The sequence below is a fragment of the Myotis yumanensis genome, unplaced genomic scaffold (assembly GCF_028538775.1).
Source record: "Myotis yumanensis isolate MYYU_CA2020_CCGP unplaced genomic scaffold, mMyoYum1.0.hap1 SCAF_15, whole genome shotgun sequence".
In the NCBI taxonomy this organism is placed as follows: domain Eukaryota; kingdom Metazoa; phylum Chordata; class Mammalia; order Chiroptera; family Vespertilionidae; genus Myotis; species Myotis yumanensis.
Genome location: NW_027223766.1, coordinates 43,867,036 through 43,939,124, shown reverse-complemented (window position 1 = coordinate 43,939,124; position 72,089 = coordinate 43,867,036). Strand labels below are relative to the sequence as shown.

The 72,089-nt window shown below is 38.3% G+C and overlaps 1 protein-coding gene across 6 annotated transcripts; it reads left to right on the top strand.

The window, feature by feature from the left end:
- Positions 1 to 12,193: 12,193 nt before the first annotated feature.
- Positions 12,194 to 71,263, top strand: MTDH (metadherin). Of its 6 annotated transcripts, XM_070392085.1 has the most exons (13): positions 12,194 to 12,878; positions 23,574 to 23,675; positions 36,992 to 37,076; positions 37,842 to 38,018; positions 39,404 to 39,469; positions 41,146 to 41,382; positions 43,744 to 43,833; positions 46,658 to 46,756; positions 55,238 to 55,362; positions 60,904 to 61,011; positions 64,204 to 64,344; positions 66,557 to 66,713; positions 67,359 to 71,263. In XM_070392085.1, the coding sequence occupies exons 1-13, from the start codon at positions 12,501 to 12,503 to the stop codon at positions 67,427 to 67,429; spliced, it is 1,836 nt and encodes a 611-aa protein (XP_070248186.1). In that variant the 5' UTR covers positions 12,194 to 12,500; the 3' UTR covers positions 67,430 to 71,263. The 6 variants fall into 6 exon arrangements, with proteins under 6 accessions (XP_070248186.1, XP_070248187.1, XP_070248188.1 ...); XM_070392086.1 differs by lacking the exon at positions 39,404 to 39,469; XM_070392087.1 differs by lacking the exon at positions 43,744 to 43,833 and having other exon boundaries at positions 12,195 to 12,878.
- The last annotated feature ends 826 nt before the right edge of the window (positions 71,264 to 72,089 follow it).

The window sequence follows — 72,089 nt, the reverse complement described above, 5'->3', positions numbered from 1 at the left end:
ATTCCAATTATTCATGAAAAACAAATAATCCGGTTGCTAAATCCTCTTAGCAGCTGTAAACAGATTACTCTTGGTCTATATTTAACAACCTTTTGAGTTTCAGTTTTAAAGTTGGCTAAGAATAGTTTGTTCAGAAGAGATAATGAAAGTGTTCAAAAGTTTCTGATATAAACTGAGATTGTTGTAAGTATAAGCAATTTCAGAAAGTAGATTGCTAGTAGATGAAATTTCCATTCATAAATAACTCAGCTAGAGAACTAAATGAGAAAGTTTTGAGCTGTTTCTCTTAGAATTATCAAGAAAAGGAAGCAGTCAGGAAGAGAGAGATAATCTTGAAATGAAGACCACTAGTGCCCAGAACAGTTCTTGCCAAACCGGTTTGACTCAGTGGATAGAGCTCAGGCCTGCGGACTGAAGGGTCCCAGGTTCGATTCCGGTCAAGGGCATGTACCTTGGTTAATGTTCCCCACTGGGGGGTGTGCAGGAGGCAGCTGATTGATCTCTCTCATCGATGTTTCTAACTCTTTTTTTTTTTTTTAATATATTTTATTGAATCTTTACAGAGAAGAAGGGAGAGGGACAGAGAGTTAGAAACATCGATGAGAGAAATCGATCAGCTGCCTCCTGCACAGCCCCCAGTAGGGATGTGTTCGCAACCAAGGTACATGCCCTTGACCGGAATCGAACCTGGGACCCCTGAGTCCGCAGGCCGATGCTCTATCCACTGAGCCAAACCGGTTTGGCAATGTTTCTAACTCTTTATCCCTCTCCCTTCTTCTCTGTAAAAAATCAATAAAATAATTTAAAAAAGAGCCCTAGCTGGTTTGGCTCACTGGATAGAGCGTTGGCCTGGGGACTGAAGGATCCCAGGTTCAATCCGGTCAAGGGCATGTACCTTGGTTGCAGGCACATCCCCAGTAGGGGGTGTGCAGGAGGCAGCTGATCGATGCTTCTCTCTCATCGATGTTTCTAACTCTCTATCCCTCTCCCTTCCTCTCTGTAAAAAATCAATAAAATATATTAAAAAAAAAAAAAAAGAACAGTGGTTCTTGACCTGTGGGTCACAACCCTTTTGGGGGTCAAACGACCCTTTCACAGGGGTCACCTAAGACCATCGGAAAACACATATATAATTACACATTGTTTTTGTGGCTAATCACTATGCTTTAATTATGTTCAATTTGTAACAATGAAATTGGGGGTCACCACACCATGAGGAACTGTATTAAAGGGTCGCGGCATTAGGAAGGTTGAGAACCCCTGGTCTAGAAGCTTTATTTCATTGTGATGCTCAATCTCACCATAATTCCCCTATCTACTGTGACTACCACAAATAAAAGGCAGTAATGGTAGAAGTATCTTATTAGAAGAGGAGAAGAAATGTGTGTGGGAGCTCTTTCTAGTTCTCTTTGGGCTACCAAAATTGAGTGAGACTGGTAATTCAGGAAACAGAAGCCCTCAGAGGAAGAAACCACATGACCTCCAGAAAGCGTTAGGGAGCCTCTGGGAGAAGCTGAGGACTTTCCGTTTCATGAACCATGAATAAGTCATCAGTGGCATCTCATTTCAAAATGAAGATTCATAGTAATAAGTTAAATCCTCTCAACTTCTCTCTTTTCACTAATGGGGTAGTGGTTACCACGTTACTCAGTCAAGGAATATCAGTCATCTGTGATTCTTCCTTCCCCTTTAGCCCACCTCTTCATTGTTCCCCTTTCACTTCATTTCCACCACCACTGAATTTAGGCATGTGGTACCTCACATCTCAGACCATTTAAACAGCTTCCCTTCCACCCACTCTCTAATCACCAGGCTCATTAATTCATTAGTTGAGCAAATATTTATATTAATAGGCACTGCAGTAAGTGCTAGGGGTGCCCAGTGCACTAATTAGATACCCTTCCTGCCCCCGTGGGACTTATTTTCTTGTAAGGGATACTAACAAATCAATTTTCTTATATTCTTTCCCTCAAAGACTCTATAGAACAATCCCAGTTCTTGTCCTGTGTTATGGACTGAATCATGTCCCCTCCAAAACTCATATATTGATGCCCTAACCTCCAATGTGACTACCTGTGGAGATTTGACCTTCAAGGAGGTCATTGAGGTTAAATGAGGTCATAAGGGTAGGCCAAAATCTGATAGGACAGGTGTCCTTATAAGAAGAGAGTAGAAAGCTGATAATTGTCTTGGCCAAAAGTAACTACAACTGTGAAATGTTATTTTAAAACAATGTTATCTATCAAAAATTTCTTTTTTTTTTTTTGGTAAAGATGATAAATTTGTTCTGAAGCAATCAAAGTTCTCACACATATTCATAAAATGGTTCATCAGGATTAAGGATCACAAAAGGAACTTCTCCAAAGAGTAACCATACCTCATACTTGCAATTCACTTACACCATATTCTGAGAGGAAGAGAGAGAGAGAGAAGGAGGAAGAGAGAGTCCATTGAGTTCAAGTACTTCATTAAATGTAGGGTACATTAGATGTAGCAAGGCCACATTGGAGTAATAAACTTACTGTTAAAGGTTTTTTTAGATTTTTAGATCACTACTTTTGTCAGCTTTTGAGTATCTGAGGTTACTAATCTGTATAAACACTTTGGTCTTTCCCAGCAATGACACCTGTTTCTTTCTTTTGTGCTCAGCCACTAGAAGAGCTACTTGTTTTTATGAATATTGGGTCTCAAATGATTTTTGGTGGGTTTTTTTTTTTTCTTCTCTCTTCCAACTTCTTAGCAACTTCTAAAAAAGTTTCCCTCTTAGTAATAAAGGTTTCACAGGTTCAGAAATACATCTTGAAATGTAACTGGAACCTGAGAAGCACATGGATGGCATACCTTAAATTTTAGTAGTGGCACTATCCGGCACAGTGGACCTCGATGAAACACGACACTGAAATAAAATTACAACTCTTAGGAGACATTTCCCAGGGCGGCATTTTAAATTTAAATTGTACTAACTCATATTTATCATTGCCCCCAAATGATTATCCTGTTGGGAAAAACTTTTCTATGGGTCTATAATGAGCTTATTTCCAATTTTCAAAAGAGTACTAAATATTCATTTTAGAAAGAAGAAAAGAATATTTCAGAAGACAGAAGTTGGCCTCTCTGAACAGATTCCTTTGGTGTCCCTGCTCATGTGTGAAATCTGAATGTGTAACATACAAAATAGTTCCCACTGCTTCAGCTTTACCTGGTACAGACAATGAACAATTTTGTATAATTCAGTGTTTATAACCCACTATAACATTTGTCACTGTTCAGACTTAAAATGTCACCAACATTCAACAGCTTTTTTTGGCATATAGGCACAGCTGTGCCATTCTGTCTCTGTGATGTTTGAGCATGCTCATAGGACAGTGATGGCAAACCTTTTGAGCTTGGCATGTCAACATTTTGAAAAACCCTAACTTAACTCTGGTGCCGTGTCACAAATAGAAATTTTTTGATATTTGCAACCATAGTAAAACAAAGACTTATATTTTTGATATTTATTTTATATATTTAAATGCCATTTAACAAAGAAAAATCAACCAAAAAAATGAGTTCGCGTGTCACCTCTGACACGCGTGTCATAGGTTCGCCATCACTGTCATAGGATGTGCTGCAAGGTTACTCTGTAGGTAAAATTTCAACAAAGAAAAAGAAATCTTATCTTATTCTGATTAAAAGGATAATACATTTTTATATAAAATATTCAAACAATTCAGAAGAGTATATTTAAAAAGTGGAGGGGGGAAACAAAATGCTAGTTCCTATCTATGGCTATTTGTTTTGTTAACTAGTGTACCGATTTGGGGGAACACCTTTCCAGATGTCCCTCTCTATCCCTGTATATGCATATACATATACTAAATATACATATTCTAAAATTTTAATGAACTAATATTAAGTATGTTATTTTTTTTCACTTACCAGTGGCTTTCCATGTCAGTGAATAATTTACATATATATGTATATATCTATACATATGTTGTAATGTACCCCGTGAATCACACAAGGACGCCTCAAGAAGTCGAATTACAGAGTCACATTTATTGCAAATCCGGGACTATGAGGGGGCATTTCGCTCTCCCAAATCTCACAGTGATAAGATGGCCGCAACATCAGACTTATATAGGCAAAGATCACAAAGGTATTGATTACATCCCAATTTTTGGAATGAGGAACCTGATTTGCAAAAAAGCAGTTTACAGAAGCAGAAGCAGCATGTTATCTAAATTATATTATCTAGAACCCTCGGGTCTGGAATGAGGAACCTGGTTTGCAAAAAGCAGTTTACAGAAGCATGTTATCTAAATTACAGTTTTTGGGTCTCCGGAACACTGAGTCAACAGGGACACGTTAACTGGAGCCCTCTAACCTTGGGATAATTGTGCTGTCCTTCCCAGGTAAAGGAAAATGTGCTTTCTAAGACCAGTATGACCACAACCAATGGGATATCCACATTACAATCAATAGGGTATTTAATCTAATGGGGTGATTTATATAATTCAGAAAATTAAAATAACTTTTCTATTATTAAACAAAGCAAATAAGTACAGAAGCCAAACAGCAGGGTTAAAGTTAAACTATAGTTTCTACCTGAGATGATTGCTACCATACTTCACATATACATATATAATATTCTTTTTTTAAATATGTTTTTATTGATTTCAGAGAGGGAGAGAGAGATAGAAACATCAATGATGAGAGAGAATCATTGATCAGCTGCCTCCTGCACACCCCACACTGGGGATCGAGCCCACAACCCGGGCCTGTGCCTTGACTGGGAATCTAACTGTGACCTCCTGGTTCATAGGTCAATGCTCAACCACTAAAAAACACTGGCTACCCTCATTTTTTTTTCTTAAATATGTTTTTTATTAATTTTTTTTAGAGAGAGAGGAAGGGAGGGGGAAAGAAGATAGAAACATCAATGATAAAGAAACATCAATTGGCTGCCTCCTGAATGTCCCCTACTAGGGATTGAGCCCAAAATCTGGGCATATGCCCTGACCAGGAATTGAACCAGCAACCTCTTGGTGCATGGAATGATGCTCAATCCACTGAGCCATGCCAGCCGGGCTGCCCTCGGTTTCTTGTCACATATGTCTCTCCAACATGGCAACTTGCTTCATCAAAGCCTTCAAGGAAGAAAGTCTGCTAGCCAGATGGAAGTCAGAATCTTCTGAAATCTGATCATAGAAATGACTTCTCTCAATGGTGAAGGTCTACTGGTTCTTAGAAGCAAGTTACTTAGGGGATGGGATTACACAAAGCCATAAATACCAAAAGGCAGGAATCATTGGAGCCATCTTGGAAATGCCTACCACAATCCACCTTCTGGTCCCCAATGATTAACATCACTTCCACATGCAAATCACATTCAGCCTCTCCTAAGGCCTTTAAGAGTTTCATCCCACTATAGCAGTGGTTCTCAACCTGGGGGTCGAACGACCCTTTCATAGGGGTTGCCTAAGACCATCAGAAAACACATATATAATTACATATTGTTTTTGTGATTAATCACTATGCTTTAATTATGTTCAATTTGTAACAATGAAAATACATCCTGCGTATCAGATATTTACATTACGATTCATAACAGTAGCAAGATTACAGTTATGAAGTAGCAACGAAAATAATTTTATGGTTGGGGGTCACCACAACATGAGGAACTGTATTAAAGGGTCGCGGCACTAGGAAGGTTGAGAACCACTGCACTATAGCATCTGCTCAAAATCCAAAAATCTCATTATCTAAATCAGGTGCAGATAAAGCTCCTTAGATGTACAGGCATAACTCGTTTTACGGCACTTCACTTTATGGCAGCTTCTCAGATGTTGCCATTTTTACAAATGGAAGACCTTGCCTTCCACCAGCAGCAAAAAGATTATGACTCGCTTTATTGGTATGCTAGCTTTATTTGCGGGTGTGGAACCGAACCTACGATATCTCCGAGGTATGCCTTGTAGTTTTATTAAATATATCTCCTGGAGCACAATTCCTTGCAACTGAGGGGAACTGTGTAACTAAAGAGATGAGTGTTCTTCCTCCTAGGCACCCAACATGTAATGGTGTAACAGGCAAAGGAAAATGTCTCCTGGGTAAGGACTTCTCTACCTTGGGCCCCCACTGATTTTGCTGAGGATCAAAGACCTGTGCTTTCACTGAGAGGTTCCTTGAGGCACACCTCTAATCTCTCTCCAGCCTCCCTGTGTGACTGCACATTCTGATCCTTTGATCTTTCTGAGGCTTTAACAAAAGGTTGTGTAGTCACACTCTCCTCTTTTCTTTAGGTCACTTTTCTAGTCAGTGCTTGGAAGCCACTTCTCAGTTTTAGCCTCTTTTCTTATCTGAAGAGAGAGAACTTTCAAAATCATCGAGTCCTAACTCCTTTTATTTAATAGCTCTTTTCTTATTTCTCCCCTCTTGTATTTTTCAATAATATTGAGAAGAAACTCACTTTTGCTTCGAAATTTTTATATTAGCATATTAGCTATATCTATATCTATCTATCTATCTATCTATCTATGAACATGGACTTGTTGGTCCACTTATTTATGCATTCACTGATTGATTCTTGTGCCCTGACCAGGGATCAAACCCACAACCTTGGCAGCAAGGTTAGCATATTGGGATGATGCTACCCAACCAGGGCTGGAAGTGTCTTTAAAGTTTATACTTCTACTCAGAGTCTATGCAAGGCAATTTAGGTTATATCATGCTCCTAAAAATTCTTCCAGTCTCTGACCACTGCTTGGTTTCAAAGCCACTCCCACATTTTTAGGTATTAATCATAGGAGCACCCCACTACCAGGTACCAAAATCTCAAAATTAGTTACCTATTGCTACATAACAAACCACAAATTGAGAAGCTGAAAACAACACACGTTAACATCTCACAGAGTAAGTCAGGAATATGGACATAGCTCCACTGGCTGCTCTGTGTTAGGGTCCCTCAGAAGGTGTTGTTGGCCAGGACTGGGGCCTTATCTGATGCTCAATCAGGGAAGAATCTGTTTCCAAACTCATGTGATTGTTGGCAGGATTCAGCTCTTTCTGGGTTGTCAGACTGAGGATTTTGCTTTCTTACTGGCTATTAATAGGAGATCACCCTTGGTTTTATGCCACAGGGGCCCCTTCTCATGGAAGTTTATTCCACCAAAGCCAACAAGAGAAAGAAAAAAGAGTGTATAGAACTACGATTTTATGTCAGATAAAGCATGGAAGTGATAGCACATCACCCTTTGCCATATTCTACTAGTTAGAAGCAAATCACAGGTCTCTCCCATGCTCAAGGGTAGGCTTATTCAGATGTGAGTACCAGGAGCCAGAATATCTAGGGTGGAGGTGTATCTGAGTCTTACCTGCACAAAATACTGATGCCTTCAATTAGGGATATACCTTTGTTTGCACCATGTGTAAATAGCTATTATTTTTTTTATTCTTATTATCATTCACATTAATATCAACTATTGTTTCAAATATCTTCTGGACATCTACCAGACATTATGCAAGGTATAGTTCATTGATGAGTAAAACCAGACAGTTTCTGTTCTCACAGAAATATAGTCAGAAGGAGAGAGAAAATAATTATATCAATAAATGTGAAATTACATTTTGAGAAATACTATGGAAATTTGTGGTGCTATGAAAATATGTAACATGAGGAAGTGACCTGATCTAGTGGTTGGGCACAACCTCTGGGAGAAAATGATGTTTCATATGAGATATGAAGCCTGATCAGGGATTAACCAGGAAAAGCAAGTAAATGAATTCCATGCCCTGGGAAGAGCAAGTGCAAGGGGCTTGTAAGAATAGAAGCATCAAATGATTGACAAATGGAAAGTGTGACTGAAGCAAGGAAACCAAGAGGTATCCCCAACTCTCATTTCTCCTCTGGAGTTCACACCCATGTATCCACCTGCCTATTTGATATCTTCATCTGGATATTTTAGACTTCTCAAAATTAATGTGTATAATAGCAAGTTACTAATCTTGGCTTGCTAAATTTAGTTCTTTCCCAGTATTCCCCATTTCAGTGAATGGCACCACCATCTGTCTAATTGGAGATGAGAAACCTAGGAGTCATGGTTGACAATTCCCTTTTCTTCAGTCCTTCACCAAAATGTTAAGGACTTTATCACTAGTCACAGAGCAGTACTCACCATTTTCTAGATATACTAGTGGCCCGGTGCACAGATTTGTGCACATTGAAAGGCAAATAATTAGAAGAAATATTTTAATATTGCTATTTGCCCTTTCTCTATAATGGAAGTGTCAGAGCTGCCACTGGTCACCGTCTGTGGAGCAATCCTCATCCTTCAAGACTTAACCTAAACATACTGCATTAAAAGTGTTCCCCTACTCTATGCAGAAAGAATCTCTCCCTCCTTGGTGATGTTAAAGATTTTGTAAACACCCTATTATCCCTGGCAGCCATTTGCTGGCAAGGGCTTCTCATGTACTCTATATACCAGGAAGAACCTCAGTTTGGACTCCTGGCTTCCTGCACTATGCCCTGCTTAATTACCCAGCCTAGTCAACTATTAAATGGAGCTCTTGGTTTTGTCTTTCCACCAAGGGACTAAGACCTGCCCCATCCAATCAGAATTGCTCCATAACGACCAATCAGGACTACTGACTCAGACCAATCGGAAGTATACAAATTTGGATATCTCATTTATGTCAAATGAACCTGAGAACCTGGGGAGAAACTTTCACTATAAAAAGCAGCCTCCCCTCTCTCTCCCTGGAACATAATTTAGGTTGCTTCCTGAATCGTGTCTCTGGGCTGCAGTTCCTTTTGATCAAATAAATATTTTTATTCTTTATTATAGCCTAAAACAAATACCTTTGGCATTTCCACAGAATTAGGATTCTGCGTTTACTCAGGCTCAGGTTTGATATTAACTCTTTCACACACAGTCTGCTTTGCTTTGAGTTTTTCAAAACATTGCTTCATTTAAATTTTACCTAAATTTCATTCTGCTGCTCACAGGTGTGTTCCTGTGAGCTTTATCAGATGGGTTTTATCAATTGACATGAATGTTCATGACCACGATAAGTGCAAAACAGTAAATAGTGTTTTAAAATATAATTATGTGCGCCCTGGCCAGTTGCTCAGTGGTTAGAGGCTGGCCCTCAGACCAAAGGGTTTCCGGTTTGATTCCCGGTCAAGGGCACATACCTCGGTTGCAGGCTAGATCCCCAGCCTCTGGGAAGGGTGAGTGCAGGAGGCAACCAATGGATGTGTCTCTCTCACATCGATGTTTCTCTCCCCCCTCCTCTCCCTTCCACTCTCTAAAAAAAATTAAAGAAAAAAACATCCTCAGGTGAGGATTAAAAAGTAAATAAAATACATATGATTAAGTGAAAGGCTGACGATAAAGTTATATGTAAAAAACGATTATATCTGCATTACCAAATACATAAACATGTATTTTATTTTTAAGGTTAAAGGACAGTCATGGAAAAAAGATAATAATGGCCCTGGCCAAGCAGCTTGATTGGTTGGAGCGTTGTCCTGTGCACTGAGAGGTTGCAGGTTTGATTCCCAGTCAGGGCACATATTTAGGTTATGGATTCAATCCTTGGTCAGGCGTGTGTGGGAGGCAGCCAATTGATATTTCTCTCTCTCCCTTCTACTCTCTCTAGAATTAGTGGAAATATATCTTTGGGTAAAGATTAAAGAAAAAAAAAAGGTGATAATGATTTTACATAATCCTTGCTAGGCTGCCAAAGTAAGAGGCAAATCCTGTATCATTGTACAATAGCTTAATTCATAAATCCACCTAGAATTGATACAATTCTAATTAGCTAGTTAATAACAGGAAAGGAGCAAAAGGGAAGCCAGACATTATAGGCATGTCATTTGGGCAGCTTCACCAGGAAGCTTCAACTTTGCACTCCCCAGGGAACCACTAGCCCATCCCCTGCAGAACACTGGCTGATGGGGTCCCACAAGGGGGAAATAGACCATGCTCAGTGAAGTTGGAGTGACTACGGAGGTGTCTGCCAGCGACACCTGGGAACAGATCATTGGCCAGAATAGGCATGGCCCACTGCAAGCCCCTAAAAATTGAGAATACATAATCCCCTAAACCAGAGGTGGGAAACATCTGGCCCATGGGCCACATAAGCCCCACAAAATCATTTGGTCTGGCCCTGCCAAAACATTAGGGGTGAACTAATTAAACGTTTGACCAAATATAGCAGGCTAATTTTAAGCTTATAATTCTGTATGGCCCACAAAAGATGTTATAAATATCCAAATGGCCGATGGCAGAAAAAGGTTTTCCGGCCCTGTGAAAGGAATTCTCTCTCTTGGTTCCCACAGCCATGCAGACCCCACATGCAATGGACTGATGAACTGCCGTTGGGAACACAAATTAAACTAGCCTCACACAGGACTGGACTATGCCCTAACACTGGCTTTTATTCCAGCCCTATTGAAGCCATAGCCACACTTCTTCCTTGGTGGGACAAAGGGAAGGGACCTTGGAAACTCAGGGGGATAATTCCACAGAAATAAAGCTTTCTTCAATATTTCATCCTCCCTTGCAAGTCTCAGAAAATTCTTTTTCTGGGATATAGCAGAATTCCACTCCCACAAACAACAGGTGAGGATGAGGGACCCCCCCCCCCACACACACACACACACACACTCACACACACACCCTGCCCAATTACAAAATGGGCAGTGGAAATTCTTAGCAAAGTCATCACCCTCATGTCTCTGAACACAAAACATAAACATAGCTTATAAATCTAATTTCATAAACATAGATAGAACTTGGAGCCTTTTAGAGTTACAGCAGATCCTGATAACATCAAAGTTTTGGGCCTTGTAAATTTCAGTCTTTAACTGTAAGTCTATATATAAAGCTTAGCAGTAATTTTTTAAAGTATGTTTTTAAATTTTATTTTACTGACCTTATAGTGAAAGAGGAAGGGAGAGGGAGAGAGAAACACCTGTCAATTGCCTCCTCCAAGCATCCAACCAGGAATCGAATCGCCAACCTTCCGGTGTATGGGAGACTCAATCAACTGAACCACACCAGCCAGGGCAGTGATTTACTTTTATTATTTACAAAACTCCCAGCCATCAATCACAACATGCATTACAGCACTTGCCAAGTAGGTCAAACTACTCTCTCATACACTTTTGGCGTTCAAGGTCTTATTAGTCTTTGAGAAAGCCTGTATTTTATTTAGCTCGCTTAAGACACTTTTTACATGCTAATTATCATTGAATGGAATTTTAAAAGAAACCTAATGAAATCCCAAAGCCTCATCTTTGTCATTAAAAACCTGAAAAGGTAATTCATCTCCTCCTGTCCTTCAACACAGCTTATAAAAACAGCATTTTTTTTTTTTACAACTCCTTCGTGGTCTTGTAGAAAAGCTGCAAGTGCAACAAGGCAGCCACTTCCTACGTGTAAACACACACTAATGCGATTCTCTCGTTCCTAATTAAAGCTGTAAATTAGTAGGAAAACAGTGCCGCCCACGAGCTCTTGAACTCCGGGAGCCACAACAGCCAGAGCCGGAATGAATGAGCGGAAGGACGCGCAGCGCCCCAGCCCGCGGTCGGCCGGCCCCGAGGAGGGGCACCCCCAGTTCTGGGCATCACACCCCGGCCCTGTTCCGAGGGCCCGGCCTCGGGCTCCGCTGGGCCGCGCTGGGAGCACCCAGCCCGCCCGAGACTCGGGGAAAACACCCATTTCCCTGACGGCGCCACCCCCCGAACCAGGATGAAGAAAACCTACCCTGCTAGGGAGACCTTGACCTCTAGACCCTGCCACCCTGCTGCTCACTCTGCACCCTCCTCCCCTCTCCCCCGCCACCCCCGCCACCACCTCCTCCTGCCACCCCCCCGCCCCCTGCTTCCCCGGGAGCCCCTCCCCTGGCCTGTCGCAGCGCCACGTCTCCCAGCGCCGAGCCACCAGCCACCCGCGAAGGCTTCCTCCAGTTAACCCCGCCTGGGCCCCCGTCCGTCACCGGTGCCCGCGCCCGACGCCTCCGCCGGGCCCGAAAGAGGCGCCGCCAACTGCCACAGTCGCGCCCTCGCCCAGCGGCTCACGCCCCGCCCCGCCCGCGCCGACGTCACACCGCCCCGCCCACCGCCTCCCACGTGACCCGCGCCCCTCGCCCGCCGCCCAGGCGCGCGCGGCTGGATCGCGGCCGAAGCCGCCATTGTTCCGCCGAGGGAGGTCAGCCCGGCCTGGCACTGGCGCCCGGACGCCGCTTAGCGGCCGCCACTGGAGACACTCCCTCCGCCGCCCCCTCCTCCCGGCGGTGGCGGAGCGAGGCTGACGAGGGGGGAGCTGGGAGCCCCCCCTCCCCTCCCGGCGGCGTCAACGGCCGATCCCCGGCTCCGGCGCGAGGGGCGGCTGCGATGCGCTCGGCCTGAGGCCGTCGGCCCGGCCCTTTCTCGCTTCCCTTGAGTCTCCCGCGGCGTCGTGCGCCCCAGCGTCATCCCTCGAGTCCCTCTGACGGGAGGGAAGATGGCTGCACGGAGCTGGCAGGACGAGCTGGCCCGACAGGCCGAGGAGGGCTCGGCGCGGCTGCGAGAAATGCTCTCGGTCGGCCTGGGCTTCCTGCGCACCGAGCTGGGCCTCGACCTGGGGCTGGAGCCGAAGCGGTACCCGGGCTGGGTGATCCTGGTGGGCACGGGCGCGCTCGGGCTGCTGCTGCTCTGCCTCCTGGGCTACGGCTGGGCCGCGGCGTGCGCCGGCGCCCGCAAGAAGCGGAGGAGCCCGCCCCGCCGGCGGGAGGAGGCGGCCGCGCCGGCCTCGGCCCCCGACGACCTGGCCCTGCTCAAGAGTCTCCGGGGCGACGAGCAGAAGAAGAAGAATCGCAAGAAATTGCCCGAGAAGCCCAAAGTAAGTCGGGAGGAGCGGCGGGCGAACGAGGCGAGGGGCCCCCGGCTCCAGCCGGGACTGGAAAGGGAAGAGGTGGGCCGGTCGCGAGCCGGGACGCGGGTCTGTCTCCCCGGGAGGGGAGGGGGGGCTCCCCGGTGGGCATGTTACTTGGGGGGGAGACATGGGGGAAACTCGGGAAGCGTCGGACGGGTGGGTCAGACAGCCTCGAGGAAGGGAGTTGGACGGTCCGGGGTACGTTTCCATGCAACAGCCCGGGGGTCGAGCCGTTTCGGGAACCCCGAGGCCTGCGGGTCGGCTGCGCGCGTCCTGGGACCCTCGGGCGGCGGTGGGACCTGGTGGGACGACTGCGCCCGGAAGACGACGTCTAGTTGGAGTCACGTTGAGACCGCAGCCACGGGAGGGAATAAATACGGTGACCCAGAAACGACGGGGCTGGCGGGGATGAGAGGTGCCCGGGTCTAGGCGCTTCCATTTTAGCAGGAACTGTTCAAAGGGAAATGGTTGCCCACGCTCACTCCTGTGCCTGCGGCCGGTGGGGGCCGGGGCAGGAGCCAGGCGAGAGAGGGAGCCGGTCGTCCGATGTACTTTGGGGGGGGGGGGGGGGGACGTGGCCCCGGGAGACAGCGGAGGCAAGTTGAGCAAAGTGGCGCGGGTGGGTTCGAGAGAGAGTAGCCGGGGATGACGGCGCAGAATGGTGCCGGCTGACAGGTTTCCGGGCTCCGATGGCCCGGACCACGTGCAGAAAGGCAGGGAGCATCATCCATCACCCCCCGTTTTATCGCGCCTCGGGTTTTGTTTCTGCGTCCGTTATTGCCATTTCCCCGTGGTTCTTCCACTAAATGTTGCATCGTTTTACTTTAAAAAAAAAAAAAATACAGTTGAGCAGTAGAGTAGGAAGGGTGTGCAGAACTAGAACCCGCTCCTTAGCCTATTTTTAGATCCACTGAATTAAGCTCTTCGCCTTTCCAGTGCAATAAAGTCAATGAAGCCAGGGGCCGCCTCTGTGAAATTCACTCTGGGGTTTGGTGGACAGTAGGAGGTATACATTGAGGTTTTAGAGCCAATCATGGAGACTCGTGTAGGAGACAGACTCGTAACTCCAGGATTGCATAAACGGATAGGTGCTGTGTAAGTGTGAGCAGTGTTAATGAGGCTTGGAGGGTGGGAGACTGAATTCCATGGGAAGAATTTAGGAAAGTTATTAGAGGAAGTGGGATTTGAATGCAAACGAAAGTAATGATAATAGTACAAAGAATACGGCTGCATTAGAGACTTGACAAGTCACAGGGCATTATTAGGCCTAGATAAATATTAACATTTTGCGTGCTGATTAAGAGAATGCCAGATACATTGTCTAGAAAGGGGTACAACTCAGTAGGGATACTAACTTTAAGTAATAGAAGAGAAAATAGTACTTATTTGGAGCATATGTAGCTATACTTAAATTTGTCGAGAATATCAAGGATTACCAGAAAGTAAGGTTATGGTGGAAATAGAGAACCTGGCCCCAAGATGAAGAAAGAGGATCTTGGGGGGAAAAAAACACCACATGCATTAATAAGCCTCATCCCTGTGTGGATGAAGCGGATTGTGAAAATTTCAAAGCCCTGTTTGGGGCGCCTAAAATTGCAGATAGACTAGACTTGAATTGAGAGACAGGTGCTCCAAGAGCCCATCTGAAGTGCATCATAACACTCAGATGACTCATCTGAAGAACAGACTCCTGTGAAAAATGCTCATCAGACCTAGGGCTTATCCCTTCTCCTTTTCATTTAAATTAAGGAAGGGGGAATGAGTAAACAAATCTATTAGCGTTGGGGAGTGGAGAATGGGAAGAAAAAAACAAATGGTTGAATGTTAATTGGATGAGAAAGTATCTTTGTCTATTTAATGGTAAAAATGTGTGTTGGAGTTTGTCAACATTTACAAACTTGTGGCTTTCAAACCTTTTTGACTGCAACCTACAATAAGAAATATCTTTATATTACAGTACCCTCCCATACACATATCTAACCTGTTTGTTTTTCTTTAATGATATTTGTGACCCACTAAATTGTCACATGTCACATGTATGAGACATGACCCACAGTTAGAAAACACTGCTTTGTAGGGCTAAGAAGTACAAATTGCCCCCCCCCCCCTTTTTTTTTTTTAGTACTCATACACTTTGGAGAAAAGCAGGATACTCTGCAAATTCCTGTAAAAAGGAATACAGTATTCATATTTCACCGGGAAGGGAATACAAAAGTAAAAGCTCAGTTTCTCCCTAGGGAACTTTTTACTCCAGTTGTGGAAAAAGATATACTCAGAAAAATTAACAATGCAACCCCATTGTGGGCCCAGGTGGAAATGAAAGACATAGTCACAGAGGAGCAGGATAGTGGGAGAGGCTGAAGAAACAGCAAAGGCCCAACTCTGTCAGCCTGGCAGAGATGGGGAATCTAAACTTGAGTAAGGCATTTAACCTTGCTCTGTTTAGCTTATCTTGTTTATAAATTCAAGGTCTTAGTTAAGTTAAAATACTGCAGGATTCCTCAAAGTGTTAACCCCTGACTACTTGTAGTAGGGTCGTTTTGAATGCTTGTTAACATTTGTAGACTCCTGAGCCTCTCTACAGATCTTGTAAATTCAAAATTTCTGAATGGGTCCAGGAAATCTGCATTTTTAACAAGCTCCCTTGGTAAATCCTTGCCTGTTAGTCTAAAAATCACTCACTGGAATAGGCTCATAAGAACTGTATAGCATTAAGAGGTTTCTAAATTCACTCAGATTTAATCTTATCCATTTCTTTATTACTGTGTCATTCTGATAGGCATTTTAGGATACACTTATTCAAGTGGATTCGGTTATGTAAACCATAGTTTTATTTTCTTCCTTTTCCCCCCATTATTTTTAGTTTTCTCTTAAATCCCTCCAAATTTTGCAACACAAATTTTCAAAATTTATTTCTAGTAGGTTGTTTTTATTTTTAGAGTCATAAGTGGTGTTGTTGTTTTTTAATTCTTATATTAGGTTGGTTTTTATCTTCTAATATCTTACCATAGGTCTTTTATGGCATGAATTGCAGTTTATTTAAAAGTGACGGGGGTGGCACTTTTCACTAGGCTTAGTTCTTGGTATTTTTGGAAATCATTGTTATCTTACATGCATTTTCCATGACACCTAGCTCAATGTATTAAACAGGCACTCAGTAAGAATTTGACTTAATCTGAGCAATTACTTAGATGGATGTAAGATCTCAGATAACTGGTCTTTAACAATTATTCCTATTCCTCATGCCTGGTAAACAGTCATATGAACTGTCTTTTTGCCTTATTGGGCTAAAATTTTGTAAGGTCCATCTATCTACAGCCAATAGATCATTCTAATAGTGTGCAATATCTTTTATAGTTATTATTTCTTTTCCATTGTCACTGCTACTACCCTATAGTTGGGCTTTGTTACTTTTTGCTTGGATTGTCCTAACAGATCCTAACTAGTTTTCCTGCTTTCGGTTTCTGTTGCCAATCCATTGTACCCACTCGTGTCAGTTAAATTTTTTAAAGCCCAACTGTAATCATGTGACTTTCCTGTTCACATCTTTTCAGTAGTTTCCCCATCACCTTTTGAATAAAATCCAGCCTATGTCATGGCACTCAAGCCTCTTCATGATCTGCCTCATCTCTTACCATTACCCCACAGGAATGACCATTAGCTAGACTTCTGCATCTCTTTATTTATATTATTTTCGTCTATTAAAAGGTCCTTCTTCTTGTGTCTCTACCAATTTCTACCTATCCTTCAAAAAGGCCCAACTACAGTGCTACTTCTACTATAAAGCCTTTCCTAGCTCCCCAGTTAGAGTTAGTCTTTTTCATGTGTTTATCTTTTGTATTTCATGAAAGCTAAAACAAAAAGGCAGAGTGTTGCCTGTGGGGCGACTCAGATTTTTTTATGCTCTCTGTGTGTCCACAAAATGATCAGGAAAGCACCTCAAGTATTGGGGTTAGGAATAAATTTTAGTGAGTAGGCAAATTTGCCTGTATGGAATCCACGGATTATGGGGATCAACTGTATATTAGTCATTATTTTTAACTGGACCATTCCTGTCATCTTCGAAACTAATGTCTAGATATATACTTGGTATCTCCAATTGGAAATCTGACATTTGTCTCAAATTTTAACATCTCCAAAACATAATTTCCTGCCAAAACTCAAAATCATTCTTGATTCTTCCCATTTCCCCACATCCTTGTGTCTTCTTCTCATAATTTAATCCATCAGCAAGTACCATCAATTTTACCTCCAAAATATATATTCAGTCTACTTATTTTACTGCCACCTTAGCTTACAAGTAGCTTCTGTTGACTGCCTCCAGTCCTTTCTCAACAGCCTAGTAAGGAGTCTTTTTAAAAACAAATCACCTGATCTTGTCTAAAACCAACATTTCAGTAGCTTTTGCATTTTAAATCTAAACTTCTTTTGTTTATGGCCTAGTATCTCCTTTTCTTCGTAAGCTGATTTTGCGTTAGTTTCCTCTCATTTGCTACCTCCAACTATAGTGATCTTTTTTCAGTTCTTCAAACATTTTCACAACCCAGTGCTTTTACTTGAGTTATGATTAACACTTGTAGAACAATCTTGTCCCACTCTTTTTATCAACCCTTCGAGCTCACCTCCCCAGAAAATCCTTTTCTGATCACCATGTTTGAAATAGGCATCCCCTTCTATTTTCTGTCTAAACCCCTTGTATGTTACCTTTATTATAGTTATTCACAGTTTGTAAATTATTTATCCATTTACTTTTTTGGGATCTTTTCCCTCCACTAGATTAATATGCCTGGCATATAATGAATGGCCTTTGATAATTATTTGTTGAACTAAATGTTGAACCAGAGTAGTTAAAATAACATCTCATTTGGCCGGTGTGGGTCAATGGTTGAGCATCGACCTATGATTCATCATTGATGATTCTCTCACTTCCTCTCTCTGAAATCAATAAAAATAAGTTAAGTAAGCAGACTATATAGTTGTAGATATGTGATATTTATTTATGTCAGTGAAATTACTACAGTGTTCCTTTCCACATGTGGCCTATTTGCTAAAATTTGTTTAAAATAAGTGAATTAATAACAGAAAATAACCCATTAGTTTACTTATAAGCAAAGTCTTGGATAAAAGCATTTTAAAATTAACAGGGTGTTAATTTTCACATATGACATGCAGATCTGAAATTTTGTCAGTTAAATTGAGGTCCAGGGTTTACTGTACTCTATCGTGTTCACTTACTAGGTAGTAAGTGAATGGACACAAGTGAAATTTATGTAATTTTCTTAGTAAATGATGAAACTACAAGCTGTTTTTTAAAAAAAGAACGATAACATTTTATTACTGTCTTTAGAGCAGCGGTTCTCAACCTGTGGGTCGCGACCCCTTTGGGGGGTCGAATGACCCTTTAACAGGGGTCGCCTCAGACCATTGGAAAACACATATATAATTACATATTGCTTTTGTGATTAATCACTATGCTTTAATTATGTTCAATTTGTAACAATGAAATTGGGGATCACCACAACATGAGGAACTGTATTAAAGGGTCGCGGCATGAGGAAGGTTGAGAACCACTGCTCTAGAGCAAGCCTGAACTATTTCTAGCCTCTGAAAAGCTATATTTACTTATCATTTGTATTCTGTTAACTTCCCAAAAGAATTTGTCCAGAGCATTGGGCCTGAAGGATACATGTACCGTTTTCGGCCCTCTTGACCATCAGGACTTAACATTTGTTGAGAGCTTGTTAGTATGAAAAATGAGCTGAATGCTGGAACATGAGGATAAGGATATGGGCCATCAGAACTTTGGAGAGGAAAGGATATTGAAGGGAAGAAACTGTTTCTTAAACAAATTATACTTTCATATGTTCTCCTATTTACTATCATTTTCACAAGAAACCTATATAAGACAAGTACATATTTTCTTCATATTTACAAATGATGAAATTGAGGGTTAAGTCAAAGAAAATGCTTACAATCACAGTGATTAAATGTAGAAGCTGGGCCTTAATCCCAGGTTTGTGCAATGCTAAAACCCATAGTTTTATCATGTGCCTTTTTTTTTTTTTTTTTTTTTTTGGTAGTTGGTAGACTGCCCTTCTAATTTCTAAACTTAAGAAGTTTCCAAGTAATTTGAAGTCAATGGATTTTATGTTTTGTGGCTAGAAATAAAATTTACATGACTAAGTGAAAGTAGAATTTTTAAAAATTAAAGTAATTGGGGTGGCATTGTTTAATAGGATCATATAGGCTTCAAGTGTACATTTCTATGATGCAAGATCAGTATATTGCACTTGTGTGCCCAACCACCCAAAGTCAAATCATCTTCTATCACCATATACTAGTAGTAGGCCTCCTTTGAAAGAGGATTTGAATGGTTTCATTTTAGACATCAAATGTTAAAACTTATGTATGCTTACCGTAGATATAGATTCTTTTGCAATATAGAACCAGTTTAACAAATATTGTAAAGGCTGCTCAAATGGAGTATAAGTCTATTAAGAATCTCTTTTTAGTCTGAACTGTCAAACTCCTGGAAGGCAAATTTCTGTCATATGTCTTTGTTCCCTGAGGGTCCCTAGCCCAGTGCCTGGTATTTATGTACTTAAAACTGGAGTTTATCCATATAAGAAATGGTATTTTTTTGTTACTGGTTGATTTTACCATATTTGAAAGACATTCTTAGGTGGTCTCATTTAAAATATAGATTGTGGCCTTCACCGGTTTGGCTCAGTGGATAGAGCATCAGCCTGCTGACCAAAGGGTCCTGGTTTCCATTCCAGTCAAGGGCACATGCCCAAGTTGTGGGCTCAGTCCTCAGTAGGGGGTGTGCAGGAGGCAGCTGATCAATGATTCTCATCGTTAATGTTTCTCATCATTATTGTTTCTGTCCCTCTCCCTTCCTCTCTGAAATCAACTAAAACACATATATAAAATAAAATGTAGATTGTGTGCTATGAAATTAACTTTGGTTGGCCCTAGAGGGGAGCACCTCAGTTTTCAAAAAATTTTAAAACTAGGTACAATGAGAGGCATGTGTAATGGTTAATCTGTACAAACACCATATATTTTAAGGCTCCATGATCAGAGAAAATAAAACCTCAATTGGCAGTCACATTGTATTTGAAGTGTTGTTTTGCAATTAGTTGCTTTTCATGTGAGCAGATTCACATAATATGCTTTCATTTGGGGATATGCTAATTTAAATATGGTTAATAATTTTCCAGGACAAGGCCTTCTTAACCAGTTAGTGGCAGAATAAAAGGACAGGTTAATGTTGCCAATGAATAGGAGAGGCTCCACCACTATGGTGTGTCCTTTTTCCTGCTACCGGAGAATTCTGTTGAATTTACTCTTGGGATAGGAGGCTTATTATGGTGTCAACCATTGTGGGGAGTTGCTGATGACTTATGAAATCCCAGTAATTATGAGAGCTATATAAAGCCCAAGGGCTATTGAAAAATTGGGATATCTGCATAAACCAGAGAGAACCGCTACAGTTATAGCCTTTACATAAGTTGATGTTGCAAAGAAGGAAGTAAAATTGGCACAGGGTTTGGCTTGCCTATCATTCCAGAGCCTATGAAATGGAAACTGTTCCCACTGCTTTTCACTGATTGAGGACCTCAGACTTTGTATATTTGTTTAAAAGGAAAGATTGTTTCATCTTTTACCTGGGAGGCTGAAAGAACAGTGTTCACAGTTTTTCTCAAAGGAATTGCATTGAATATTGTAATAGGTTAAGATAGTTTTTAACCACCTAATTTCTCACCTTTTAGCAGTTAGTAAGTAAATTTAAATGACTCAGTGCAGTCACTGTCATGAGTAAAATGGAGGTGCTATATAAGTGACTACGATGAAGAGTTTCCTGAAGGGATTAGTTAAATGAAGTGTTTGCAGATGTAAGCTTTGTGAGCTGCCAGTAAAAGAGATGGGAAACTTCAATTGGAGCTGCAAGACAGTTCAGTTGGCAAGGCTTGCATAGAACAAGAAATCAGAAAAAGTAGGCTTGGCTAGAGAGGATAGTATGAACTAAGAAATAGCATGAAAATTGACAAGTAAGATGGTAATATTGGGGAGCAGAATTATAGTTTTATATTCCTGATGTGGATATGGCTCTAAGTCCAAACTCCTTTTTGGAGCTTCTTACCTTTCTTTGTGCACTGCCTCTCCTCCCAATTCCCACACCTTCCCACATACATATACTCAGAGATTAGAAGAGGCAGCATTAAAATGGCAAAAGAGCACAGAAGAAAATTAGAAGGAAGAGTGAGGAGACCTGGTTGTGGCATTAGCTGTCTGACTTTAACAAGTTGTTTAAAATGCATCTATTTGACAGACCTGAAGCAGTTACTGTCTGGTGCTTAGATTCCAGTGCAGATGCAAAAAAAGGGTCCTCACTCATGCTTTCTGTCTGTCTGATTGTGGTAGCCAAGATTTAAATGGGTAACACACACACAAAGAGTTTTTACCACTCAGAGTACCTTGTAAACAATTGAAGAATTGGCTTTCCTTCAAAAGAAGACTCTAAAATCCAAGGGCTTTTATTAATGTTGCTTAAGACCCAGCAGATTAAATTTGGATTAATTAGGAATTTAATCAGCTAAAAGACAGCTTTTGTTTTGATTTTTCTGCTATAAGTCTTTGGGGATCTTATAAATTAGGCTTTAGAATATTAATGGTCTCTCTTTTTCCAACTGCATAGCCTATGTAATAAAAGCCTAATATGCTAAGTGTCCAGTTGGCTGGTCATCTGTTCAACCAATCAAAGCGTAATATGCTAAGATTGCTCAACCAGTCACTATGACATGCACTGACCACCAGGGGGCAGACGCTCAGACTGGTAGGTTAGCTTGCTGCTGGGGTCCAGCCAATTGGGACTGAATGAGATGGGCCGGACACGCCCTGGAGCCCTCCCACAGTTCCTCCCCGGCTGGCCAACCTCCCACGTCCCTCCCCAGCCCTGATCGTGCACCAGTGGGGTCCCTCGGCCTGGCCTGCGCCTTCTCACAATTCAGGACCGCTCAGGGGATGTTGGAGAGCCGGTTTCAGCCCGATCCCGCAGGCCACGCTGAGGGACCCCACTGGTGCACGAATTCATGCACCGGGCCTCTAGTTCCTGATAATTTCCTACAAATGCAGATAATGTCACATTATAGAAACTGAACATTCATGTTGTGTTTTTTGAGTATAGCTCTGCTGTAATTAGTAATCTGATAGAATTCTATTCTGAAGAACTGGAAATAAAGCAATTAAAACTAATATATTGATTTACTAACTTACTGTTTTGAATATGAGGAGAATGGGCAAGTGAAAAAGTAGTAGTACCCAGAAAGAAGAGTTAGATACCTGGGTCCCATTCTTCAAATTCCTGAATTTAAATAGGGGAGAGTGGGCTCAGAAATGCTATTTAAAAAACAAAACAAAACAAAACAAAACAAAAACCTAGTGATTATGATTAGAAGCCAAAATTGGTATTTACATACTTAATTCTATTCATGAACACCTCTTAAGTGCTATCATTTTATTTTAGGGGTGTCAGGAAAGCTGAAGTAGCCTTTTTAAGCTATGGCAGTGGGTTTGTAAAAGCTGCTTTTTTAAAAAATATATGTATTTTTCTTGATTTCAGAGAGGAAGGGAGAGGGAGAGAGAGAGAGAAACATCAATGATGAGAGAGAATCATTGGTTGGAGCCTCCTGCACGTCCCCTACTGAGGATCAAGCCCGCAACCAAGGCATGTGCCCTTGACCGGGATCAAACCCAGGACCCTTCAGTCCACAGGTTGACGCTCTATCCACTGAGCCAAACCAGCTAGGGCTGTAAAAGCTTCTAATCCCAGAACAGTAGCACCATTAGATTATAGAATTACAGGGGACATTAGAGATTACCTAATATAGAGGCCAACAAAGTATAGTCCATGGACCAGTTCTGGCCCTCCGCCTGTGTTTTTTGGGGACATAGTCATACTCATTCATTTATGTGTCATCTATGGCTCTGTCTGACCTCTTACTGAAAAAGTTGGGTGACTTTAGAATGGATCAGACCTATCATTTTATAGATGTAGAAATAAGATGTAAAAAAAGGATAATGCGTGAAATATTCTGAGACTACACAGATGCATAGCGGTCAGAGTGCAAATACAGTTGAGTTCTTTTTCCTGCTTTCATGCCATTATTTTTTGTTCAAGGGACTGATACATGGGTGAGGTCAGAAAATAGATTTGTGGTACAGAATTTTGTGTATAAGTTTATTGTTATAGTATAAAACACAGTTATTGGGTTAGTAAATGGTCCATCAAGTATTAGATAACATGGCTATACAAAAACGTTTTGTTTTTTTTAATCCTGACCCAAGGCCATGCTTAGAGAGAGAAAGAAACATCCATGTGAGTGAGAAACATCAATCAGTTGCCTTCCATACATGCCCCAAAGGGGGAATCAAACCCGAGACCCAGGATGTGCCCTGACTGGAAATCGAACCAGCAACCTTTCCGTGCACACTCAACCAACACTCAGCCAACTGAATCCCTACGGCCAGGCAGAAATCTTTTTAATTTGGGTTGGGGGAAGAATTTGATTGTAGTATATTCTTTTTTCTGAGTATAAATCTTTGGTTTGATCTACCAAGCAATTTGATAACAAGCATCTTTTTCTGTTCCTTATGCAGCCAAATGGGCGGACTGTTGAAGTGGCTGAGGAGGAAGTTGTCCGAACTCCTCGAAGTGTAACAGCAAAGCAGCCATTAGAGACAGATAAGAAAAATGAAAAGGTGAGTTTGGGAGCATATAAAATTAGATGCAAGGCTCTAAATAGAGTGACATGTAAAAAAAATTATGCTTTTCTTTTTCACAAAATTATATATATTACCCACTCCCCCTTCAAGGAAAACCAAAGATCTAAATTTATCAAAGCGGATGGATAGGTGGTGAAGGTTCCAGATATGTAATATACCTCTTATTTGAAAACAAAATTGTATTACCTTTGTTAATAGTGCATTTATTTTACAGTTGCCAGTGTTAGAACTGACCATTTTATTTACTTAATTTAGTTTGTGAATAGGCAAAATATACAAGAAACTGTTAACAGTGTTTCCTTCTATTGTGGAAGAAAGATGTTCCATTTAATTCCTTTTGGTACTCCCCCTCTCCATTTTTTATTAACCCTGTACATGCATAACTCCTTCTCAGAAAAAACAATTACAGATAGGTAACTGATTTCTAAGAACCAGGGTGCAGCTCCAGCTCTGTAGCATAGTGAAATGAAATAGTTGCTACAGTTTCTTAATGCTTGCATTTTCAAAATAACTGAAGAACTGATGAAATCAATTCTCCCCCTGTAACCTAGTGAAATTGGCCCAGGGCTAAGATAGCTGCAGGTAGGATGGCTTAATATGAAGGGTAGTTGTGGGAAAGAATTACATTTATGTCTAACTTTGTCTTTGGGAGAAAATAAATAGTAAATGACTGTATTAACAAATAAGCATACAATTTAGGGATTGTGATTTTATACCATGAATAGTTTCTATGCTTAATATGGAATTATCCTTCTCCCATTTAGTGTTTCCTTGTTTCTGGGCTTTCTCTCTTCTAATAAGCATTTTATCTTTACCCCTGCTTCCACTCTGAATTATTTTGGAAAATTTGTAATTGGACTAATTAATGAACTACCATTTAACTCTGATTGATTAATCATATATAGATTGGATGTATCAGATGTAAAACCAGTTTGAAGTTTATATTCTGAAATTTGTGATAGGAAATAATTATAACAGTTGACATTTGTTAAGTATCTATAATATGGCAGGCATTGTATAAGGTGAGGTATATGTATATGTGTGAATATATTTACGTATATCTGGTAGGGACGAGTTATTGAGCATTTATTGGGTGTACTTTTAAGACTTTATAGAATAGTTATACACATTGCTTTATGTATCCTCACAAGAGCACTGAGGCGGCAGTATTACACCTATCTTACAAATAAGAAACCTGAGGCTTAAATTACCCTAAGCTAATAAAAGTATAGTTCGTTCTAACCCAGACCCATCTGACTACAAAGTCTGTGCTTTTTACTGCTCTGTATTATTTCTGATCCACAGCCTGTTAGGTAGATAATAATTGCCCAGTTTGTAAGATAAGGGCTCTGAGGCATAGAAGGATTTTGTGGTTTCACTAATTTCATAGTTTCTGAACTAGGATTTGAATCCCACTCATTCTGATATGAGAGCCCATGCACTTTTTAATCATTTGACAATACCTCCTCTCAGTTGCTGTTGCTCTTTCAGTACAAAGCTTCTACTTTGGGTTTGTTGCCTATTTTTTTCACTTTTTGCATAATAAATGCTACAACTCATGGCTAGTGTTTCTGTTGATCATCTTGAATCTTGAATTTATGCTTTTTAACTTGGTTCAGTCCAAGTGAGACTCGTTTCAGGTAGTTTTTAATGCTATTGCACTATATTTTTGTGTGTTTAAAATAAGTGATATTTCTAGACTTCATATTTTTCTTTGTAAACAAACATTATCTTAGATCTACTTATTTATCATAATATACATTATTGTATATTTGTTTTTCTCTCAGAGCCACATCTTGGGCACTTTGAGGAGTACAATTTGCCCAGACAGTAAATAATTGCACTCTAAGCTGTGATAGTGAACACTTTGTCCTATCAGTTGAGTAAGGTTCATAGGTAAAACGTTGACTGAAAGTTACATATGACAAGAGTTATAGATCTTGGCTCTGTAAAGGTCTTTATTTGGATATGAAGGTCGATGCTTCATTGATATAGCAGAGTACACATAGGGCCATGATCCAGGCTGAATGCGTTGTGCTATTAGATGCTGAAGGGGAATAAAGAGAAATGTAAGATGTACTTACCCTCAGAGAGATTGCTGTCTAATTAAGGGAAAACAAGCACAAGAGAGAGATCAGGTAACAAGGCACTGAGTGTCAGGTATTCAGAGGAGTTAGATTATCCTATCTGACTATCCAAAAGATTGACTAATTGGACTTTTAAGGATGGGGATGGTATTTCAGTAAGTATAAGGGTAAGACCAATTTTGGCAGGAGAGAGAAACAAATGAACACAATCAGACATTATTCAGCTGAGTCAAAAGAACATATTCAGACATACTCCAGGGAAAGCCCTAGACAAGTTTGACTACTCAGGGTGGAGTGGGGATAGAAAAATCTTACAAACAGATTTTGGGTGTATCAGGATGTAAAGCCTGGCACAACATGTATGATTAACAAATAATTCTTACATCTGTGTTTGTAAGGGTCTGAATTAAGATAAAAGTGTAAAGATTGCTAAAAGCAGAAACAGCAGAAGCAAAAATATATAAAATGTGGTCTCCATAAGGTTGTTCAGGATAATGTCGGTGGTTTCCACTAAAATACTGATATCATTCATTATATGTATTAATGAGCTCTTACGTTTTTATGATGCTGTATGTTGTATAAAATGCTTTCATCTGTCTTAACCCTGATTAACAACTTGATGAGGGGGGTAATTTTTTTTTTTTTTTCAGCTCATTAAAAAGTTTAGTGAATTGCCCGAGATCACAAAGCTAATAAGTAATACTCCTCAATCTTCCTGAGGCAGCAGTTCTAAGTGTGGTCTATGGACTCCTGAGAAGGGGGTCACAGAAAACAAAACTATCCTATATAATAAAAGCGTAATATGCAAATCAGCCAAACAGCTGAACAGCAGAACAACCATCCGGATGACCATCGGGACCTCGCTATGACACCCACTGGTGCCAGGCCAGCCAACGCAGGTGCAATGCAATTGTTCAGGGGCCTGGCCATCGCCCCATGATCGCCCTTCAGAGGGAGGCCCAGGCCACCGGTGGACTGCAGTGGGTGGGTGCCGGCAACTGGAGGGAAGCTGGGGTCCCAGGTGCCAGCAGGAAGCCGGTGTTGGCAGCCGGGGGAAAGAAGGCCTACTCTTGCACGAATTTCGTGCATTGGGCCTCTAGTTTTTATAATAATTTAGACATTATTTGCCTTTTTTATTTTGATATTTGCACTAATGGTGCAAAAGCAATAGTGGATGAAACTGCTGACTCCTTAGCACAAATCAAGGCAGTGACATCAAACTACTAATAGTGGTTTGCTTTACTGCAATCCACTTATAGTAAAAAGAAATAAATGCCAGTTTCACTTAAGAGTGTCCTTGATGATGCATTGAAAATAATTATTAGCCGAAACCGGTTTGGCTCAGTGGATAGAGCGTCGGCCTGCGGACTGAAGGGTCCCGGGTTCGATTCCGGTCAAGGGCATGTACCTGGGTTGCGGGCACATCCCCAGTGGGGGGTGTGCAGGAGGCAGCTGATCGATGTTCCTCTCTCATCGATGTTTCTAACTCTCTATCCCTCTCCCTTCCTCTCTGTAAAAAATCAATAAAATATATTTAAAAAAAAAAAAAAAAAAAAAGAAAATAATTATTAGTTTTATAAATCTTGACCTTTGAATACTTGCTTTTAATTATTCTATATGATGAAATGGGAAGTATGTACAAAGTATGCTGGGTACTGAAAAAAACATTTGTACAATTAAGTTGCAAGCAGGATTAGCAGCTTCATTATGTTACTTCACTTTTACTTGAAAGGACAACTGATAAGCCATGGCTATTTAGACTTGGATATTTGCAGACATTTTCTCAAAAATAATCAAGACAATCCTGTCACTTCAAACAACTGATAGTATTTGTTACAAATGATAAAATGATTTGTTGCCAAGTGAAAATTAGAAATTTGGAAAATTTATATCCACCACCATGAACTTGACAACATACCAGTACTTAAAGAATTTCTGATGAGATCAGTTATGATATTAACAAATGTGATTTTTCAAAAAATATTGTGCCCTAACCGGTTTGGCTCAGTGTGGATAGAGCATCGGCCTGTGAACTGAAGGGTCCCAGGTTCGACTCCGGTTAAGGGCATGTACCTTGGTTGCGGGCACATCCCCAGTAGGGGATGTGGAGGAGGCAGCTGATCGATGTTTCTAACTCTCTATCCCTCTCCCTTCCTCTCTGTAAAAAAAAATCAATAAAATACTAAAAAGAAAAAAGAAAAAAAATATTGTGCGTAATGGAATGTTTTAACATTTTGGGAGATGTATATATACTCAATGAACCAATATTTTCCAAATGACCAATGCTTGCATATTACAAACTCAGGCAAGTTGAAAAGATTCATTCAAAGTGCAAGATAGACCAATGGATATTAATGTAATAGAGTATGGAAAGTTTGTTGATGCAGTCTCAGATTCCACATTGCAACAATTTTTAAGAAACTACCAAGTGACAGGTTTTGGTGTAATACTTCGTTCTTTTTCAACCTAAAATCCTTCATGACTTCCTATTGCTTTTACTCCACAATCTGACCATAACCTAAAGGCCCTGCCTGTGGTTCAGATTTCTTTGTTTATTTCTTGCCCTCTCTAAACTCTAGACACATTGGTTATTTTTCTTTTTTGTTAAACACCTTTATTTTTAGATGTTTTATGGTAATAAAATTTACTTTTTAAGTGCACAATTTTAGTATATTTGCAGTTGTGCAGCTATCACCACAATCTCTAATTTTTGAACATTTTCCTCTTCCCAGAAAGAAATCTTGTCTCCATTTGCTGTTGCTCCCCATTTTCCCTTTTCTCCTTAGCCCCAGCTCTTGGCAACCACTAATCTTTGTAATGTCAAATAATATCACAATTATTTGAAAAAACTATCCAAATACTCCTCCCTTTTCCAATTACATATTTATGTGTATGTAGCCAGTTTTTGTGTTTGTTTGTTTTTAATTTTTCAGGTACAGTACATTCAATAATATTTTGTACTAGAGGCCCAGTGCATGAAATTTGTGCACCAGTAGGGTCCCTAGGCCTGGCCAGTGATCAGGGCCAATCGGGGCCTTCCTTCCCCACCTGCTCACCAGGGCCTTCCTTTGTTCTGCGCCACCCCCTGGTGGTCAGTGCACATCATAGTGAGCAATCGAACTCCTAATCTCCCAGTCAAACTCCTGAGGGGACACTTTGCATATTAGCCTTTTATATATACAGATTAGTTTCAGGTAGACAAACATATACTTAACAACAAAGTGTTCCCTCAATATTTCCAATACCACCTGGCATCATACATCGTTATTACATTGTTATAGACTACATTTCCTATGTTGTACTTTACATCCCCATGACTATTTTGTAACTACCAATTTGTACTTCTTATTCCCTTCACTTTTTTCACCCAGTCCCTCAACTCCTTCCTTCTGGAAACGATCGGTCTGTTCTCTATATCTATGAGTTTGTTTGAATTTTGTATATTAATTTTGTTCTTTAGATTCCACATATAAGTGAAATCATATGGTATTTGTCTTTCTCTAACTGACTTATTTCACTTAACATAATACCCTCTACATCAGTGATGGCGAACCTTTTGAGCTTGGCATGTCAGCATTTTGAAAAACCCTAACTTAACTCTGGTGCCGTGTCACATATAGAAATTTTTTGATATTTGCAGCCATAGTCAAACAAAGATTTATATTTTTGATATTTATTTTATATATTTAAATGCCATTTAACAAAGAAAAATCAACCAAAAAAATGAGTTCGCATGTCACCTCTGACACGCGTGTCATAGGTTCGCCATCACTGGTCTGGTCTTAGGAATATTCATTCATGTTAAGAAGCTAAAGGTAAAGGATGAGCTTAATTATGGAAGTCATTTTTGTGTGTTTTCTTTGATGACCAGCTTTAAATTTTGTGATATTTTAAGTTCTATGAATTTGAGAACAAATTACTCTTGGTCTTAGAACTACTTTAGCATGTGCTTTTAGGACCCTGGTCTCCAAAGTGGAGTATACAGGAAGATCCATTGGGATGAAGGAAAAAATATATATAAGACTTTCTAGGTGTACTTAGTTTTATATTGAAAAAGCAAAGTAAGCTTTACTCATCTTATATGTGACTAGTCATCAAAACCCTCATTTCAGATGTTAGATGGGGCAGTAAGACACTATATGGGAGGGATTCCGAGAAGAATGGGGAGTTACAGTTGAAAAAGTACTCATTGGTTCTTTGCTTATAGCATATCCTGACAGATTGCAACATATGTGTGCTCAATTCCATGGGTTAATTGATTATATTACCCAGTTTAAACTAAACTTTTAGTAAACAGTCTACCCAGAAGCTACAGATTGCAGATGATAATAATGAAAGTAAACAACTAGAAAAAGAGTAGGCATTAGTATTTCTACAAGAACCCTGTCAGCCTCATCATCATGAGGTTAAGGTGATTTAAACAGGGGGTGGGGAACCTTTTTTCTTCCAGGGCCATTTGGATATAACAACATTCGAGGGCCATACAAAATTATCAACTTAAAAATTAGCCTGCTATATTTGATCAAACACTTAATTAATTCACCCCTAATGCTTTGACAGGACCAGACCAAATGATTTCAAGGGTCTTATACGGCCTACGGGCTGGATGTTGCCCAACCCTGATTTAAACAGATCTAATTAGACATTGGTTACCCAAAATTGAAATCATCAAGGAAGATTTTTGAAATAGGAATATAATTCTACTTTGCTTAAGATGAAGGCAACAACTTCATAGAATATACCAGAATTTATGTTAGGGTAATTTACTAGGGGAAGATTGGGCCAAAGTGAAGCAGTTTTGCACAAATTATTCTTCACTACCAAACCCTGTACAGTACTTTTTTTATAGTATAATTTGTGTTCTCATGATTGAAAAGACAAAGGGACCATGCCTCCTGGTAGCCTTGTGATAGATGGTTGCTTAAACTCGATACTATTACCAGTTTGATATTTATCTCAGTTGTCATGCGATTCTGGCTGTTGCTCACAAAAATATTATGGCTACATTTTAAGGAACACAGATAATCATCAACTAGAAGGCTTTGATATGCTGCTTGTTAAGAACAATGACGTTAGTCAGAGGTCACAGCATGAAACTTAAAAAGGAAATGAAATCCAGGACACAGATATGGAGTTGGTTTTGTTCACATCTACATCTATACACTCATTCTCTCTCAGAAGTTCGTTCTTTCTTTCTTTCTTTCTTTCTTTCTTTCTTTCTTTCTTTATTTTATGCATACATACACATATATATTTAGCATGAAACACTGACAGATTATAGTGTAAATTTTTTGTAATACCTATATTGTGTGTATGAGATGGAGAAAAGACAAAATGTGAGATTATGAAAGAAGCCAGTAGGAAAAGATTTACTTCATAAACAGATTTTTCTAATCACTTCTAATATTTTAAGTGACATCTATTTCAAATAATGTTGGAGGTTTTTGGTTAAGGATAGTTTGCTTCATGCTGTATCTGTGCCCCTGCCTATGTCTGATGGTCTACAGACTTCCTCAGGAATAGGTTTTTTTTCTTCTTCATCTTTGTATATCAGTATCTATCATGAGTCATTCAAATGAAGCAAACTAAAGATTATATTGAAAATATAATGGCCCTAATTGGTTTGGCTCAGTGGATAGAACGTCGGCCGGCAGACCAAAGGGTCCCGGGTTCGATTCCGATCAAGGGCACATACTTTGATTTCAGGCTCCCCCCTGACCCCTCTAGTCAGAGCACCTGCAGGAAGCAACCAATTGATGTGTTTCTCTCACGTTGATATTTCTCTCTTTCTTTCCCTCTCTCTTCCACTCTCTCTAAAAGAAAAAAAAAAATCAATGGAAAAATATCCTCAGGTGAGGATTAAAAAAAAGAAAAAATAAATTAAAAAATTTTTTTTCTTGCCTTCAAGAAGTTCACATTATCATTAGGAAAACTATGAACATCTGCACAGTATTGGGAAAGTCACAAGAAGTTTGTGACAAATGGAAAAAATCATGGCAGTTTTAAATATTTAAAGATTCAAGATTATATAATGAGGGGCAAGAAAAAGGGGAAGTGACATGGTTAAAGCAAATGCGGTGGAACTTAAGCTGGGTTAAGGAAAAATAATGAGACAGATCATTTCGTGCACTGAACATCAGTAGGGGAATAGATGGTTCAGGGGGCCAAGAAAATTACCCTACACCTGGCTGCAGCACTTTATTTTAACAGAAAATCCACAGTCAATGCAGCTTGGGCAAAGAGAGGCATGTTTCCAGGTTGACAGTCTTGTTGGAACCAAATGGTTATATCTATCCTATACTAATAAAAGACAAAGATGCAAATTGACCGTACTTTCACTATGCCTTAAGCCACACCCACCAGCCAATCAGAGCGACTATATGTAAATTAACCCAACCAAGATGGCGGCCGGCAGCCACAGAGCTGGAGCTAGCAGGAAGCTTGCTTGCTCCAGTGATGGAGGAAGCCAAGCTTCCCCACCTGCCGCGGCCCAGCTCTGAGCTCCACTGAAAGCAACAAAGTTTCAATTATAGAAGGTAAACAAACCCCAGATACCTGCTTTCAGCCAGCTGTGGCCACGGAGCAGGAGCAAGCAGGAGTGGGTTGCCCCTGGCAATGGAGGAAGCCAAGCTTTCCACAGGCCTCCGCTAAAGGCAACAAAGTTTCAATTATAGAAGGTAAATAAATCCCAGAATAAAAGAAAAAAAGGAGAGGCTGGGAGCTTACGTCGCCAGGGTGCTTGGCCAGCCTGAAAACAGCCATCAGCCCCTCACCCAGGCTGGCCAAACCTCCATGGGGTGAGGGTCCCCACTGGGGTGGACATCCTCTGAGGGGTCCCACACTGCAAGAGGGCATAGGCCGGGCTGAGGGACCCCCCGAGTGCACAAATTTTTGTGCACCGGGCCTCTAGTATATATAAAAGCCTAAGCTACCTGCCGACCAGCCAACTGGTTGGTAGCTATAACACACAATGACCACCAGGGGGCAGACGCTCAACACACAGGCATGGATACATGGAACAGACTGATGAATCTCAGAAAGAAACGGGGAGGGAGTAAGGTGGGAAGAGATTAACCAAAGATCTTATATGCATACTAGGCCCGGTGCATGTCCCTGGGCCTGGCCTGCGGGGATCATGCCAAAACTGGCTCTCCGACATACCTGGGGGCGTCCCGGATTGCGAGAGGATGCAGGCCAGGCCGAGGATTCGTGCACCAGGCCTCTAGTGTGTGAATAAAAGACTACAGGTTGAGATTAATTTGTGGAAGAACTTAAATGTCATATAGGATATTATTAATGACTTCTTAGCTGGTAGGGAATGTTAGCTAATTGGACTGGTATAGATATATTGGGAGATGAGCATTGGGAGGGAAGCCCTTGAGGATAAGAATTTCTCCTAATATCTCATTTACATGTCTGTTTATCCTTTTCGATTATAGCACAGTTCCCATAAGTAGAGACTTTTGTTCAGTTCTCTATACTGAGTTCCTAAAACAGTGTCTGGCACATAGTAGGTATTTAATAAATCTTGATTGCCTGAAGACCATTCAGGAGAGACTAGTTTAGTAATCCACCCGGATTCTTGGTGGAGCCTGACAACAAATTGGAGTTGAGGGCTAGGGGCTGAACTATGGTAACAAGGAAGCCAGAAGAGTGCGTGTGTTCCCGGTTTTCTTTCAAAAGTATTAGTTGTAGTAGAGCTGCTCAGAAGTGAGACATTCACTTCAGTTGGATGGCTGGAGCAAAGTAGTAGTATGTATGCATGTTTATTTAAAGCTTTTAATAATATGTTATTAAGTCTCTTCTGAATATTTTGTTAACTACTTTTAAAAGTTTTTTTTTTTAATATATTTTATTGATTTTTTACAGAGAGGAAGGGAGAGGGATAGAGAGTTAGAAACATCGATGAGAGAGAAACATCGATCAGCTGCCTCCTGCACACCCCCCACCGGGCATGTGCCCGCAACCAAGGTACATGCCCTTGACCGGAATCGAACCCGGGACCCTTGAGTCCGCAGGCCAACGCTCTATCCACTGAGCCAAACCGGTCAGGGCTTGTTTAGTTAACTACTTTTAAAGATAATAGTAAAATCAAACAAGACTGAAGCCTAAACAAAGATAATTTTTTGGGTTTTTTGCAGATTTTAGTGACAAATCACAATATGTATATCAGTGTGAATGTAATTTCTATCCTTTTTATATAGTTTCCCTCCTTTAAAAATCTAATGTATACTGCTCTGTAGTTAATAATCTGCTTTCATATCTATTTAATCCTTAAAAGAAGCTTATTATGTGAGGTTAGTAGGAATTTTTGTCCCAAATAACAGTTGGGGAAAAGGGTTCAGAGTGAGTTAGCCCCAAATCACATACTTAATGCATGATTAAATTTGTATTTGGAGTTAAATGTAGAAAGAGAATAGAAGAGTATTTGCGAGAGCAGGCTCTGGAGTCAGAACTAGATTTTAGTCCTAGTTTTACCACTTAATAAACCCTATGATCTTAGCCAATGTATATGTCTTTATGGCCTCAGTTTTCTTATCAGTAAAATGGAGTACCACTTTTAGTTTTGCATGGTCCAGTATGGTAGCCACTTGCCACATGTGGCTATTTAAGCAGTCTTGCTCGTACTCTTATTTTTTTTTTTTTTAATGATTACATTTTGAAATGATAGTACTTTGGACATGTTGGGATAATTGTATTATTAAAATTAATGTTATCTATTTCTCTTCACTTTTTAACACATGTCTGTTAGAAAATTTTAAATTACATATGTGCATTGTATTTCTATTGGACAGTGCTGCTCCAGATCAGGGATTGACAAACTTCAACCCTCCAAATCAAGCCAGGTGTCTATTTTTTTAAATAATATTTTATTGGAACATAGTCATACTCATTCAGTTATACATTGTGTATGGCTACTTTCATGCTACAGTGGCAGGGTTGTGTGGTTGCTACGTGTATAACCATATGGTCTACAAAGCCTAAAATATTTACTGTTTTTATAGAAAAAGTTTGCCAACCCATTCTCTAGACCAGTGGTTCCCAACCTTTTTTTGGCCATGCCTCACCTAAGCATCTCTAAAATCCTGATGCCCCCCCATGACATGTAATTCTTATTATTCAAAAATTGAACTCCTATTCACGTGGAGGAAGCCTAAAAGGCCATCAGCTTGGTCTAAGCAAGCTTCCAAAGAACGTGGCATCCATGAAAGAGGAAAATAAAAGAATGAAAGGACAGTTGAAGTACTGAGGAAGAAATCACTAAGAAACTGTTAAAAATAATAATAATATGAAGTGATATGAAAAGATAGCAAATAAAGTTTCAAAAATATAATAGAAAACTGAAATGCATAAATATAGTCACAACTAGAGGCCTGATGCATGAAATTCGTGCAAGGGGCTTGGCCCTTGCAGCCCCGGCTGCCTCACAGCCCCCTCTCCTCCCCCCACCCCTCACCCCTCACCCACTGGTTGTTCCGGAAGGTCTTTCCGCTGTCCAGTCTAATGAGCATATTAGCTCTTTATTATATAGGTTATATATATATACTGTATATGAGGCCCATAGAACTGTAAGAAATGCAAAAAATTCACTGTTAATAACTCATTCTCAAATTGCCCCCTTTTGGGGCGTGTGCCCCACATTGGGAACCACTACTCTAGACTGTGTATTGACAGATGCTCAATGTGCTATCTTTATTTAATAGTGGATATCAGAGACCAACAGAAGATTCATGGTGGGTGCCAGTGGGAAAAAGGTAGCAGGGAGGGACTGCTAATGGGTGTCACGTTTCTTTTTTGGGATGATGAAAATATTCTGGATTAGATAATGATGGTAGTTATGCAACTTCAAATATACTAAAACCACTGAATTATATTACGGTATGTGGATGATATCGTAATTTTTAAAAAGTGGATATGAAACTGGTTTGGTAGATGTGATAAAACAGGACATTATACATGATTCATGTTAATGATAATAAGAACATACAATGAAACAAAAAAATGCAAATGAACTATGGGGAATGTAAACAAAATTTAATAATTTTCATATGCTCCCATTATCAAATATATTTTTAATCACCTTTAAGAGGTCATGTCACTTGAGAATATTTGCAAGTAGTTTATTGATAGAAAAAGCAGTTAGGTGTCATTATTGCTTATTCAGTCTGTTTACTGCTTACCCATAAAAAAGACTTATGAAAATACAGTCTCTTTTTAGTTGTAAACTTAACTTTAAGATAGTGTGCAACAATACACATAAAGATAATCTCAATAAATAGTTAAATGAGTGAATACAAAGTATAAATAAAATCACTTACGACTATTAATTTTCTGGAAACAATGTAAATATAGAAATCATGGCTTTAGAAGTTTATTAGCAAGCTTTTGAAATGAGAAAATAATAGAAGGGAGTTGGCAGGCCATTCCAAAAAGTCAACATCTTGTGTGTTTTTTCTTAAATGAATTATTAAGCATCTACTACAGGTTGGGGCAAAGTAGGTTTACAGTTGTGAATATACAAAACACAGTTTATTTCTTGTATTCTTTATTATTATGTTATTTTCCATATGAACAACTGTAAACCTACTTTTGTCCCACCCTGTATATACAAATTCTAGATATTTGCACATAGCTTTTAAACTGACAAAATATTACCTACTTTATACAGTTGACTCAATTTATTATACATAAGGTATGCCAATAGTCTTTATGAAATCCAAACCCATTAATCAGTACATCATTTTTCTTCTGAAAACACTAGCAATAGGTTTTTATTTTAGTGCTCTAAAAATGCCAAATTATAGCACTTTATTTATTTATTATTTAAATTAGGATAGCATGATGTCTAAGGGCACAGACTTTGGAGCCAGATAGACCTGTTTCCAAATTTGACTACCATATACTGTGTGACCCAGAACAGCCTCTTTAATATTTAACATCTCTAAGTCTTCATTTTCTCATCTCTAAAATAGGAATAATACCTTCTCCATTGAGTATTTTTAAGGAATAAATAGTGTAAAGTACTTAGCATTTAGTAACTACTCAATAAATGGTAACCTTGTATTATTGCCATTTTAGTATGTTAATTTTTTTAATCAAACATTAATTTTTTGGTTGTCAGTATCATACATTTATTATGTATTTTACTGACTCCTACCTTTCCAAAAACATGAAATATTAAGTAACATTTTATTTTACTTTCAGTCAAAGAAAAATAAGAAGAAATCAAAGTCAGATGCTAAAGCAGTGCAAAACAGTTCACGCCATGATGGGAAGGAAGTTGATGAAGGTATTTGAGCAAGTGAAAGGACTATAGAAAAAAATTTAATCTTTTTTTTTTTTTTTTTTTTACCAAGGTGCATTGTATCAAAGGTGCATTTGTTTTGCTTAATCTTGTATCTAGCTCTTCTTTTTAATAACTATAGATCTTAATGTACAGATCTATGACATTGTTAGGAAACACTTTTTTATCTAAATTATTTAAGGATCTAACAGTGCTTTTCCTAAAAGGAACTGCCTTGAAACTTAAGGTCTAACTCAATATCTTGAGCTTAAAAAGCCATTTGTTTTGTCTTTGTTTTCTAGAAATGTAGTTTAGGTTTTCCCTCATTGTTCTTAAATATGCTATCCCTAGAAGGCTGTGCACAAATTTTTTGAGTGAGCATTTATTGTTATTGCCTAATAAACCCATTTATTAGTAGTTATATATAACACTCTCCTATCAGTTTTATTGAGCAAAAGAAAAATATACAAGATGACTTCTGTGTCATTTTTTTCTAAGCCATAGGAGATAGATTTGATAAAAATTATGAGAATAAATAATGGCAGTTAGCTGCCTAAAACAATATATTGAGATTAGAATAAATCTTAGGATAAATTGGTATAATCAGCACTCCTGTTAAATAGCATATTTAATATATAAATTTATCATGCTATTTTGTGTGCACTGCTCCATTCCCCTGTCTTCCCCCCACCCCCTCAAAAAAAAACACAACACTACAACTTTTTGTTTTCCCCTTACTGAATAACTTTTTTTTTTCTGGGGCTATGTCAGGAGCCTGGGAAACTAAAATTAGTCACAGAGAAAAACGACAGCAACGTAAACGTGATAAGGTACAGACTGATTCTGGTTCATTGGATTCAACTATCCCTGGGATAGAAAATACCATCACAGTTACCACCGAGCAACTTACAACTGCATCATTTCCTGTTGGTTCCAAGAAGAATAAAGGTATATTAGTGGAACATAAGAGTGATACATCAAATCCAACTCCTTTAAATCTGATGTACAAAATATCATTACATCAAAATTGATTATTTTGAACTAGTTACATCATTGTACTGATAGACCCTTCTGAGAGCATTGTGGACCATGTCTTGGTTTATCTGATACCAGCAGTGGTTATTTGTTACATACTGCTTAATGAATGGCCTATTCAATTAAAATTGCCTTGAGTCACATGAGAAAATGATGTTATTTCTTTTTTTCTCGTGTATATTGCTTTGCCCCAACTCTCTTACATTTCCATTTCTTATAGTGGACAGTACGTTAAATGCAATTATTTGTAATCATTCTGCATGTGGTGCTTATACTCCAAGATGAAACAAGCATGTTCTGGTAGTGCAGGTTCTATCTGGATTTCTCACCACCCCAAATGTTTGAGAATGCCGTAGGTGTTTGATAAAGCTAGATTGGAACTTCAGAGGTTCTTCCCAAGTATCTCCAATGTTCAGATTATCTAATAGTGATAACTTCCTGGTAGCTCTTTACATTGCCATCATTTTTACCCTGGAGACATAAGTTGGCAGAGTTATACTGTTCAGCTTGCTTTAAGGCATTGACTTAAACTTCTTCACCTTTTTATTAATTGCCTCCCCACCCCGCACTTGTCTCTAGACCACTTTCTTGGGTTTGTTCCCTTTTTATGTTTTTGCTTGTTGAATTGGTGGAATTTATTGCTTTGGTACAGAAATGACATCTACTTACCCATTTTCACTGTTACATATTAGCCATACTTTAGTGTTTCTGTTGGTCACCCTTTTTCAATTGTCTTATGCATGCCTTCCTTGCTAGCACAATCCTGTGTCATGCTGGTTTTGTGATATATTGTGATTATTATGCTTTTCAGTGTCAGAGAAATTGTATGTTTGTTAAAACATGTATTCTCACCTCGTGCCACAGTTCCTAAGTCCTGGTCCCAAACACTGACAAAGTTCTTTAGTTGATGTGCTTGCTTCCACACTTGTTGAAATGGCAGCTGGTATTGTGGTGGCAAAATGAGGTGGCAAAGTTGAATTCAGTTACAGAGCCCAGTTCTCTAGTTCCTACTTAAGAGAATCTTGATATAAGAGCAGGCTCTGTTTACTTGGGAAATTTTCCAGGTCCTTTGTTGGCATTTTCATTGACTCAGAATATGGTAACTAGAGAACTAAATTCCTTAAGGACATGTGAAATTACATTGTGAGTAAAAATGGCTCTTTTCCAGTGAAAGAATTTAGTGCTTAAAGGAACAACTTATTATAAATAGTAAGGAAATTGATTTGTATGTTACTCCTAATTTAATGTGCATAGTGGCCTGTTTAGTATTAAATAAATTTTATTTCTATTTCAACCAGGTGAATCTCATCTAAATGTTCAAGTTAGCAACTTTAAGTCTGGAAAAGGAGATCCTACACTTCAGGGTGAGAGAAATTACATGTAACTTAAATTGAAGGCCCATCAAAAATAGAAACTTACACGCATGTCTCTTTCCTCACATGAGTGACACAGAAAGGGAAATGGGGCTTAATGGTTTTTAATTACTAAAGTAACATAATCACAGTCTAGAGATTTTAGAAAATAGATAAAAAGTAAAATCACTCCCACTTCTAATAGTCTTTGATATGTTCTAGTTGTTTACCCCTCTCCTCCATATGTGAAAACATTATTTTAATATATACAGTTTTGATTCTTGCTTGCCTCATTTAAGCCAGTGGAGAAAAGAAGGATTTTTTTTATTTTTTTTTTGGACTTGTGTTTAATATAGGCATATATAGGATAAAGGCTTTTCCACTCTTTATTAAGAAAAAAGCCTTAATACCTATAACCTTTGAAACTGCTTCCTTAACACTATCAAGTATTTCACAATAAGTATAGTCTAAAGTTATACAGTGCTTCACAAATAGAAAACATACTTTATTTACTTGTTTATGATAAAGATTGAATTAAATTGGTGATATACCTTACCTAAAAACTAAAGTGCTGTAGTACAACTTAAATTCAGAAATGAAAAGGCACCTTCTCATTTTAGGCTTGTTCTTAACACTGTCAGCTTTCTTCTTTCCCATGGTTCTGAGTTCTGACTACACATTAAAATCATCTAGGAAGCTTAGAAAAACAGCAATCATGTATATAAAAAGGAACATAGACTTGTATACACACACACACACCTATGTGCATTTATATATACATACAGACACATAAGCACATATAATTGTATACACGTATATATGTACATACATACTAACGTCTGGATTCCACCCCTAGAGATTCTGATTTTAATTCGTTTGGGCTGAGACTCCAGTGTCTACTTTTTTAAAAAAATATTTATTTTTATTGATTTCAGAGAGGAAGGGAGAGGGAGAAAGAGGGAGAAATAGAAGCATCAATGATGAAAGAAAGTCATTGATCAGCTGCCTCCTGTGCACCCCCTAATGGAGATCGAGCCTGAAACCTGGGCATGTGCCCTTGACTGGAATTGAACCTGGGACCAAGCCAACCTTCTATTCACTGAGCCAAACCAGCTAGGGCTCCAGTGTCTACTTTTAAGAAAATTTTCACATAACAAGTCTAAGCAGGCTGGATGTAATGTGAGGTTACTTTTCATTTCTAATATTATATACAATGTTGCAGTAAACATCTTTCATGCATGAAAAAAAGGAAAAAATTTTCAGTTGATTTTAATGATTTTAGAATTAGTGCTTTATACATAGTAAATATGTAAATATTTAAGTAAAGAACCTATAACTAAGATGAAATCTTTATATTTTAGTGGGTAAGTATTCTGAGTATACAGACTATATTGGTTTCCTTTTTGTTCTGTTGCATTTCCTTTGAACAAGTCATTCTGCTGTTGAAAACATTAGTGAATATATATTAAGGTCAAACCTCCTCTTAGTTTTTAAATTAAAAGTCATTCATGCTGGTCATGTCACTTTTTAAATTCTTTATTTTCTTCTTTCAAGCTCAGGCAATTTAGAGGGCAGTATGGGGAAATAATGAGTGATAAATATAAACTGAGCAATCCTAGAAATTTGAAAATATCCCAGTTTTAACAAAGTCATGTACCAGTTTTTAATCTTTATTTTCTCTCTTTAAGTTTCTTCAGGATTGAATGAAAACCTCACTATAAATGGAGGAGGCTGGAATGAAAAGTCTATAAAACTCTCCTCACAGATAAGTGCAGGGGAGGAGAAGTGGAACTCTGTTTCACCTGCTTCTGCAGGCAAGAGGAAAACTGAGCCATCTGCTTGGGGTCAAGACACTGGAGATGCTAATGCGAATGGAAAAGACTGGGGAAGGAGTTGGAGTGACCGTTCAATTTTTTCTGGCATTGGTAAGAAATGTTAGAAATTTTTAAATTCATTTAAAATTGTTTATCCGGTACATTGTGAATTTCCCAGGAATGAAAAAAGATCCATAAGTATAAAATTTAGTAATACCATACAGAAATAATAGCAATAATTAACTCATCTCAGGTCCTTCTTATGGAGCAAACTAAGTAAATAATAGCATTTATTATTTGCTCTTGACTTAGTGCTTTCACATACTTTATCACATTTGATTACCCATGTAGCTAATGGGTATAATTATATTTTTAGTGATGTAATAAGTATAATGTGTGACCAGTCGTTTTTATTAATTTCAGTAGTTTAATGCCTCTTTGTAATTAATTTTTCCCCTGGGTTTTAAAACAAAGATCAGTAGTTGAGGCTCTTTTTTCTGTTGAGAGCCATCAAATTAAAAGCAACTTAATTTCAGGGGTGGGTGGGTGGGTGGGTGTATTATGAAAAGAAATGCATGGTTAATATGGAAAACTGCAGAAAGAGAAGAAAAAACTCAGTGTTACTGTACCACCCAATGCCAACCACTGTATTTTTGTGTATTTTATGGCCTTTTTCCCCCCTGTGTACAATTTTTCTTTTACATAATCCAAATCAGATAGGCATTTTTATGTTCCCCCTCCCACTTAACATTGTTACATAAACATTTTCCATTTTGTAAGTGTTTTTATTTAATGGCCCTATAATACATTGTATAAGCATAGCATAAGTTACTAAATACTTTTGCGTTATTGGAGAAATTTTTCTATTTTTTTAGTCATTATAAATAACATTGCATTGAATATATTTGTTTTGGGATTATTTCTTTAGGATAGATTCTTGGGAGTGATATTATATTAAAGGGAATATGAATGTTTATAATGCTACATGACATATATCAACATATTTTCTAAGAGAGTTCTAATTTATATATCAGTACCAGTATGAGTGCCATTTGTCATATGCTGACTAAGGTTGGGTATTCTTATTTCTAAAAATCTTTTCTAATTGATAAGCAAAAAGAACATACATTGTTTTTGGTTAATTTTTTCAAATTACTAATGAGGCTGAATATGTTTGACAACTTTTTTTTATTAAATCTTTATTGTTAAAAGTATTACATATTTTCACAACTTTCTTGATCATGTCTATTTCTTTTATGAATTTCTATTCATGTTCTTTGCTTCTTAGTGATTTTTTTTATTAAGTTGTAATTTCTATGCATCAAAGATATTTTTTTTCTGTTGTGCTTGCCAGATAATTTTTGTTAGTATATTCCTTTTAGTTTAAGTCGGGGGAAAAAAATCGCTTCTTCCTCTTATTTGCTTTTCCCATCACTTTTAAGCTTAAAAAGACTCATGTTGACTAATGTCTCCACAAAGCAAACTTTAGATCATTTACTAATACTGTTCTTAAGCTTGCTCTCCCATCTTCCCTCTGCAATATCCAAAAATTGTGTAGGAATACCAAAATTTGGAGGAAGAAACAATCCCTAAATTCCCAGCTAATTTCAGCAGTGAGGAAAGCATCAATTTCTATGCTGTAAAGCAACCAATGGTCAAGTTTTATCAAGTAATGTTAAGAACTGTGACCTGTTTGCAACTTATTTACAAAAGCTATGTGGCATTTTCATAATTAGGACATAAAATAGGTGGTATTTGCTTAATGTTGTTAGAGACGAAATTAAGCAGCAGATTAGAGTTCCTGCTTAGATGGATTAGGACCTTTGTTGAAATTGAAAGAGAACTATGAAATTAGGTTTGCTCAGGAGTGTCTGACATCATAGATGTATATGCTCCTTAAAATATTCATATAGAAGTAATGGAAATGTTGAGAAGATAGCATGGTGTAGTGGAATAAGCATGGACTACCTCAAATAGATCAGTTTGGTATGAATCCCTATTCTTCCACTGGCTTTTATGGAAATTAGGGTAGTTTATTTAACTTCCTGTATGAACCTCATATTTAAGTACTTGTGAGGATTTGATAAATGAATGTCAAGTATAAAGTTCAGTCCCTGGCCCAAAGTTGTAGCTTAATTGTGGTAGATAATAAGGTAGTTTGCAATGGTAGAAAGAGCATAATAGGCTTTGGAAATCAGCCTAAGTTCCTGTCTTGGCTCAGCTGTTTTCTAACTGTCAGCAAGTTACTTAACTACTCTGAAACTTTGCTAGCAAGTTTGCCCTAAAGATTAAAAGTGGTTGGTGGAAAGAGCCAGTACATAATAAACATTCACTAAATAGTAGCAATTGCTATATCAAGTGGTTCTAATTTCTAAGGTTATATAATATTGATACCATAGTTTTAAATCTGTACAAATCTTTTAAGTTTCATTGCAAATCAAAGATTCCAAGTGACGTTCTTTATTTTAACAGCTGCTTGGTCTAGTGTGGATAGGGGAATGAATACCTCTGAACAGAATTCTGCTTCTTTTGCATCTCTCACACTTAACTCTGCTGTTTCTGGTATGTGAAAACAGTCTTTCATTTAGTTAACAAAAAATTTCTGTTTAATTTAGCTCTTGCTATTTGAAAAGTAGTGTCAAGTATTGCTATCAATATAATAATAGATATATAATATAAATGACAGAGGCCTTAATAAAAGGGGAAGAAAGACCTAAGTTCTTAATCTGCAAGTGACTGAGTTCCTTTCTGCAGTGGACATAAGATTCCGTGGCCCACCATAACTGGAAGTGCTTTGGCACACAGACAAGTACAAATGGAAGGCCTTCCTTTCAGGGTCAAGATACTCTGCTGTTACTAGTGTACTCCTGCCATACTTGTAATTTGGCATTTTGTTTCTATTTTCACTTATTCATCCTAAGTTTATAGTGAAGCTTATATGGGCCCTCACATAATCACTCTACTTGAGTATATATTGATTAGAAAGTATATTATTGCTAGTAAACTTCTAAAATTTCAGCATAACTTAAATGGATATGCCTTTTATTAATCGTATAGAAGCTATAAGTACCTAACAAATATTACTTAAACATGGGGAGATGTTTAGTTTGTAATGCTTGGTTGATGTTGGAATTCATGGACCCAGTGTACTAATTATGTGGTTCCCCAGTGTCTGGAGTCACTAGTCTAGAAAAGGGGTCAGCAAACATTTTCTGTAGAGAGCCCAGTAGTAAATATTTGAGGCTTTGTGAGCCATACTATCTCTGTTGCAACTACTGAATTGTATCATAACAGGAAAGCAGCCAGAAGTGATACATAAACAGAGGAGTGTCTGGTTCTGAAATATTAAATTCTTTTGATTTTTTTTCCAACCACCTAAAAATCTGGTATTATTCTTAGCTCATAGGGTATACAAAAGAAGGGATGGCTGGATTTAGACTATGGGTAATAGTTTGCCAATTCCTAGTCTCAGAGTACATTTTACTTCCAGAGGTACAAGTTAATTGCTGTCTTCATTTGGTGACTTGTACAACACAGGTGCTATTCCCTTCATATATTCAGAGAAAGTAGCATGGGCTGCTAAAGAAATAGCAACAGTGTTACTATAGCGCCTCTAAGCAGTACATGTGCTAATTATATATGAATTTTATAGTGTTACTCTGTTAAAATTTACATAAAAATACATAACTATTGAGTATATCAAGCAGTTATATTAGTGGAATGCTAGTAAAATTTGTTAGTAAAGACTTTGATCAGAAGAAGTGATTGTATCTTTTATACTAACAGGTATTTTTTTTAACCAATTCTTTATATCAGTGACTCTGAATCCAAAGTGAATATTAGAGTCACCTAAGGATTCTGATACAGAGATTCTTATTCAGAAGGCCTGGGGTATATATATCCTGGATGAAGAACATTTGTATTCTGAAATGAATTTATGGCTATAGAGCAGGGTGTTTTGACCTGGCACCCATGAATTTATATGTCCCTAAAACTATATGCAATTTTTTGTGTAAGTTCTGGACAGTAGTTTACCACAGCTGTTATCAGATTCTTAAGGACTATATGACCACCACCCCCCCTCACTTCTTCTCCACCCACCCAAAAAAAGAAAAGTAAAAACAGAAAACACTTAGAATATAGCTGACCCTTGAACAATGCAGGAGTTAGGAACATTGACACTCCACATACACACCCCTGCACAGTTGAAAATACGCATGTAACTTGACTTCCCCAAAACTTGACTACTGATAGGCTACTGTTGACCGGAAGCCTTACTGAAAACATAAAGTGTGTTAACACATATTTTGTATGTTTTATATATATTATATACTGTAGTCTTACAATAAAGTAAGCTAAAGAAAACTGTTGCGAAAATCATAAGGAAAAGAAAGTATTTACAAAAATTTTACTGGAAAAAAAATTGTGAATAAGTGGACCCACGCCATTCAAACCCATATCATTCAAGGGTCAACTGTATTCTCTTTTCATTAAATGCACCTGAATTTAACTTGGTCTCTAAACCACCAGCATAACTCTTCTTATCTCTTTGGCTTCTCGCTGCCTTAACGCTCTAGAACAGCGGTTCTCAACCTGTGGGTCGCGACCCCCTTGGGGGTCAAATGAGCCTTTCACAGGGGTCGCCTAAGACCATCGGAAAACACATATATAATTACATATTGTTTACAGTAGCAAAATTACAGTTATGAAGTAGCAACGACAATAATTTATGGTTGGGGGTCACCATAACATGAGGAACTGTATTAAAGGGTCGTGGCATTAGGAAGGTTGAGAATCACTGATCTAGAATAATCATCTCTCTTCTTTAACTTTTCCTTAGGCAAAAAATTCTAGCAAACTCAGACATTTTCTAGTTCTCTCCTTCATGGTTCTAAGGATATAGACTACCCTAAAACATCCAGGATTTCTTTTGTGCTTTATCATTTTCAGTTAAGAAGAGAGGTAAAACTTTTTAAAAATTTATCTTTATTGTTGAAAGTATTACAGATTTCCCTTTTATTTCCCCACTGACCCCCTTCATCCTGCACCCGTTGCCCCAATAAAACTTTTTTGACCTTTTGAAATATATAACTAGTTTGAAGAATATATTATAAAAGACAAAATCTAATGGATTGGTACTAAGGAAAAATATATTTCTTATTAGTGAATTAGATCAAATGATTGTCATGTGTAATCTAAAATTACCCTTAATTCTACTTTTCCTTTATCTTAACTCTTATAATGTCTGAGGTTTTTTTTGTTTTGTTTTGTTTTTAGGAGAAATAAAAAAAAATAAATTAAGTCTCCGTATGCAAAGTATAGAATTGTTATGAAACATCATTAGAAAATTCCATTTTTAATTTTATTGCATTCGTTTTCATTTAAGGGTCTACTGCTGAGCCAGTTTCTCAGTCTACCACTTCTGATTATCAGTGGGATGTTAGCCGTAATCAGCCCTATATCGATGATGAATGGTCTGGGTTAAGTATGTCCTTTTAAAAATTATCAGTTTGGGGGTTTTTCTGTTTGTTTTTGTTTCTTTTTCAGAATTTCTAGCTTCCTGAATTCATGCTCTATATTTTTAATTTTAATCCTACTTTCTAACCTTTTAGGTCATAGTAATCTAATCTAATACCAAATGTATTACTTGTAAACTAATTGTTGAATACCTATAGAATTAAAACTAAATTCACTTTTTATGATTGAGATATTTAAACATGAAATTGTCTTATAGTTGCTCTAGTTTTACAATTTTTGTTTTAAGTGAATATTCTAAAATATATCGGAATGGATTTGAATTTGTGAGGCGTGCAAGTTTTTTTATTGGTAGAAAACCATTTCTTTAGCCTAATTTCTAATAGAAGCATAAGAACATTAAAGGCAAGAGTTATTTAACAAAACAAAAACAAAAAAAAGGGAAAAATATAATGGTTTTTATGTTAGAAAGCTCATACTATCTTTTTTTTTTTAATTGGTTTTTTTTTAAACTCCAAACCTCCAAATTTACTCCTTTCTCAGAATTTTTACAGCACATCATTTTTTCTGTTATTTATTTAGCATTTACTTTTGGAATTTTCGCCTTGATTAAATTTTTTTTTAAAGAATATGTTTTGGCCCTATTCAGTTTGGCTTAGTGGATATAGCGTCAGCCTGCAGGCTGAAAGGTCCTGGGTTTGATTCTGGTCAAGGGCACATGCTCGGGTTGTGGGCTCGACCCCCCAGTAGGGCCGTGCAGGAGGCAACCAATAATGGTTCTCATCATTGATGTTTCTATCTCTCTCACCCTCTCCCTTCCTCTCTGAAATCAATCAAAATATATTTAAAGAAAAAAAAAGAATGTGTTTTGTTTCTTCGAGTAGAGTTGAAATTTCTGAAGACAGGAACTCTCGCTCTTTTATATCCTCAGTACCTAGTGCAGCACTTTTACACAGGTGTTCAGTAGAAATAATGATTATAGCAAACATGTGGCTATGTGCCAGGCACCGCTCTAAATATATATATTAGAGAGGAAGGGAGAGGGAGAGTTAGAAACATCAATGATGAGAGAGAATCATTGATCGGCTTCCTCCTGCACGTCCCCTACTGGGGATCAAGCCCGCAACCTGGGGATGTGCCCTGACTAGGAATCGAACCAGTGACCTCCTGATTCATGGGCTGATGCTCAACCACTGAGCTACACTGGCCGGGCACTGCTCTAAGTCTTGTAACTACTGTTAATTTAGTGCTTATAACAATTCCATGAAGTGGGTGTTATTTTTTTTACCCATACTTACCATATTAAGAAACTGAGGCAAAGGAAAGTTACCTAACTTCCAGCCTTGCCACACAGCTCAAGTTAAGTGGAGGCGATGATATCAAACTTTCGTAGTCTAGCTCCAGAGTTCATGCTTTTAACCACTACATGGTACAGCCTTGGTGATGATTGTAATCATGAAGGTAAGCTCGAAACAGCACAAGGATTAGTGTGTACCCTGATTAGTCTCTATATAGATTAGTTGAAGCACAATTCTTATAGTTTAAGGGAGATGAAGTTGAAAAGGTAGATTAGGGAGGACCATGTTGTGAAAAGCCTTGAATTGCTGGCTAAAGATTAGGAAGCTGAGGGTTGGAGTTTCTGGTTTAGAATGTGTATCCCAGTTCTAGTCCTGACTTTAAAATGTAGTACCTCATGTGGCTTGGACTTTTTCTTCTCACTTATCTTGGAATCTAGATTAATTGAGTTGTAAAATGGAGCAAAAGAAACTTTGGGAAGAATGATCAAGTTTATGCCCAATAGAATTGAGGCGTGATTAAAGAACAATAGGAGTGACTGTAACAAAATAGCAGGAGTGAGGTGGAAATGTCTTGGGCAGCTGTGGTATGAGGCTGAGGAAAACTGAGCAAACAAGGCTCTAGACTTCTCAACTTGAATAGAACAACTCCTCTTTCATCTCATTAACTATTCTTGTAAAACGAAAAATATGATTGGCTGCTACAACAAGACTGAGAAACATGTATCCACATGACTCTGTACTTAAAGTAGTAAGTATCAGGAATACCATCTTTCTCAAGCTTGTTATGCTGTATTGGCAGTCTTTTAAGTCCAAAGTTTCTCTTTAACCTCATTTCCTGTGTGAATTTTATTTTGTGTGTTGTCATCATTAATGTGACTAATGTTGGTACTCGGTGAATGTACTTATTCCTTCTAAATTTGTAGACGGCATGATTTAATATTTGAGATTATTAATCCACAAAGTGTGTACACACATACACACACACTAGCTTTACATTTCACAGTGTAATATGATTAATTTATTGACTCTTTGCCACCTGGTGTGGGTCAGTGGTTGAGTGTCAGCCCATAAGCCAAGAGGTCACATGCCTATGTTGCGGGCTTGATCCCCAGTAGGGGGCATGCAGGAGGCAGCCAATCCACAATGTTTCTATCTATCCCTCTCCCTTCCTCTCTCTCTAAAAATCAATTAAATCTATATATACTGCCTGTCTGGTTTGAGGCATAGACATTATTATATGACAAAAAGGCACTAATTCTACTCAGGCACTTGAATATAAGGTTAAGATGCTACAGTATAGCATCTTATATTTTTAAGGACAGATGTTAATCTATCAGTTATCTTGGCCATAAAAAAACATCATCATAACCCCTATAAAAAGTGAGATTTTGAATAGAACTTTGTTTTTGTTGGCACAGCATAATGAAGGGGTTTAAGAGCATGAGGCTTGCCCTAACTGGTTTGGCTCAGTGGATAGAGCGTCGGCCTGCGAACTGAAGGGTCCCAGGTTCAATTCCGGTCAAGGGCATGTACCATGGTTGCGGGCACATCCCCAGTAGGGGGTGTGCAGGAGGCAACTGACCAATGTTTCTCTCTCATCGATATTTCTGACTCTCTGTCCCTCTCCCTTCCTCTCTGTAAAAAATCAATAAAAATATTTTTTTTAAAAAAAGAGCATGAGGCTTGAGGACTATGTGGGCTTAAATCTTACTTCTTTATCTTTGCCCTAAGACATGGCTCTATGCCTCAGTTTCATCATCTGTAAAAATAGTAGTTCTCCTTCCTCCCCTGGCAGAGTTGTTGAGAGGATTAAATAATATAATACATATTAGAACATTATAATACACTTAGAACACTGCCCTATGTTCTAATATTCTAGTAAATATTAAGTATGTGCTACTATGCTGTTGTTGATGTCATCTTCTAGAGGCAAAATTAGTCTGTTCTATGGGGTTAATTAATTAGTATTGTGTGGAGAATATCTTTTTAATGTAATTGTTGTGTTTTATTAAAATTAATGAATTAAATTCTGGTAAGAAACAGCTAACAGCCATTTTCTTGCTGAGATAAAATAGAGATTAGCTATGAGATGTTTAAACCTAGACATTGTTCCACAAGCGAATTAAATGGAGACATACATTGCTTACCATTTTGAAGACAGCTAATATGGTTCTTTGAAAAGATATTGGCAGCCCTGGTCAGTATTGTTCAGTGGTTAGAGTGTTAGCCCTCAGACTGAAGGGTCACAGGTTCAATTCCCAGTCAGGGGCACATACCTGGGTTATAGGTTTGATCCCAGACCCTGGTCGCAGGAGGCAACCAATCAATGGGTCTCTCTTACATGGATGTTTTCTCTCTCTTCCTCCCTCCCTCCTTTCCCCTCCCTCCCTAAAAATCAATGGAAAAAATATTCTCTGGTGAGGATTAACAAAATTAAAAAAAAAGGAAGAAAAGATGTTGGCAAACTAATGGGGGAATTTTGAAAAATACGAAATTATTTATAAACTAGAGCAGGAAATTCAAGAGTAGGCCTTCCTTTCCTTGGCTGCCAGCACCGGCTTCCCTCTGGCACCCAGGACCCAGGCTTCCCTCGCAGCCCCAACTTCGTCCAGAAGGTCATCCGGAAGGATGTCCAGTATAATTTGCATTTTACGCTTTAATTATTATAGATAGATGGAGAGACCTATACTATGAATGAAGCTATACTATGCAGTTTTAAGGAAACTATGTCTAAGAAGTTAGCAGATTAGTCCCATGAATCTTAAGAATTAAGTGTTGAGAAGTCTCCTGGTGACAGTGTTTAGGTTTAGATGATTGATCTGTTGTATTAAAATAGTTTTCATTTGACCTAGTTAATTAAAAAAAAAAAAGCAACCTGAGATCAAGAAACATGGAAACATCACCAATGAAGTTTTTTTAAATATGTTTTTATTGCTATTAGAGAGGAAGGAGGAGAGAGAGAGAAACATCAGTAATGAGAGAGAATCATCGATTGGTCATCTCCTGAAAGCCCCCCACTGGGGATCGAGCCTGAAACCCCAGCATGTACCCTAAATGGGACTCGAACTGTGACCTCCTAGTTTATGGGTCAGCGCTCAACCACTGAACCACACCAGCTGGGCACCAATAAAGTTTTGCAAAGCCAATAGAAATTATGCTTCTGTTAATGTTCTTATGGAAGTTAAACCATAGTACAGTTACTCTCCGAACTTTATGGTCATTTAAGCCTTTAAAATACATAATTTTTAAAATATATTTTTATTGATTTCAGAGAGGAAGGGACAGGGAGAGAGGGATAAAAACATTGATGAGTGAGAATCATTGATTGGCTGCCTCTTGCAAGCCCCACACCGGGATTCAAGCCCACAACCTGGGGATGTGCCCTGACCAAGAATCGAACCATGACTGCCTGGTTCATAGGTCGACACTCAACTACTGAACCACAACGGCTGGGCTAAAAAATATATTTTCACTAAATACTTCACTAGATTTTAATTCCCCACACCCACATACCGTATTTATTAAGAGAATAGTTTATATGTTAGTATATTTCCCATTCACTTGCCTAAACTTGTTTTCTTAATAAAAGAAAATAAATTTTCTGGCAAGAGGCCTTAGAGATCTGGCTTATAGACAGTAAATTTCCAAATCTGGGTTTCTTGTGAAGTGTAAGCAAAACCAATGACAGCTTTGGCATTCAAATCTCCTAACAGTAGTATTGTTAATGAATACTTGGTGTAAGATGAGCAATTGGTTCCAGACATCTACTAGACTCCTTTATACTTGTAAAAATGATTTCTACATTGAGACATAACAAGTATGTCTTATTGAGAGATTTATCAGGATTATGAAAAATCCTTTTTTTAAAAAATAAATTTTTATTGATTTCAGAGAGGAAAGGAGAGGGAAAGAGAGATAGAAACATCAGTGATGAGAATCATTGATTGGCTGCCTCTTTCATGCCCCACACGGAATTGAGGCAGCAACCTGGGCATGTGCCCTAACCGGGAATCGAACTGTGACTTCCTGGTTTATAGGTCAACACTCAACTACTGAGCCACACTGGCTGGACGAAAAGTAAATTTTTTTTTATTAAATATATTATTAATGATTTCAGAGAGGAAGAGAGAGACAGAAACAACAATGATGAGAGAGAATCATAGATCTGCTGCCTCCTGCACAGCCCCTACCGGGTTTGAGCCCACAACCCGGGCATGTGCCCTTGACTGGAATCAAACCTGGGACCCTTCAGTCCACAGGCCAACACTCTATCCACTGAGCCAAACTAGCTAGGGTGAAAAGTAAATTCTTAATTGTATATGCCTTATAGCTTGAAAACTGGCTTTCTGTTGTAAAAACAATAGCTACCATTTATTGAACACTTACTGCATTGTTATGAACTTCTTTACATATATCTCATACTAGAGGCCTGGTGCACGAAATTCGGTGCCCCTCAGCCCGGCCTGCACCCTATCCAATCCAGGACCCTTCGGGGGATGTCTGAAGGGATCGGGCCTAAACCGGCAGTTGGACATCCCTCCCACAAGCTGGGACCGCTGGCTCCTAACCGCTCACCTGCCTGCCTGCCTGTCTGATTGCCCCTAGCTGCTTTCCCCTGCCGGCCTGATCACCCTTAACTGCCTCTGCCTCGGCCCCTGCCACCGTGGCTTTGTCTGGAAGGATGACCGGAAGATGTCCAGTCGACTGGTCTAATTAGCATATTATCCTTTTATAGTATAATCCTCTCAGCAATCCTATGAAGTTAGTATGTAGTTCATTACAGTTAAGAAATTTAACAAAATGCCGAAACCGGTTTGGCTCAGTGGATAGAGCGTCGGTCTGCGGACTGAAAGGTCCCAGGTTCGATTCCGGTCAAGGGCATGTACCTGGGTTGCAGGCACATCCCCAGTGGGAGATGTGCAGGAGGCAGCTGATCGATGTTTCTCTCTCATTGATGTTTCTAACTCTCTATCTCTCTCCCTTCCTCTCTGTAAAAAATCAATAAAATATATTTAAAAAAAAAAAAGAAATTTAACAAAAATTACATATTTATTAAGTGTTAGAGCAATATTCACATGTAGATATGTAGAACCATTTGACTATAAGATACTTTTTTTATTTTTTTATTTTTTAAATCCTCACCTGAGGGAGAAAGAGAGATAGATTGGTTGCCTCCCATACTTGCCCCAACCAGGAATCAGACCCGCAACCTAGCTATTTGGCCTACACTCGCAAACTTTTGGTGTATGATCAAAACACTGACCAACTGAGCTACCCAGTCAGGGCTATAAAAGGTCCTTCTTACTCTCTCTGTTAATGCTATGTAATAATGGCCCAAGATACCTGCTTATGTTAATAAATTTCAAAATATAGGAAGGGACTTCCTTTTTTGTAACACATTTCACACTTGTAATCACTTGTTACATGTTTTACCTCCATTAGACTTTCTCTTGCTTACGCTTTCAGTCTCTCCCCATTCTCTACTGGTTTAGCCCCTCCTCTCTCTCTCTCTCTCTCTCTACACCCTGTGTAACAGATTCTATCACTCTGCTGTTATATTTACCTATCATGATCCCTGAGTAGATAGACTGTGAGCGTCATGGGGGTGGGCGGGATTATGTCATACTGATCTTTGTATCTCCGGTACCTACCTAGCTCAAGTTCTAGTACATAGTAAGTGCTTAATAAGATGAAATTCCTGTAATTCCACTGTTAAGATATATCTGTTATATATTTTTTTCTTGTATATCTTACTCCTATAAATTTGGGATCATACTGTACAGACAGTTATGTCTATGATTTTTTTCCTGTGAGGTTTTCCCCAGATTACGTATTCTTTCAAAATATAGGTTTTAAAGCCTTCATGAAGATGTGTCATAATACCTCCCCTTTAAAAAAACAACAACACTGTTACAGAGTTCACATGGAAAAATAAGAATAGAAAGAAAATGAGAGTAATGCTGGCAGGTTTGTTTTCCTGGATAATAAAATATATTGCACAGTTATATTATGTATATTAGCGGCCCAATGCACAAAATTCATGCAAGGGGCTCGGCCCTCACAGCCCTGACTTCATCCGGAAGGTCATCTGGAAGGTCGTTCCACTGTTCGGCCATCTAATTAGCATATTACACTTTCATTATTATAGATGGCACTATCCCAGGAATAAATCAGTGGAATAGAATAGAAATTCTAATAACAGACTGAAATGTATTTGAAAGAATTTAGTGTTTAATGAAAGCAGCATTTGGTAGTAGTGGGGAAAGAGTGGATTTTTTCAATAAAGCAGTACTGTATTAGAATTCTAAACTTATTAACTATTTAGACATAAAGTCTAACTTTTGTTATCTTAAACCAGTGTTAAATGAAATCTGACTACAAGTTGTTGTTACAAAACTATATATGCAAGCCTGTAGGATATCCTGGAAGAGGAGGGAAGGATTAACTTTGAGAATTAGTTGCTTAATCAGGGTAAAGCCAAAGAATGTTTTTCTCTTTTAGAATAAGCCAGTACCTCCTAGAGTTAAAGAAAGGAATTTTGAAGTCTAGAGTAAAAATTTATTCATGACAGTAGGGTGATAGAAACCCAAAAAGGGACCCATATTTTGGAATAAAGGTACAAGTATTAAAAGAGGAGGGGAAAAGAAAAGGTTAAGTATTCTGTAATGACTTAGTGAATTTAAAGAAGAACCTAATCTTGAAAAGCTCATAAGGTCCCCAGGAGGGAGTATAGGGGAAAATGACAGGTAGGGAGTATAATTTTGGTACTACTGTTTAAAGATTGACTAATTCTGTAGTCTAGAAATATAATCAACTACAAAAATGTTGTAATAATCAGGACAAAGAAATGACCAAGTTTTACCAGGTTAGACCTAAACAGGGAAAACAAAGCAAATTCAGGAGACTGATAACAAAGGAGGTAAGAAGAGTAGAATTAAATAGTTAATTCATAAGTTTTCTGGAGTTCCTTAGAAATTCCACTTAAATAGCCATATGATGTGCCCAGTAGAAGCTGGGCAAAGGTGTGTTTTCTTTTACCATCATGTTACTGGGGGTTTTTTCTAGCTTTTAAAATGTGCTCGGGAAAAGGAACAATAGTTGAAATAGCTTAGTGTAACATAAGGGATTTTGGTTTTTGCATTTTAGTTTTTGGCAGAAATGATAGATACCTAATTCACAATGTTAAATTTTAGATGGTCTGTCTTCTGCTGATCCCAGCTCTGATTGGAATGCACCAGCAGAAGAGTGGGGGAATTGGGTAGATGAAGAACGAGCCCAGTTCCTGAAGTCCCAGGAGCCAGTTCCTGATGACCAAAAAGTGAGTAAAGGGATTGGTGGGTATGTTTATTTCTTCACACCCAACTATCGTAGAATTATTAGTATATTAATTAGTATATATTATTATAAGTATATCCAAATTGCTTCAGGGAGACATTATGATTGTATTTACTTCAATTATCTTTTGCCTGCATGCCTTCTCTATATCACTGTTGTTTCCCCCCCCCCCCCCCCCCCCACAAATTATGGAGGGCTTTATATGGAAAGCACTATTAGACGCTGATAGGAAAACATACATTTCTTGTCCACTTATCAGAATTACTATAATAGCCTACCAACTCTTAATGTGTTTTAGAAAAAAGTAAATTGGTGTCCAGTGTAAGATTAAGGAAGTCTTCATAGCAGCAGACAAGACTGAGAACATCATGAAAAAGGCACCAAGGCAGGGAAATAGGTAACATGCTTAGTGGAGAGGTAAAATAGTATACAACTGTGGAACCAGCTAGTAATAGGATCAATTATTTACATGTCTGTCTTCCCCCTTCTAGGCTACATTCCTTAAAGAAAGGGTCCATGAAGTTCTTGTTTCTGTAGCTCTAGCAACATGCTTGGCTTTCAGAAAAAGGAATAAATAAGTGAAAGAAAAAAAATTATATATATATATATGTGTATATATACATATATATATATGTGTATATATATATACATATATATATAAAACATATAAAAAATATTTTTAAAAGATATATATAAAGTTTATTTTCCTCTCCACCTCTAGCCCTGTCATCATTTATGATAACTGTAAGATTCACATAATTGAACCAATCCACACCTTGAGCTATCAGTTCAGTTCTTTTTTTTTCTTTTTTTTTCTTTTTTTTTTCTTTTTTTTTGAGAGGAAAGGAGAGGGAGAGGGAGATAGAAACATCAGTGATGAGAGAGAATCATTGATCAGCTGCCTCTTACACACTCCACACTGGGGGCTGAGCCCACAACCTGGGCATGTGCTCTGACTCAACCACTGAGCCACTCTGGCCGGGCAGTAGGAGAGATGTTAATGCAGGGTCGGCAGGTTTTTTAATAAAGAGCCACACAGTAGTGCAAAAGTAGCCATAGGCAACACAGAAGTCAACTTTATTTACAGAAACTGGCATTGGGCTAAATTCGTAGTTTATCTACTGCTTTAACATATCTGTAGGCAAAGAGGCAAAGGATCTTAAGTAAAGTTAAATATAAGAGATTTCACTAATAGAATAAGATCCTAGCAATAGAGTTCGGGGAATCTTAGGCACAAGTGGATTGTGGGTTAGCCTTTAATTCAATATATAGTACCTCTCATCTTCAAGGACCAGAGAAAGGGAGATGTCCTTAATGGGATTTACCACTAAGGGTATAAATAAATGTAGAGGGGGACAGTTACCAGTAAAATCAGAGTCGGTGGGGGGGCGGGGTAATGAATTTTAGATTGGACCTACAAAAGCTTCCTAGAGTTGCCAAGAGCTGGAGGAAAGTGGGACAAATGGGCAGAGCACAGAGGGTACTTAGGGCAGTGAAACTACTCTGTATGATACTATAATGGTGGATCCGTGTCACTATACATTTGTCCAAACTCATAGAATGTGCAACACCAACAGTGAGCCCTGATGTTGGCTATGGACTTTGAGTGATAATGGTGTGTCACTGTAGATTCATTGGTTGTAACAAATGTGCCCCTCTGAAGGAATGTTGATAATGGGGGAAGGGGGTAATCTGTGTGTGTGTGTGAGGGCAGGGAGTATATGGAAATCTTTACCTTCTGCTCAATTTTGCTGTGAACCTAAAACTGTTAAAAAAATAATAATAAAGTCTACATTTTTTAAAAAAGCTTCTTAGTATATAGTATCTTAGCACACAGTAATCATTCTGATACTTATTGAATGTTTAGTGAATGTACAACTAAAAGTCTGTTTTTCTTAACTGGAACTTCCCATGCCTGATCATTAGAATTTAACAGTGGAAACACTGAATAGAGTAAAAACTATCACATATCATAGCAGTTCTTTTTCTGAGTAGATTCAGAGATCATCTTTACATTTCTAAGCAAAAATGGGAAGCCATCTAAATGCCCATTAGTTGGGGAATGGATAAATAAAATGTTTGTACAATGGCATATTAGACAGATTTTTTTAATGAATTAAATAAAGCTAAATTAGTATATCAATATTACTAAAATCTCAGTAAATGGTGAGCAAGTTTCAGAAAGATACAATAATGATACCATTTGTGCACATGTTGTGTGGGGAGACACATAAATTTATAGAAAAATTGATTAGATGGATACAAAAGAAGTTCATGATAATGATTACCCCTAGGGAGGTAATGTGGGAATGAAATTGAGAAAGGAGTTAAAAGGAATTTTCAGTTTTTCAGAATATTTGAGTTAAAAGATGGCATGGAGTTGATTTCCTCCTTTTTCCCATGAACAAAAATAGTGTTTTGCCATGCAGAACTACCTTTCTTCTATGGCTGAGTTACAGTTAGCTGAAGCTAAGTGGTACAGCGTTTTGTTTTGTTTTTCTCTCTGATAGTGATTTTGTAAACTATTTGGTGGTTAATGAGACCTCTAAAATCATCCTAATGACTCTGGTGCTGAACAGAAAAATAGCAGGTATCCATATAATCTCTTTCTCTAAGAATAGTCTAGGGATCTTGGCTGTCACCTGTGCAAAATAAACAAAAGACACTTTTCCATAGAAAATTCAACTATATGTGATGTGTGAAGAGATATCATCAGTACTAATAATACTAATTTAACAGTTCTAATTCACTGTTTCTGTCATGCAGAATGTTATTTTCAGTGACTTTCTCAGATTTAATTTTTTAATTAAGCCTTTTCTTTTGAGATGATTAGAAAGTCACATTTACTTGTAAGAAATAATACAGAGCGATCCCCTGTACCCTTTACCCAGTGTCCCTCATTGGTAATATTTTGGAAACTATAGGATAGTATCATCACAACCAGGACTTGGCATTGATGTAGTCAAGATACAGAACATTTCTGTTACTTCATGGATTCCTCAGGTTGCTCTTTTTCAGACCATCTTCTCTTCCTTCCTATCTCCACCCCCTTTTCAAATCCCTAGCCAACTAGGAAGTAAGCTGTTCATCATCTCTATAATTTTGTCACTTCAAGAATGTTCTGTGTGCCGAAACCGGTTTGGCTCAGTGGATAGAGCGTCAGCCTGTGGACTGAGAGGTCCCAGGTTTGATTCCGGTCAAGGGCATGTACCTGGGTTGCAGGCACATCCCCGGTGGGGGATGTGCAAGAGGCAGCTGATCGATGTTTCTAACTCTCTCTATCTCTCTCCCTTCCTCTCTGTGAAAAATCAACAAAATATATTTAAAAAAAAAAAAGGAATGTTTTATATAAAGAATTATATAGTATATAACCTTTTGGTACTGTTTTTTCACTGAGCATAATTCTCTAAAGCAGCGGTCGCCAACCTTTCCGACCTCACAGACCATCAGTTGGCAACCGCTACTCTAAAATTTCTTCCAAATCGTTGTATGTATCATTAGTCGCTTCATTTTACTTTTTTTTTTTTTTTTTTTTTTTTAAATATATTTTATTGATTTTTTACAGAGAGGAAGGGAGAGGGATAGAGAGTTAGAAACATCGATGAGAGAGAAACATCGATCAGCTGCCTCCTGCAAACTCCCCACTGGGGATGTGCCCGCAACCAAGGTACATGCCCTTGACCGGAATCGAACCCGGGACCCTTCAGTCCGCAGGCCGACGCTCTATTCACTGAGCCAAACCGGTTAGGGCTCATTTTACTTTTGAGTAGTAGTCCATGCTCTACTCCAGGGGTCCTCAAACTACAGCCCGCGGGCCACATGCAAATACAAATACTGTATTTGTTCCCGTTTTGTTTTTTGTTTTGTTTTGTTTTTTTTAATATTTTATTGATTTTTTATAGAGAAGAAGGGAGAGGGACAGAGAGTTAGAAACATCGATGAGAGAGATCGATCAGCTGCCTCTTGCACACCCCCCACTGGGGATGTGCCCGCAACCAAGGCACATGCCCTTGACCGGAATCGAACCCGGGACCCTTCAGTCCGCAGGCCGACGCTCTATCCACTGAGCCAAACCGGTTCGTGTTTTGGTTTTTTTTACTTCAAAATAAGATATGTGCAGTGTGCATAGGAATTTGTTCATAGTTTTTTTTTAAACTATAGTCCAGCCCTCCAACCGTCTGAGGGACAGTGAACTGGCCCCCTGTTTAAAAAGTTTGAGGACCTCTACTCAGTTTACAGGCATACCTCGTTCTTATTGCACTTCGCTTTATTGCACTTCACAAATGTTTCATTTCTTTACAAATTGAAGGCAAGACCCTCCACCAGCAAAAAGATTGCAACTAACTTTATTGCAATACTGGCTTAATATTTGTGGTCAGGAACCGAAGCTGCATTATATCTGAGGTGTGCCTGTATTTAATCGTTCTCCTGGTAAAGGACATTTGGGTTGTTCCCATTTGGGGGCTGCTATGAATAAAGCTGCTGTATACATTCATGTACCAGTTTTTATGCAAATATAAGTTTTCATTTCTCTGGAATAAATGCCTAGGAGTACAATCCCTGGGTGTAGTAGGTTCATATTTAATATTTTTTTAAAAACTGCCTGTTTTCCAGAGTGGCTGTATCACTTTATATTTCCACTGATAATGCATGAGTGATCTAATTTCTCTGCATCCTTGCAAGCACTTGGCTGTTGTCACTATTTTTTTTCTTTAATTTTTTGTAATTTGATTTTAGAGAAAGAGATAGAAACATCAATTTGTTGTTCTACTTATTTATGCATGCATTGGCTGATTCTTGTATGTGTCCTGGCCAGGTATCAAATCGACAACTTTGGCATATTGGGATGATGCTCTAACCAATTGAGCTACCTGGCCAGGACCACTATTTTTTATTTTAACCATTCTGATAGGTACGTGGTGATAACTCATGGTAAATTTTTAGTCTGCATTTCCCTAATGGCTAATAATATTGCACATCTTTCCATGTGCTTTTTTGCCATCTGTCTGTCTGTCTTTCATGAAATGTCTGTTCATATCCTTGCACATTTTCTATTTAGACTGCTTGGTTTTTTTACTGTTGAATTTTTAGTGTTCTTTATATAATCTAGATACAAGTCCTTGGTGGATATATGGTTTGCAAATATTTTCTCCCATTCTGTAGTTTGCCATCCTCTTAACAGGGTCAAATTCAATTTTAATACAAATAGTTCTACATTTAAACTCTTAAATAAAACAGAATTACCTATCTAATGAATTTTTAAAACCAGGATTTGCACAGCTCTTGTAGTAAGTAGAAAAGATGTAAGGAAAAAGTGGTCAGTCATAGACAATAGGAGAATGAAGTTCCATGTACTTTATTTTTTAAGATGTAATTTTAGATCAGTTTTATTGCTTGTTACTAATTCTTATTTAGTATTTAAATAAAGACTAACCCTAATAAATGAAATTATTTCATAATATTTTTCAGAATAATGAGAACTAAATCAGTTGGTTCACTTTAACACTTTTGCTTTTAAAATTAGGTTTCAGATGATGATAAAGAAAAAGGAGAGGGTGCTCTTTCAACCGGGAAATCTAAAAAGAAAAAGAAGAAAAAGAAGAAGCAAGGTGACGATAACTCTCCTGCACAGGTAGAATATCAAAACAACAAGCTTCATTCAGTAAGCACCTACTGCAGAAATGTGAAAAGAAAATGCTAAGACTCTGTAGAGATAAAAGACATCAAATTTATTTTAAAATTCCCTAAATGTTTTAAAGATTTTATACATCATACTGTTAAAAAAAAAAACCTTTATGCTTTAAAAAAAAAAAATCCAAGTTGTAAACCCAAAAGTAAGTAAATAAAATTCTAAATTAGTCCAGATGCATTTTGTGCTGAAATAGAAAAGGAGGTTCCTACAGCATTTCACACCTACAGAAATTCTAACTTTCTGTTGCTCCTCCATTTTCCTTTTCTTTGGTCTTTCCTATCTGGGGGAAATGTTTTCGATTATAATGTAGATCAGTGGTTCCCAGTGTGGGGCACACTCCCCACAGGGGGGCAATTTGATTTTTTAAAAATATATTTTATTGATTTTTTACAGAGAGGAAGGGAGAGGGATAGAGAGTTAGAAACATCAATCAGCTTCCTCCTGCACACTCCCTACCAGGGATGTGCCTGCAACCAAGGTACATGCCCTGACCGGAATTGAACCTGGGATCCTTCAGTCCGCAGGCCAACTCTCTATCCACCGAGCCAAACCCGTTAGGGTGGCAATTTGATTTTTAAGGGGGACAATTTGAGAATGAGTTATTAACAGTGAGTTTTTTGCATTTCTTATGGTTCTAGGGGCCTCATATACAGTATATAAATATATATTGTGGCATATTTATGCATTTCAGTTCTTTATCATATGGCTTTGAAACTTTGCTACTTTTTCATATCACATCATTTTTTTTTAACAATTTCTTAGTGAGTTCTTCCTCAGTACTTCAACTGTCCTTTCATTCTTTTATTTTTCTCTTTCTTGGATGCCATGTTTTTTGGAAGCTTGTTTAGACCAAGTTATGGCCTTTTAGTCTTCTGCCACTTGAATAGGAGTTCACTTTTTGAAGAATAGAATTATGTCACAGGGGAGGCATCAGGATTTTAGAGATGTTTAGGTGAGGCACGGCCAAAAAAAAGGTTGATAACCACTGATATAGATGAAAACAAAGATATTTTAATTTCAGACATGCTATATTACTGGAAATATACATGGGTTTATTTTATAAAATATATTTATTGATGTAGAGAGAGAGGAAGGGAGAGGGATAGAGAGATAGAAACAACCCAGCTATGTGCCCTAACCAGGAATTAAACCGGTAACCTCTTGGTTCATGGGTTGATGCTCAACCACTGAGCCACACGGGCTACATGGATTTTTTAAATTTTTACTTTAATCCTCACCTGAGGATATTTTTCCATTGATTTTTAGAGAGAGTGGAAGGAAGAGGGAAAGACAGAGAGAAACACTGATGTAAGAGAAACACATCGATGGGTTGCCTCCTACACGTGCCCTGACCAGGGCCCGGGTAGGGAAGGAGCCTGCAACCAAGGTACATGTCCTTGACTGGAATCGAACCTTGTACATGGCTGGGCAGGCCAACGCTCTATCCACTGAGCCAAACAGGCAAGGGCTGGATTTTTTTTTGAAAGCAGCATAGCACCATTACATTACAATATATGAAAATCTCATTTCTCATTTACAACTATGCTAAATAATTGTTTTCATTCATCTAAATGTAGGAGGTAGCCAAAACTCTTAGAGGATAGCCTACAAATAATTTTCCTATTCTATTTTGGGGAAAGTTGCTGCATGACTTTTTTTTTCTGCATGACTTTTTAAGGAAATATGTGTTTAGTTCTTTTTTGTTGAGGGAAACACAACCCTTCATAAATGATACCAATTTATTATCACTATTAGTTTTTTCTCTGTAGTAGTAATTGGTGGGCAGTAAGTCTAATGTGACTAAGATCAATGGATATAAAAATCTAAAAGTTGATAGTTTTTTCTGTTTGCTAAGCTAACTGATGTGAAATGTTATTGACTACTATCCTTTGTTAGCAGTACCACATGAAATCCATTTAGCCAACTTTGTCTGGATTTGTGTGTTAATTATGGCCTTCCTGGGCTTGTAGATTAGGTGAGTTCCTTTTAAAAGAAATTTTGAGAGATAAATGTATTTGTAAATTTCAGCTTATTAGAAAAGGTCATTGTGAAAGTTCTTTGGTATTTTGATGATATTCCTTTTTTAAAAAGTTTGATCTGTTTTTTTAAATACAGTGAAGCCCGGCCAGCATGGCTTAGTGCTTGAGCATCAACCTATGAACCAGGAGGTCACGGTTTGATTCCTGCTCAGGGCACATGCCCAGGTTGCAGGCTCAATCTCCAGTGGGGAGGGCATGTAGGAGGCAGCCGATCAATGATTCTCTCATCATTGATGATTCTCTCTCTCTCTCCCTCTCCCTTCCTCTCTGAAATCAATGTGTGTGTGTGTGCGTGCGCGCGCGCGCACACACACACACACACACACACACACACGCCTAAGCAACTGTTGGACTGGTAGCTATGATGCGCACTGACCACCAGGGGGCAGATGCTCAACGCACAGGCATGGAAACATGGAACAGACTGATGAATCTCAGAGGGAAGGGTGGAGGGAGAGGACGGGAAGAGATTAACCAAAGATCTTATATGCATACTAGAGGCCCGGTGCACGGATTCATGCATAGGTGGGTCCCCTCAGCCTGACCTGCGGGGATCGGGCTGAAACCGGCCCAAAGGGTCCCAGATTGCAAGAGGGCGCAGCTCAGGCTGAGGGACTCCACCGATATGCCTCTAGTAAGTATATAACAGTTTTAGAGTCAGACTTTTCTTCAAATTTTAGTTTCTTTATTGTTTAAATGTGGTATCCATGAGGTTCTGTATGAAGTATATAGCACATGATCCTACCTATAAATGAATACATTTTTAAATTTGTTCTTTTTCAGTAAAATTCTATTTAGTTTATGGTATGTGGTTGGTGGATTTTTTACTGTTGAGTTCAGCTTAGCATAGAACAAACATGTCTTCTAACTTTGTACAGATTGCAAATCGTACCGTACATACTTTCACAGCTACTTGCTTAACTTAAACTTTTGAATAATTGTTTTTTATATGCTCCTTTAAGCTGTATGAACAGTTTCTGAACTAAAGTTATTTTTTGGAATATCTTCTGGACATTAGTACAACAAACCAAATAGATTTTAAATAGTAAAAATGGGTGATTTATATAATCTAATAGACTACTTTTCTCTCTAGGACCCAGAAGAATTAGAAAAAGAGATTAGAGAAGAGCCTCCAGTGAATACCTCTAAAGTCCGTCCAAAACAGGAAAAAGCTTTTTCTTCGAAAACCATAAGCACTAGTGATCCAGCAGAAACACTCATCAAAAATAGCCAGGTGATTTTTTGATATTTAAGAAGTAAAATTTTAATGACTTGAGAATTATATTATAATTAATATTTTATTGAAGTATTGTGCTAAGTATTTAAAATGCTCAAAATAATTTATTCCTCATAAAATCACAAGAAGGTAGGACCAATTTTGTAAATGAGGTTAGAGAAGTTGAGTAAACTTGTCCAAAGTCGCATAGCTATCAATGGCAAATTCAGAATTGCTAGTGTGTATTTTTTCCTATTAACGATCTAGGCACACAGGGATCAAGAGATAGCTTAGAGAAAATGTGACTGGTTGCATTTTTTCCAAAGCATGCACATAATCTGATTATGGTCCAATCTCTCAAAATGGAGCATTTATTAAATTTGGTAACGTTCTTAAAACATGTGCCTTTTGTGGAAATTTTTGATGTGTCAGAAGGCACCATTTTACAAAAGGTCTAAGTCACTGACACAGACTGACTTATATTTAGGTGAATTGCATCATGTTGAAATATATTAAATTCTACTGGAGTTGAATGGTTCATTTATTTACTCATTAAAAAAAATATATTGGGTACCATATGCCACACACTGTTTTAGATTCTGGGGATACATCCGAGAACAAAGAAAACAAAAGCTAATCTCTGCCTTTGTGGAGTTTACTTGCTTAACGAAACAGCTTTAGACAAGAACCGGGATTACCACTAAGAGAAAGAATTCATAACTGTCTTGTTCTAAAACACAATCATAACCATTCTTCCTATTTGAATTGGGTGCTTTTATTTCCCTGAGAGTACTTGGAGGTAAAAGGATGCAATCTCAACACATTCGTAGGTTTAATAGGACTACAAAGGGTCATTTGACATTCTGATGTTTTGCTTAAATTATTTTCAGAAGCCATCTTGTAAAGAATATTAATGTAGATAAGTGAGAGAACAGAGGAGGAAAGGAGATTAAAAGTAAGTAGTAAAACCATTGGGTATGAAATAAATACAGGGAACCTTAAGAAAGTTGAACGGAACCATAATGCTGCTTCAGATCTCTGAAATAGGAAGAACCCCAGCAGTTATCTGGGCACACACAGCTCCCTCCTTTTGTTTCCTTTTCCTTGGTGCTTTCTTGAACCCAAGAAGCCTGAAAGCACAAAGGGCAGGAGAAACATTACTTACCCTGGTTTCTATCTGTACTAATAAAAGCGTAATATGCTAATTAGACCGAACGACCTTCTGGATGTCATTCTGGACAAAGCTGCAGAGGCAGAGGCAGTTAGGAGCAAATAGGCTGGCAGGCAGAGGCGGTTAGGAGTGATCAGGCAAGCAGACAGGTGAGCCATTAGGAGCCAGCGGTCCCGGATCATGAGAGAGATCCCAAATTGGAGAGGGTGCAGGCCAGGCTGAGGGACACACACACACACAACCCACCCCCCCCCCCCCCAACCCCCTGTGCACAAATTTCGTGCACCAGGCCTCTGGTATTCAAAATAATCACAGGTAAAGCTAAAGGGTGAGATGATCTCTTACTCATCTGTTAAAGCCTCAGGGAACTCCAAATATTGGAGATTCTATTATTACCTGGTTTTGACAGTTCACTGACTTCAGTGAGGCAAATCATTTTAACTCCTTTCTGCTCATGGGTTGAAGAGGAGAAGCAAGGCTCAAGAGTCTAGGTCCTAGGCATTATATCACCACTAAACTGGATAAAACTTGGAAGAGTTGGAACTGAGTTTAAGTTGCTTTAATTGGCAGAACTAATAGCCATAGTCAGCTTTTGCTTGAGGTCATCTATTTCCTTAGGTAGGAAACTGAAGCTATTGCTGCTGCTGTTGGAGATACACCTATCTCTTGAAAAGGAAAACGGGGGATATCGCCTACTGGTAGTTCTGAAATTAGCGATTTTCTTTTTGTCTTTCACATGAAAAGGTTTTGAGTTGAGTTGGTGGGAAGTGGACAGAACCATTGAATTGCTAACAAATATAAAATCATGAAATTTAAAAGTTAATGAAAATTATTTACTCCTATTTGAGATTCAATAAACATCTTGTAATTTTAAATCTTCATTATCTCAACCTGTATTTGTAGGTAAAGATATATTCAGTTTTGTCACTAGAGGGCAGGCATGAGTTGTGCTTCTGGAAACCATTTTTGTATTTAGTTGCTGCTAAACAGCCTCTTATTATATTTAATTTTCTTTGAAATTTCGTACAAAAAACTTAAAATAATTGTATTCCAAAATAGCCTATCAAGACTCTTCCACCTGCTGTTTCTACCGAGCCATCTGTTATTTTATCAAAAAGTGATTCTGACAAGAGCTCTTCCCAAGTGCCACCGATGCTACAAGAGTCAGATAAATCCAAGTCAAATACTAAGCAAAATAGTGTGCCTCCTTCACAAAGTAAGTCATCTCATTTTTGGTTCTTTAGTGTGCTCTCTGTACTGTTTATAAGTGTTACTATCTTAAAAGCCTAAGATATTTAGACTTCTGATCGTAGTTTTTAGTTGATTTTTTTTTGTAGGGAGAGGAAAAGAGAGAGAAACATCAGTGATCGATGTGTGAGAGGAATATCATTGACTGCCTCCTGCCTAGCTCCTACTGGGGATCGAGCCTGAAACCTGGGCATGTGCCCTGACTGGGAGTTGAACCAGCAACCTTTCAGTGCACAGGACGATGCCCAACCAACTGAGCTACACTGGCCAGGGCAGAGGGTGCACACGTTTTTGAAATTGCAGGTTGTTCATCATTTTTCTAGGTCAAAACTGGTAAAAAAAAAAAAAAAAAATGTCATCCATATGGTTAAACCAAATAATACATTGAAATTGAAAGAAAAAGAGGAAGGCAGACATAGAATAACCTAAAACATGTAACTAGAACTTGAAAACTTAAACATAAAATCTAAGGCATTCTTAGTGGCTTTCAAAGCATGTTTTCATTGGAGCTACTTTTATATTTTTGAAACATAACAGTATTTACTATCCTCCTAACTTTTCTCTTTCCTGTTTTTTTGTTTTGTTTTAATTTTTGTTTTATTTTCTCTTTCAGCCAAGTCTGAAACTAGCTGGGAATCTCCAAAACAAATAAAAAAGAAGAAAAAAGCTAGGCGGGAAACGTGAATTTTCTTTTCCTGAATAGGACATGTGTTTGCAGACACTGTCTTGAAGATTATGCTGTTTATGCAATAATTTGTGAACATGTACAGAGTTTTATATAAATTTAAACCAATTTTTAAGACAAAACTGTGAACACAACCACCATAAAAATGGAATCAAAGGAAAGTTAATTTATGAAATTAAGAGGTCAGCAGAATATATATACTACATTGCTGGAAGACACTTGGGAAAGTCTTTTCAATTTAATGAGAACGTTCTTAATTCAAGAATATTATCCTGGTTTTACAACAGTGCCCTGTTTACAACAGATTGTGCCCTATTTCTTCTGCAACTGAGGAATAAAGGATTCTGATTAGAGAGAGGGTTGCCTACAAATTCGTAGGCAACTTCTCGGACCTTATGCACGGAACTTACACCATTCGAATCTGTTTTATGCTTAAATCAAAGTGCTTTGATCAAATGCATAATCTGCCATATCTTTACATATTTGTTGGTAGCAATTTGTATTAAAGGAATCACAAGTGCAAATAAAAAGTCATTTATCATTTATTTAACTAAACTGTCATGGTTTAGTTTACAATTTTTAAAAAGTTCTTAATTGAAAATGCAGTTGACACATGGCTTACGAACTTATTTTTGATAGTCTTACATTACTTGAATTGTTCAAAGTACAATATATTTTAAATTAAGAATGGTAAACTGTATGTCTTTGTTTTATACTTTCAAAGATGAGACTCATAAATAATGCTCTTGTTTATGATTTGAAAACTTTCAAGCAAAATGTAACTTACATTTTTCCTTTCCCTAGCAATTTTTTCCAGTGTCATCTCTTCATTACTAACACTTTTTGACTATAAAAATGAAATCTTACAAACTAGTTCTACAGACAGAACTTTGAGTATATGATGGAGAATGGAAACCTAGAGTCAGACAGCTTTAATTGACATTGTCAAGACCTCCAGTTATCAGGAATACATTTTTTACTGCCTTAACCTGTAGTGCGTAGAATATGCATCAATTTCTTGAAGGGGATTCGTGTTTTTATAAGATTTTTCCTGTAATTATTGCAATCATGGTCAAATAAGGAATGTTTCCTGCTTGAAACTATTAATTTAAATGCTGTGGGAAGCTGTTTCACCATTTCAGGCACTGTGTAATTCTATTGTGATAAACTGGCAGGTATCTTTGTAACTATAAATAGTGCATGCTCAGCCATGTACACTGTAAATAGCCTTTACCAAACGTGTTTGACAAGGACCATAATTAACATCACTTAGTGAATTGTGATAAAGAAAAAAGCCATGATTTATTTGATGTGATTGGCTTAATTGTTTTTATGTGGCGCCAAGAATGAAACTGTTTAGCTGTAACCAATGGTACTGATCTATCCATCCAGCGTGTCTTTATTCTCTTTGATTGTGATTTGATAGTATTGCATTGTCAGTCTAGAAAAGCTAAAGAAACAAAATGGTTTTAGTTTTGCTGAAGACTGGCCTTATTAATGGACAGCTTTCCTAACACACGATTATTAACCCTTATCGGGTGTTAACATCTGTTTCAGGAACACGGCAGTATGTTTACATGTCAGAAGTTTTGTTTATGATATTTCTAAATTGATTTGTTTTAAATAAATTTAGCAAATGGATAGCATTGTTTTTATTTGCTTCAGTATTGGGATAAATATGCTAACGTGCGAGGAATAGATTTCTTCAAATGACTTTATTCTGTTAGCTTTTCACATAGATGATTCCTAAGTAGATCCAAGGATTCCTATGTTGCCAGCACTTTGTAAAGGTCTGACAAAGGAGAATTCAGTAGGGTGTCTAATTTGAGGATGTGCCAAAAGATGTGTGCTCAAAAAACTTAATTGAACTCTCTCAACTCTACCTCACCATTTCTTTATCCTAGAATTTTGTTGGCTATGTCAAGTGTTGGACTTTGTTTCTCCAGTTTAGTATCTCCCAGTCAACCATTTATGCCAGGTGTTAAAGACGCTGTCTTTTAAGGAGAAATGAAGTGTGGAGGTGGAAAAGTAAGTTTATTCTCGTTCACATGCATGAGGTGCAAACTCCTGCGCAATTACAGTATTATTCTTGCTTGTTCTTTACCTGTCCCAGAGGTCTTTACGTGACATGAAAGGAGTTTCTCGAATCTGAACGCAGGAACTGTTCCCCATCATCAACTCAGAAAGCAAAAAATCAAGTAGTGATTCAGGGAGGAGGGGGGGAGAGAGGAGCCGATTGTCCCCTGGGTCTTGGATTAGTTGCTCCCCAAACTGTCAGGAGGGAGATGACTGATCCCTCTGGCCTGGAGGGCACCTTGTTCTGAGGAGCAATTAAGGCTCCTGGAGAAACTACTTTAAAATCGTCCTAATCCCTTCTGTCTCCGCACACTGAAAATCCTCCCTGTTCTGGACGAGGGAGTAGTGGTTTAGGGTTTTCCCAGGCGGAAACCTCTTCTAACTATACTCTGGACTAAGTGAAACAGTTGAGAGAGTCCAAAAAGTATTAAAATATCATTAATGTAATTTACCATGTTTACTTTGTGCATGCATTCTGTTGGGGGGGACAGTGAAAATAATACATTCAAATCTAATGGTATTATTTCATAGACTAGTCCAGTTTGTATTTGGTTAAAAAATATTGAAGGGCAATATTTAACTACAGAGTTTAGTTTTTCTTCATTAAAAACTGTCCTCTATTAATATAAGGTCTTTCAAACTTAGAAATTGGGTTTAAGATGTCTAATAGATGTCTTAAGTCTTTCCTGTAAACTCATTGCACAAACTGGAATTATTTTCCAAAAGACTTAGGGAATGCAAATATGTTATTTGTAAAATGCATTGAGTATTGTAAATAAAGCCATTTTTGTTTTGTTTAAATTGCTCATTCTAGATCTCTTATGGGGAGGGACTTCTCAGTCATTTTGCATCTTAAGCTAGTATAAAATCAATTACTTTTTGATGTTCTGGATGTTTCTGTCTAAAACCATAGGTGCGCTTACAGGTTTTACCAGTCAAATATTTGGAGTTAAGCACCTCTTAGAATGTCCATCCGTCGTATCAACCTTTGAGGTTAAGGAGTTGACTCTCATTTGGCATGAGTTAGCTTGGCCGTGTCCCCCAACAATAACAACTTAAATAAGATAGTTTTATTTCTCTCGAATGGAAAGTCTGGCTCAGGGCTGCAGAGTTGTAGCAGCTGGAAATGTCCTATCAGCATCTCTGCCCCCTTTAGGAACAGGTCTTACAAATCATTCACATCACATAGGCTTATCAACATGAACTTAATCACGTGATTCCTAGCTACCAAGAGGGATGGGAAAGAGTCTTTATTCTGTGTTGTCATTGGCCAAATGAACATTTCAGGATCCATTACTGAGGAAGCAGCGGAGAATTGGGTGTGAGGCACAGCTAGTTGTCTCTGTCTAAGGATTGACATACACTAGGTAGGCTATCACACATACTGCAAGTATGAGATTGTAACTAGTTTCAAGAATTATTGAAACTGGCGTGTAAAATAATCTTTAAAGTAATCTTTTAAAAAGGCATTACTATTTTCTAAATAATTTAACAGGAGAGTAATTTCTAACCCTAGTATCAAGACAGGTATATGAGGTGCATTGTAAATGTTTGTTGACTAATCATTACAGTATTGAGGTTTATGAACAGGCTAATTTAAAGAAAAAAGCAAATTCAAGGTCATCCCCATCATAATGGCATTCTTATTTGTATATGTGTGCTTTCCTTTTTTATTTATTGTATCAAAACCTTTAAAATGAATATATGTAACATGTATATAAATTATAAAGCATAATAAAATGAACACCTAAAACCACCATTCTGCTTAAGAAATAGAACATTACCAGTGGGATATTGGGGGTGTACTTGACTTTTGTTGTTGTTTGGTAGCAGGATCCAAAAGGGAAAGCCAGGGATGAAAATAGCTCTCAATGCCCCAGCTTGTCCAGGTCCCTCGTGGTGCTGGAACTGGCTAAGGGTCTCCAGTGACATGTAGCCTCCTCGTGGGCAGCCTCCCTGGTGCTCCTCCTCAAGTCAGACTGACGTTTTGGGAAATGGTGCTACTTGGGGATGACGAATGCACGTGGATTGTGCCCCAGAGTCGTGTGGTGCACAGGGCAGCCTTTCCATGGGGAAGGAGGATGACGAGGCAGAAGAGCAGCAAGTACCCGGCTTCAGGGCAGGTTCCTCGTGAAGTTTGTTGAGAGTCTGCAGACCTCCTGACAAATGCCACAAGGGGGGTCTTGGCAAGACAGAGCTGTTAGTCACTCAAGATGGGGGAAGTATGGGTGATCTATTTCTCTTCTAAATCTTCTGTAAGTAAATACATATATGGGATTACCAGGAAAAGTTGCTACTAGTCCCATTTCTTTTTTTTTTTTTTTTTTTTTTTTTTTTTTTTTTTTTTTTTTATAATAATTTTTATTTCTTAAAGTATTACAAAGAGTGTTACATATGTCTCCTTTTTCCCCCCCATGACATTCCCTCGGCCCCTACCCCCCGCCCCCCCCCGTCCCGTGTCTTGTGTCCATTGGTTAATCTTATATGCATGCATATAGGTCCTTCAGTTGGTCTCTTAATCCCCCCCCCAACCCTCCCCAGGCTCCCCATTGTAGTTTAACATTCTGTTCAATGTTGCTCTGC

Coding starts and splice junctions, on each gene's coding strand:
- MTDH (XM_070392085.1), top strand. CDS start 12,501: ATGGCTGCACGGAGCTGGCAGGACGAGCTGGCCCGACAGGCCGAGGAG. Junction 39,470..41,145: donor AGGAGATCCTACACTTCAGG/GTGAGAGAAATT, acceptor TCTCTCTTTAAG/TTTCTTCAGGATTGAATGAA. Junction 64,345..66,556: donor CACTCATCAAAAATAGCCAG/GTGATTTTTTGA, acceptor ATTCCAAAATAG/CCTATCAAGACTCTTCCACC.